At 44.0% G+C, this 53,120-nt stretch overlaps 1 protein-coding gene and 1 long non-coding RNA gene across 2 annotated transcripts; both read right to left on the bottom strand.

Annotated features, from left to right (window-relative positions):
- Positions 1–11,840: 11,840 nt before the first annotated feature.
- Positions 11,841–14,390, bottom strand: LOC120980941 (zinc finger MYM-type protein 1-like). Its single transcript, XM_040410335.1, has one exon. It carries the CDS (start codon positions 14,388–14,390, stop codon positions 11,841–11,843), a length of 2,550 nt encoding a protein of 849 aa, XP_040266269.1.
- A 4,036-nt stretch (positions 14,391–18,426) lies between these two features.
- On the bottom strand, positions 18,427–34,547 carry LOC120980797. Its single transcript, XR_005774579.1, has 3 exons — positions 34,533–34,547; positions 29,526–29,528; positions 18,427–18,644 (listed from the first exon to the last, which is right to left on the bottom strand). It is a non-coding gene; the product is annotated as an uncharacterized LOC120980797 (long non-coding RNA).
- Between the last annotated feature and the right edge of the window lie 18,573 nt (positions 34,548–53,120).

Genomic DNA, 53,120 nt, shown 5'->3' with positions numbered 1-53,120 from the left:
CTCTGACTTTTAGTCTAACCAGTCTGTCTAATACTCTGTAATTCCTCTAGCGCCGTTCTATGGAAACAGTAGGTTTAAAGAGCACACCAAATGCTTGAAATAACTATTTTTTTAACTTTTTTTCCCCAACTTTTCTTCATATATAACACTGCTGCATCTGCAGCAGATAGTCCATGTACATAACAAGTGTTGAAAAGATATCACAAAATTGAGGTATGATTAAGATGGTGGTTCATCTGTTCAATCTTGTCATTCAACATAAAATGGTGGATATATTTCTCTCGAGTATCTGTACTCTCACTTTAAGTTATTTAAGCACTTTATGATCTCTCTGAGAGGTATATCTGAGGTCTAATAGTTCTACTTGCTGAATTTGGTCGCAATTTGCAGTATGGAGTTAGCAGTAGCTATTTGTAGATTGGTTGAGTGTGATCTGGTATGGTTGTATGCAATTTGGATTGCAATAGGGAATTTGAATTTGTATGGTATTTGCAATTGCTTGTGGTGGAACTGTAAGTAAACACACATATAACTGGTTCAGTTATACAGTTCTAATCATTACATTAACAATAGGAACATTATATAACAGTTTTAAATACCTATTTTGGCCTCTCTGTTCCATAAAACATAGCTCTTAGTGGAGTGTGTCTGTTCAGCTTCTCTCTCTTGTGAATAATGCTTCCAGCAGCTCCTGCTAGGGGAATTTCCCACACAAGCTGTGTGCGAGGCTGGCTGTAATTGGTCAAAACTCCTGGGCTATGTGAGGCTAGCTAGGATTGGTCAAGACCCCTGCTTAGCAGCAACAGTTTAACTCTATGCTTTCTGTTGTGTCTACTGTGTCATTGAGCTTACCTTACATTATATAATAAATCTTAAAGGCATACTATCTTTTCTGCTTCTGTGAACACAAAATATAACAGTTATATGACATCCAAACATGAAGTCACTGTAAATAACTCTGCTTTTGTCTTTAACACACAAACATAGGAACTGTATTAAGATTATTGGCAGATCTAGCTGTATAAACACACAAGCTGTATTAGCAACCTAGCACAGGTATTAGCTGGCCAGCTACAGAATGGGACCAGGAAGAGTCCTATTACACAGGCCGATGCCTGGCCATGCCGAGCAACGATCGACGAGGGAATCGGAACTCGTTTAAAAGACATGTTGCACTGCCTGATATAAACTAAATGGGGATGAACAAGATTGTTCATTCCCAAAACATTTTGCAAACTGTTGACAGGACATTATAGTAGTTATATTCTTGTACATAGGAGCAGTATTATAGTAGTTATATTCTTGTACATAGGAGCAGTATTATAGTAGTTATATTCTTGTACATAGGAGCAGTATTATAGTAGTTATATTCTTGTACATAGGAGCAGTATTATAGTAGTTCTAGTCTTGTACATAGGAGGCAGTATTATAGTAGTTATATTCCTGTACATAGGAGGCAGTATTATAGTAGTTTTATTCTTGTACATAGGAGCAGTATTATAGTAGTTATATTCTTGTACATAGGAGCAGTATTATAGTAGTTATATTCTTGTACATAGGAGCAGTATTATAGTAGTTATATTCTTGTACATAGGAGCAGTATTATAGTAATTATATTCCTGTACATAGGAGCAGTATTATAGTAGTTATATTCTTGTACATAGGAGCAGTATTATAGTAGTTATATTCTTGTACATAGGAGCAGTATTATAGTAGTTATATTCTTGTACATAGGAGCAGTATTATAGTAGTTATATTCTTGTACATAGGAGCAGTATTATAGTAGTTATATTCTTGTACATAGGAGCAGTATTATAGTAGTTATATTCTTGTACATAGGGGGCAGTATTATAGTAATTATATTCTTGTACATAGGAGGCAGTATTATAGTAGTTATATTCTTGTACATAGGAGCAGTATTATAGTAGTTATATTCTTGTACATAGGAGGCAGTATTATAGTAGTTATATTCTTGTACATAGGAGCAGTATTATAGCAGTTTATATTCCTGTACATAGGAGCAGTATTATAGTAGTTATATTCCTGTACATAGGAGCAGTATTATAGGAGTTATATTCTTGTACATAGGAGCAGTATTATAGTAGTTATATTCTTGTACATAGGAGCAGTATTATAGTAGTTATATTCTTGTACACAGGAGCAGTATTATAGTAGTTATATTCTTGTACATAGGAGCAGTATTAAAGTAGTTATATTCTTGTACATAGGAGCAGTATTATAGTAGTTATATTCTTGTACACAGGAGCAGTATTATAGTAGTTATATTCTTGTACATAGGAGCAGTATTATAGTAGTTATAGTCTTGTACATAGAGCAGTATTATAGTAGTTATATTCTTGTACATAAGGGCAGTATTATAGTATTTATATTCCTGTACATACAGTAGGAAGCAGTATTATAGTAGTTATATTCCTATACATAAGGGGCATTATTATAGCAGTTATATTCTTGTACATAGGAGCAGTATTATAGCAGTTTATATTCCTGTACATAGGAGGCAGTATTATAGTAGTTATATTCTTGTACATAGGAGCAGTATTATAGTAGTTATATTCTTGTACATAGGAGCAGTATTATAGTAGTTATATTCTTGTACATAGGAGGCAGTATTATAGTAGTTATATTCTTGTACATAGGAGCAGTATTATAGTAGTTATATTCTTGTACATAGGAGCAGTATTATAGCAGTTTATATTCCTGTACATAGGAGGCAGTATTATAGTAGTTATATTCTTGTACATAGGAGCAGTATTATAGTAGTTATATTCTTGTACATAGGAGCAGTATTATAGTAGTTATATTCTTGTACACAGGAGCAGTATTATAGTAGTTATATTCTTGTACATAGGAGCAGTATTAAAGTAGTTATATTCTTGTACATAGGAGCAGTATTATAGTAGTTATATTCTTGTACATAGGAGGCAGTATTATAGTAGTTATATTCTTGTACATAGGAGCAGTATTATAGTAGTTATATTCTTGTACATAAGGGCAGTATTATAGTAGTTATATTCTTGTACATAAGGGCAGTATTATAGTATTTATATTCCTGTACATACAGTAGGAAGCAGTATTATAGTAGTTATATTCCTATACATAAGGGGCATTATTATAGCAGTTATATTCTTGTACATAGGAGCAGTATTATAGTAGTTATATTCTTAACCAATTTTCTTTTTATTGGTCATATCATGTGCAAACATAAACATGCTGATACAAGATCCATTTTACATCAACATACATAGAAGGCGAATCATAGTGAGCAGAAGTAATACACATCTCATTGAGCACCTCTGGCATTCTGCCCAATACCACGATGAACAAAGACATCATATTTGCGTAAGCACATGGACCATAAATCAAACATCAAAATAGATGCTAGATAATACAAATGATAAGGAAAAGGACAGGAGGACAGACGTATGGAAAGAGGGGGGGGGGGGGGAATTGCTCTAATTGGTAGGATATCTAAAGCCACGTTCTGAGGAATTTTGCACGAGTGTGTGATTCCCAGTGGGCTAGTTCTTCAAACCTATAAAGCTGGTCTATTTTCTCCATCCATCCCAAGACAGTGGGAGGCCCGGTTTGTCTCCATAGAAGGGGAATTAGGAGCTTAGCTGCTGTAATAAGTATAGTTAGTAAATCTGATTTGGCTGGGGTGAGTGATGTGTTGGGGCACCAAAGTAAGATCAATTTTTGATCCAGGACAATGGAGGTAGCGCAAATCTTATTCAGTTCATACTCTATCTGTCTCCCATAGGGGCATATGATGGGACAATGCCACCATATGTGCGAGAGAGAGACGATGCCCGCTCCGCACCTCCAGCAGACCTCAGGGATTTCCGGGTTAAGTCTATGAAGGAACTCAGGTGTCTTATACCAGCGGGTGAGCAACTTATACGAGTTCTCCTGAATTTTAATGCAACGGCTAAAGCCGTGTGAATGGGTCAATATAAAAGCTTTCTCTGGGTCAGACAGTTTCAGGGATAGCTCCCTTTCCCAAGAGCCTAGGAAATGAGGCTCAGAGTATGCGGAAGATAGTAATTCTTTGTACATCATAGAGAAGGGTCTGCTGGGGGGTCGAGCGGACCTCAGCCTCCGCTCCAACCAAGTGGGTGAGGCAAGGTGAGAGGTCTGTAACTGCAAAAGCTTTATATCCCTTTTAAAGCTATTAAGATGAAGAAAAGCTATTGATTTGACCCTAGGCAATCCGAGGATCCTCTCCCAATCCAATTTTCCTCCTGTTGACAGCACATCATGCAGAGTATGATTCCTGAGCAAAGCCCAAACTCCCGTAGCATCATGTACTGTGGGATTAATAGAGGATTGTAAGAGATGTAATGGAAGATCGGGGCTAGGGAAGTTAAGTGTCTTGGAGCTGTATAACATAGACCAGGTGAGCAGCACTCCTCTCCACAGCAGTGGTAATTTAGAAGCTGTGGGGGAACATGGACGAACACCCCACAATATTAATCTCTCACGATTGGTGAGCAATGCTCGTTCCAGACGAGAGCAAATATTTTCAGAATGCACTCAAAGAAGATTCATACCTCTACACATAAGATTTGCTTTATAGTACCCATGGACATCAGGCAGACCAAATCCCCCAAACCTCCTCTCCCTAGTCAGAATAGTATAGGCTACTCTAGGGGACCGACCTTTCCAAAGAAAGAGGGACACCGTCCGGCGAACTTCTATAAAATAGGACTGCGGAATCCATATTGGTAACGTCTGTATCAGATACAAGAATCTGGGAATTATATAAGTTTTTAAGTAATTTTTTCTTCCTATCCAGGAGATAAACGGCATTTTTAATGATTGAAGTTGCGTTTTGACAGATTGTAGCAGATGCAGGTAGTTGGATGGGAACAGCTCCTTAGGATCCGCTGTTACACGGATGCCAAGAAATGGTATTTCTTTTGGGGCCCATTTGAAGGGTGTGGAGTTTTTCAGGTGTTGCACCGTATTTGCAGAGCAGGAGATATTAAGGGCCATGGATTTGGAATAGTTTATCTTAAAATTGGAAACAAAGCCAAACTCTTCAAAAATAGCAAGCAATTTGGGGAAAGACACCTTAGGATTTGAAGTCATCACCAAGAGGTCATCCGCAAAGGCCGCTATCAAGTGTCTCTGAGACCCTATGGTGATTCCCTCAATCCCAGGAGATTGGCGAATTTTGCTCAATAGCGTCTCCATCACCATTACAAATAGCGTTGGAGAGAGTGGGCATCCCTGGCGCGTGCCATTTGCAATGTCAAATGATGGGGAAAGAGTTCCATTAACTTTGACCCTGGCAGAGGGGGCAAGATATAGTGAGAAAACGGCAGTCATAAATTGCTCTGGTAATCCAAATTTTGACAGCGTCCTAGACATGAAAGACCAACTCACCCTGTCAAAAGCTTTTTCTGCATCAGTACTCAGTAATGCTACTGGCACTGCATTAGTTCTTGCCAAAGACATCAAATGCATTAGACGAATGGTATTCTCAGTGCCCCGTCTGCCAGGGACAAAACCAACTTGCTCTCCATAAATTAAATCTGGGAGTACCTGTTGAAGGCGCTGGGCCAATATTTTCGCCCACCACTTGACATCTACATTCAATAACGAAATCGGCCGGTAACTGCCGCATTCAAGGGGGTTTTTATTTTCCTTGGGGAGTATAGTCACATGGGCCATTAAGGATTGTGGGGGTAAAGATCCTCCAGTTAGTAAATAGTTGCATAGAGAATTAAAATGTGGAAGCAATGTGTCTTTAAAGGTCTTATAGTATGAGATATTCAGACCATCAGGACCGGGACTTTTCCCAGAGGGGATGGAAGATAATACTTTTAGTATCTCTGCGTCTGTGATTGGAGAGGTGAGTTGTGAGGCCTGAGAGGAGTTCAGTGATGGGAGGTTAATTGAGCTAAGGAATGTATCTGACGCCTTGGTTATCATATCAGGAGTCGCCTGATTTGGGGGGGATAAATTGTACAAATCAGAGTAAAAGGCACAGAAAGCCTTCGCTATTTCAGGCGTAGTCTTACGTTTAACACCTGTCGCGTCCCTAATGGCAGGAATAAAGGAGTCTGTCTGCTGCTTCTTACTGAGCGCTGTCATCAGCTTATTTCCCTTGTCACCATGAGCATAAGCTTTAAATTTCGCTCTGAACAGCAATTTGGTAGAATTGACATTTAAAAGGTTCTTCAAATTATTTCTGGCCTCATATAACTCAGCAGCTACTCGGGAGGCCTGGGACTGCTTGTGGGAAAGCTCAAGGGCCGAGATTCGGGACATTAACAGGTTCTGGGCCTGAGAACGTTTCTTCTTGATATGAGAACCAAGTGCAATCAGTTCTCCTCTTATCACAGCTTTATGTGTCTCCCATATAATGGGAATAGAAGGAGCAGATGAACCTGATGTATTTATTTTAAAAAAAACTCTGCCAGTATGGCTGACAGTTTGGAGATGCTATCAGGGTCCTGTATAAGGGTATCATTTAGTCGCCATGTCCAGTCTTTCTTTGGGAGGCCGGTCAGTGAGAGGGTTAAGGAAACAGGTGCATGATCAGACAGCACAATATTCCCAATCTTAGCACTGGAGACAAGTGGGGTATTAGCCGATGAAAGAAAGAGATAGTCAATCCTATGATATGACGCTTTTGCATGAGAATAGAATGAATAATCCCTTCCAGAGGGGTTCAATGTGCGCCACACATCCAGTACACCCAGTCTCTTCAAAGAGATCTTGAGACGTCTCAAGAGTCTGTGTGTAATGGACGACCTGCCTGAAGAGAAGTCCAGAGATGGCTCCAGGGCCACATTGAAATCTCCGCCTAAAATAAGTATTCCTTCCTTAAAGGTGCCCAATTGTCTGAGGGTCTGAACGAGCCATGGGACCTGACCCCTATTAAGGGCGTATATATTCGCCAGTGTAACAGAGGTGTCAGCAATGAGGCCTTTGAGAAATAAAAAGCGTCCCTCAGGATCTATGGAGGATGCAGTAAGCTTAAACGGAAGACTCTTGTGCACTGTGATACTGACCCCTCTGCTAGCTGATGAATGAGTACTATGGTACCACTGGGTGAATCTTACAGTAGATAACTTCGGAATCTTCCCAGTTTTAAAATGCGTTTCCTGAAAGTAAGCTATAGAAGTTTTATCTTTTTGCAAAAGGGATATCACCTGAGACCTCTTAGGCCCCCTGCACACGATCAGGATTGCGTGCGGATTTTCCGCGCGGATTTGCGTGCGGAAAATCCGCACCGTAGGTCATGTCCATTGTATTCTATGAGAATTTGAAATTCTCAATGCACACGATGCGGATTTTTTCCGCGCGGATTTTGACCTGCGGTGCGGATTTTAAAATCCGCGACATGTCAATTAATTTTTTTTTTCCTGACCGGATTTTCTTCATTCACTAAGTGAAATCCGCATGCGGAAAATCCGCACGCAAATCCGTATGCAAATCCGCACCAATTAATGCGGATTGACCGCACAGATTTGCCTGCGAACACCTGCGGATTTCAGTGCGGATTCTCCGCACATGAATCCTGAACGTGTGCATGTACCCTTACATGGCTCGTTCAGACCCCGGACATTTAGTGAGGATACAACAAAGGTAGCCATGACGGTCTATCATAAAATGGAGAATAAGGGCATATACTCCTGTAAACATACATACTGCGTACACATGAAAAATCCTAGCAGAGCAGGGAAGGAGAATACGAGGAAAGAGACAGACAGACAAACAGGGGAAGACAACAAGTGAATGATGAAGTAAAATAAAATTATATGGATGTTAAATTGAATCAGACATTTTAACATATACTGTAGAAGTCCCATGAAACATCTGACGCCTGCGGGATCCTTTTTCATTACGACGCCAAGCCGGGATCCAGCATCAGAGGGGGGCTTCCATGGGACAACTGAGAGCCGCTGAGAGGCTTTCAGAGGGGGGGTGTACCTCATATGATGAGGGACTGGTGAAACCCCATATCTAAACTAATGGGGGTGGAAAACATTACAGCTAATGCGAAAGTCCAAGCCAAGACAATGCTACAAGGACTTATAATAGCAATAGCCCATACATAGAGCTATGAACTTTCTCCGGTCATCCAGAACACTGCAAACAGCAGAATAGTGTAACGTTCATAACCGGAACGAGAACTTTCCCCTTCGGGTGCAACCACAGGATCTGGAGAGAAGGGCGCACAGCCCAACAACTGGATGTACAGCTGCAACTGCTGCACGAAGTGGGTATAAAACCCTATGATGGTAGCAGAAGCCTAGGACTTGTGGCTTCAGGTGATAAGGCGGCTTTTCTTGTTTCTTTCAGCCTTCCCTGGGGAGACATCAGACCAGGTCTCGACTCTTGGAAGAGCAGGTAAGGGATCCCCTTGATCTGCGGGCATCCAGGATGGGACTTCAATAGGCGCCAGGCCAAGCGGGCCCCAGATGGACTTTAAATCCGCTGGTGTGCGAACCGTTAGCTGCCTGCCATTTTTCAATATGGCTAGGCCAAATGGGTATAGCCACCGGAACGGCGTAGCAGATGCCTTTAATGCTTCCAGTAATGGCCGGAGTATGCGCTGCTTTGCAAGTGTAGTGGGCGCCAAATCTTGAAAAAATAGTATAGTAGAATCTTCATACCTCAGATCTTCAGCTTCTCTGCCGAATCGCAGGAGGTCTGCTGTATCTACATAACTCAGCAGGACGCAGATCACATCACGCGGCGGGTCTGAGGGCTTTGGTTTCGGTCGCAATGCGCGGTGAATGTGCTCCACTACCCCCATGGCTGCCCGGTCTGGGCCTAGTAGCTGAGAGAAAATTTCGGATGCCACTTTGCGGAGGGCCTCATTCGCAATAGATTCAGGTAGGCCTCTGATCCTCAGGTTCCTGCGCCTGCTCCGGTTTTCCTGATCCTTTATTCGGAGTAGAGCATCGTTAATCAGATCCCGGTGCGTTTGCAGAGCCTGGCAGGTCTTCCCCTCATGTTGGAGGATCGCATCCTGTGAATTCTCAAGCGCCATTACTCTGTGGCCTAGGCCCCGGAGGTCTTCCTTAATATCTTCTAAATCCCTTTTTAGGGGGGCCAAAGCGGCATCAAGCAGCTCTTTGAGTACCTCCTTAGATAAATTCGGGCGCCTCCGCGGAATTTTGCATACTGAAGCTTCCGATGCGCTTCCCGCTTCAGACGGATCTACAGCATCTGATAGCTGTGGTGCATACGGCGCCATCTTGGAGCTCTCGGTGGGGCGCAATTTTGCCTGTTTTTTAAGGTACTGCTCCATGTCAGGCTGCCTAGAACAAGCAGGTGTCAGCTCCAGATGTTCCCTGGGTCGGTCTTTGCCAGTTTTCCCCATTAGTGTGCAGCAGATTAAGGAGTTAAATCACCAGTGCAAGTGGGGAGCTCAGGAAGCTGCTGCCATTCAGCTTCAAGGTCAAGCTCCGCCCCCCATAGTAGTTATATTTTTGTACATAGGAGCAGTATTATAGTAGTTATATTCCTGTACATAAGGGGCAGTATTATAGTAGTTATATTCCTGTACATAGGAGGCAGTATTATAGTAGTTATATTCCTGTACATAGGAGGCAGTATTATAGTAGTTATATTCTTGTACATAGGAGCAGTATTATAGTAGTTATATTCTTGTACATAGGAGCAGTATTATAGTAGTTATATTATTGTACATAGGAGGCAGTATTATAGTAGTTATATTCTTGTACATAGGAGCAGTATTATAGTAGTTATATTCTTGTACATAGGAGGCAGGATTATAGTAGTTATATTCTTGTACATAGGAGGCAGGATTATAGTAGTTATATTCCTGTACATAGGAGCAGTATTATAGCAGTTATATTCCTGTACATAGGAGCAGTATTATAGTAGTTATATTCTTGTACATAGGAGCAGTATTATAGTAGTTATATTCTTGTACATAGGAGCAGTATTATAGTAGTTATATTCTTGTACATAGGAGCAGTATTATAGTAGTTATATTCTTGTACATAGGAGCAGTATTATAGTAGTTATATTCCTGTACATAGGAGGCAGTATTATAGTAGTTATATTCTTGTACATAGGAGCAGTATTATAGTAGTTATATTCTTGTACATAGGAGCAGTATTATAGTAGTTCTATTCTTGTACATAGGAGGCAGTATTATAGTAGTTATATTCTTAATCAAATTTCTTTTTATTGAAGAAAACGCAAATAGTCATGTGACAATTCAATCACTTAAATACCAGGCGCAGCTGGACAAATGCTTATTCACTAAGCGCATCAATTCAAGTGCAGTGGCGACATGACTCAATAACACATTAACATGTGCATAAAAGTAATTAATACGGAAAAGTAAAGACAAGACATGGGAAGAGGGGAGGGGGAAAAGGAGGTAAGGGGGGGGCTAATAGATGTCTATCATATGCTTCGTGTGAATCTAGAAGTTACGATAAAGCTTCCAAGGGGACCATGTTTTGATAAACTTTGCTCTAGAGTGAGTCTCCCAGTGTGCAAGCTCTTCAAACCGGTAAAGCTGATCCACCTTCTCGGTCCACATCAAGAGGGATGGAGGAGAATCATTTCTCCATAACAATGGGATCAATAGGCGAGCTGCTGTTATAAGCATAGTCGGTAGATTTAACCTTGAGGGGGTCAGCGTGTCATTAGGACACCATAACATTAGGAGCTTTGCGTCTAATCTAACCTGGTTTTTACAGATCTTATTTATAGTAGTTTCGATCTCTAGCCAGAAAGGCCGGATCTTTTCACAATTCCACCATATATGAGAAAGAGAACCAACATCTCCTCCGCACCTCCAGCAACGGTCGGGGATATCAGAATTGATCTTATGTAGATATCCTGGTGTTTTATACCATCTCATGAGCAATTTGTATGAGTTAGCTTGTATCTTAATGCAACGGTTGAATCCGTGTGAGTGTGTGAGGATAAAAGCTTTCTCAGGTTCTGACAAGGTTATGGATAACTCCTTCTCCCAGGCTGAGAGAAACCACAGATCTGGAGGGGCGGAGGAGAGCAGCTCCTTGTATAGTGTGGAGAGAGGCTTCCGCAGGCGTTGGCCTACTGAAATCTTCCCCTCCATCCATGAGGGATCATTTGTGGGTCGTGGGACCTTTTCAATAAGCGTTAGGTCCTTTTTAAAGGCCATAACTGCCAAAAAGGAAGCCTTTTGGACCTTTGGAAGAGCGAAAACATCACTCCAATTTAAAGCACCAGACTCAGATATAATATCTTGTAACCTTAAGCTAGATAGTAGGGCCCAAATTCCTGATGGTGCAGTGGTGGCGGGATGAATATGGGCCTGAAGCAGGTGCAGGGGGATATTCATACTAGGGAACTTAAGGACTGACGCCTGATATAATTTCGACCACTCTAGCAGTAAGCCCAGGGCCGGCTCCAGGTTCATGTGGGCCCTTGGGCGATAAAGCCTCAGTGGGCCCCCCTGTGGCATTTTGCATAACACGCGTGCAATAAAACTGCATGTTTTATATATGGTGCCAAATACAATAGACAGAACATGCTACAGCGTGAATATATGTGAATGAATCCTTATGTCCCTACTTAATTTTTATCTACCCAGTGTTTTAATCCCTCAGGTCTACTCACAGTATTCAGTTTTTCCTGTACACCCCCTAAAGAGAAACAGATAGGCATTGAATATGAAAATATTTTATTTGAACATACTGTAAAGACATAAAACATTTGAAAAAGTACGAAAGGAAGTTAATGCAGAACACTATGAAATTTCTTGTTGGAGTCCAGCATTGATGGTCCAACTTTTTGGGCAGAACACAAAAGTGGTATCTTGTGTAAATCAGTTAAAACACTTTTCTACGTGTTTTTTCAGCTGCAAAAACATGGATTACCTGATTAAAATCTACACATTCTGCTTCTTGAGATTCAATTGAAAGAACCGCCAGTGCATTTAATCTGTCTTGCGACATTTGGGACCTTAGGTAGTTTTTAATTAGCTTCAATTTACTGAAGCTCCTTTCAGCAGATGCAACTGAAACAGGCACAGTTAACAACAACTGTAATGCCAACACAAGGTTTGGGAATGCCAGATTAAGTGAGTGGGAGAATATATACTTTAAAGTCTCCTGTGGGCACAGATGTTCAGGTAACATCCTAGCCAGTGTCTTGATCTCCTCAAGCATAACTTCTCCATCAACTGCTGGGTCAGAGAATTTTAAACACTGGAGCTGTAAGTTAGACAAGTCAGCAGCTTCTTTCTTGATGTCATATAGAAATCCAAACTTGTCTGTAAATGTTTGCAAAAAATTGAACCTTATTTCAATTTCACCAAGGACAGTTTCAAGCAGAGGCTTGAAGAATATTTCTTCAAATTCTTGCCTTGCATCTAAAAACGATGTTCCACTTGCCTGCTGGCATGCTGGCTCTTGACAGTTTTGGTCACTGCATTGCCGAGTTTTCTTCCTAACCCTGTGTGTCGGGTATTCAGTGGGTATATCCAGCTTTTCGCAAATACCTGATGCCTTACATTCAGCTTGTTTGAAACCTGACACCTTATATTCTTTAAAAGCTGTGGTAATAGATTTTACAAGTGGAATAACGCTTGAAACATTAATGGTTTTTGTTTGTACAGCCAGGCTAATTTGGTTGACCTGGAGGAGAATGTCATACCATACACATAAAGAGACAACAAAGGGGTATGTGCATATGGAATCCAATAAAATCTTTGCCTCACTGTATGTGTCACTGGAATATTGGGTACCATGTAAAAAAACTTCTAAAGCATCAACAAGTTGTGGAAACTGTAACAAAATAGCTTTCACTGATTCAAGGCGAGCACACCATCGTGTCTGAGACAGAGCTTTAAGTGTCAGATGTGACAAATGCTGTGAAGCCACTTCCCACCTCTTAGTTGCTCCGGAGAAGAACACATAAATGCGATTCAAAAGATCATAAAAATGTTTTGCTCGGCTTGAGCTCTCTGCAGCGTGCACTATTACCAGATTCCAGTTATGTGGAGAACATGGTACAAAGAAGGCATGAGGATTTTTTTCTAAAACAATTGCCTGAACTCCTTTGTATTGTCCCCTCATATTAGCACCATTGTCATAGCACTGACCTCGAATGTTTGACACGCACAGTCCATGTTGTTCCGTCAGTCTTTCCAAAACAACACTTGCAAGACCTTTTCCAGTTGTATCTGTGACAGCCAGAAATTCCAGAAAGCTTTCCTTGACTTCCACTGTTTTGCTAACATCATCGATGTCCACATATCGCAGCACAAGTGACAACTGCTCTTGTTTGGAGATGTCTGGTGTGCAGTCTACAATGATGCTAAAATATTTAGCTTGTCTCACCTTTTTTATGATTATTTCAATTACTGCATCAGCAATTAAACGCAGAAATTTGTTTTGCATATCCTTGCTTAGATAATGCGCATTGGTTCCTTCTTTGGCACGTTGCAAGTGTTCCTTCAGAACAAGATCAAATTCAGAAATCAGCTCCAGTAATTGGAGAAAAATACCGTTATGTTCTGTGAACACAGTATCTGATGATCCTCTGAATGGCAGATTGTTTTTTGCCATCCAGCGAATTATTTGCAGTAAACGCAACAATACTTTGCGCCATCTTTGTTCTTCCATATGGAGTTGTCGACGCAAATCTTTGTCAATGGTAGTTTCTTTTTTTATGCTAGATTCCAGATCTTTCCATTTGGCATAATTAGACAGGTGGCTGCTAGATATTTCGTGGGAATGCAAGGATCCCTTACCACTGACATGCTTCCAGTCTTTAAATCCATATGGGTTTGAGAAATTGGATTTAGCTTCGTTGTCAAATAGCCTGCAACAGAAGCAATATACAGAATCTCCAAGCACTGAGTAAATGAGCCAATCTCGTGGATCCTTTTTCCCACTACCCAGCAATCTGTAATAATGACCAGATGAGAATCTTCTTTTTGTACCATCTGGGAAATCTGTAAGTGGAAAATCTTCCAGCTTCACTTGCTTAGGGCCCCTTTTGATAGCTTGGCATCTCAGTAGATTGGTGATTACATCTGGCCATTCTGCTGGATCATCACTAAGCTCTGGAAGAGGTCCAGAATTACAGGACACGGTTGGCTGGTCTGGAGGGTCTACAACCAGCTCACTGACTTCTCCAATGCTGGAACATGCTTCTTGAGAGGTAGTGACACTTGGTTGAATATCTGATTCTGATGTACTGCAAATGGAGGACTCTTTAGGTGTGCTTTTCTTGAAGAAGCGGTCAATGGAAGCTAGCTTTTTGATTTTGTCTTCCAGTATCTGCTTCTCTTTTCTTTTTTGGCTTCCAGACTTGTGCTTCTTGGTGGGAGGTGCCTGTTGACCTGCCAATTCTTGGTCTTGATCCCTATTCATTTTGGCCTAAAAAATGAATAAAATGAAGGCCATTCTCTTCTGTAGCTGTGTCCATGCAACATTTATTGCAGGCAGTCATTCTGTTTCTCCCAAACTTGTGTCTTCTGCTTGGTTCTTCAAGCTTCTTAATGATGTATTCATGCTTTTGTCAATTTGTTTTGGTAGCAGATATAACTTCTAGTAAAGTCCCTGCTTCATGTGTGAGACAATTCATAATGCAATTTGGCAACACATAGCATAATTAACCCTCCAATATGTGTTCTTTTTAATTTGGAAGTATTTTACAATTAAAAATGTAATGTACTTCTTTGAAATCAGCACAAATGGATTAAAGAAGGTGCTCAAACACCATAAATATCAACCAAACACTTGTTCAGCCAAACGCCTCCTGACTCCAGCATACTCATGCATGCCCTACTGAGCATACGTGTGTTTTAACAGTGGAGAGGAGTGTAAGATGCTGTCAGACAAAGGCGAAGATAGTAACAAGCATAACCAAATTCAAAATAATTACTCTTACTTCTCACCAACATCATGAAGGGAAGGTTGGGAGGCCCATACTTCACATAGGATAGTATTATGTATAAGATTGGAATGACAGAATGACAACCCTACTGTTCACTTATTAAGGGCTCACGCTAACGTGAAATACAGCCGTTGTTCAGGCCATATTTTACGGACGGCATACAGCCCCATTGAATTCAAGTCCATGTGAAAAAACTCCCCGCCTGTCCTATTGTGATCTGTATTTTACAGATCAGAATAGGTGTGTCAATGCGCAGTCTAAGGAAACCTTGGACAGCACATGGACACATACAGGTGGCAGCTGTGTTTTTTTTTTCTCCTCCGTGGTACGCGCAAAATGAGTAAACAACAATGTCATAATTTAGCAAATAATGCCAGACATAACCATAGGTCACTCACCAATCCACGTATAGATCGTAGGTCCCAGATAAGAAATATAGGCTTCTGTGACTGCGGTGACACGTTATCGCGCAAAAATGGTGAGCTTCAGATGGTGAGCTTCAGATGGTGAGCTTCAGATGACTTAGTATCTGTAAGCTTGTGTGCATCAGTACCTGGAGGTATTTGAAGTAAACACAATGTAGATAAACTGCCCCTACCAATATCACCTATTCAGTCCCTTCCACGGTAATCACCTCAAAAGGTCAACCCTGGGAAGCTGTTCCCTACCAGCATGACATTGATCTGTGTCACCATATATAAGAAAATTGGTACATTTTTCACTTCACATATGTATATATCAGCTATACATATGTGATGTGATATGACCCAATAAATATCAAAATGAATGCTGATAGCAGTATGTTGCTGCCTGCCCCTGTGCCCCCAAAGCCCAATAAATATCAATATGATGATATTTTAATTTGGGGCACAGCAGGGCAGGCTGCAGCAGACTACTATGACAAAGGCTGAAGTGGACGTGCTGAGCCTTAGGCCTCTTTCACACGCGTGAAGGATTGGCTCCAGATGCGTTCAGGGTGCTTTCAGTAAAATTCACACCATTTTGCAAGCAGGTTCAGTTAATATTGTTTGCGATTGCGTTCAGTTTTTTCCGCGCAGGTGCAATGTGTTTTCAGACGTTTTTCATGCACATGATAAAAAACTGAAGGTTTACAAACAACATCTCTTAGCAACCATCAGTGAAAAACGCATTCCATCTGCAGTTGCTTCCGGATGCGATGCATTTTTTACTGAAGCCCCATTCACTTTTATGGGGCCAGGGCTGCGTAAAACAAAACTGAATATAGAACATGCTGTGATTTTCACGCAATGCAGAAGTGATGTGTGAAAAACACCGCTCATGTGCACAGCCCCATTGAAATGAATGGGTCAGGATTCAGTGCAGGTGCTATGCGTTCACGTCATGCATTGCACCCGCGCGGAAAACTCGCTCGTGTGAAAGCGGACTTATAGCTCTTTGCCCGTCTTACACTCCTTCCCTGTACTGTCCTCTGGTAATCAGCAATAACAGACTGGACATGCTGAGCCTTGTAGACAGGTCTCTGAGAGAACCACAAATCTCAGCCAGCATTGAGTCTGTCATTACTGATATCTGGCCGAAGCAATGTCTCTCTCTTCCCTCTCACAGCATGCAGTTTCACAGACATAGAGAGACTGCAGCTGCATCCACCACTTCTACACTTCTCCCTGAATTCTATTTTTTGGGACAGAAGAGACTTCTGACTATTTACAGATTATGTAGGTGATTTTCAAAGTGCGCCATGCCAGTTTTAGGCATTAAAAAAATAGCAAGACCCTGTTTTTGTGCTATCCTCCCTACTTGGCAGTGGCGAGGGCCAAGACATTGTCATAAATTAGGTCCTTACTTGCCACTGCCAGTGTAGGGGAGAAACAAAGACCAACGTGACCTCCCAGCACTGCCGGGGTCACATAGCATTATATTGATTTATGATGCTATGTAACCCTTTACAGTCCTGGAATGTATTAGATGACACTAACAGCATTATGCCAGTGTTATCCAATACATTCCAGAACTTTAAGGGTTAGATCATAAATCAATAAAATGCTATGTGACCTCCAGCAGCGCTGGGTGCTGCGATGTGGACTCGCTTCGGGAGGAACGCTAATCTGCAAGGGGCCTAAAGGCTCTTTCATCCGAGCGAATGCCATGCGGGTAATCCGCTGCGTGAAAGAGTGCCAAGCCCCGTCCCGGACAGCAGAGACGCAGAGCAGTATCATGATTGATAAGGCTCTGTGCCTCTCTGTGATCATTTTACTACAAAATCACGGTGACAACTGTATCTCACTGTGATTTTGTAGTAAAAATGTCAGAGGCACAGAGCATTATCAGTCATGTTACTGCTCTGTGTCTCTGCTGTCCGGAGCGGGGCTTGGCACTCTTTCACGCAGCGGATTACCCGCACGGCACCCGCTCGTATAAAAGAGCCCTTAGGCCTCATGCACACGGCTGTTATGCATCTGTTGCGGTCCCCAATGCACGGGCAACGTCCGTGCAGCGGCCGGGACGGATCCGGACCCATTCAACTTGAATGGGTCCGTTAACCGTCCGACCCCCGCAATTTTTTTTAATAAGTTCTATTTTATTGTGGTGCGGAGGCACGGCCAGAAACACCACGGAAGCACTCCATAGTGCTTCCGTGGGGTTCCGATCCATGCGTTTGTTCTGCATCTCCGTGATTGCGGACCCATTCAAGTGAATGCGTCCGCATCTGTGATGTGAAGTGCACATGGGCCGGTGCCCGTGTATTGCGTTGCGGACTTGCCGTATGCGGGCAGCAATACAGCCATGGGCCCACAACGGCCGTGTGCATGAGGCCTAAAACATAAACTCCTATAAGAAAATAATAATCAATAATACACTTTATTGGCAAAAATTCATAAGAGGAAAATTTCCTCTTATGAATGTTTGCCAATAAACTGTATAATTGATTTTATGGGTTCTGGTATTTTCTTATAGGAGTTTATATTGTGTTTTAGGCCGAATGCACACGGCTGTGAGCGGTCCGTGGTATCCTGCTGAGAGCTGGAGTGTATGGCGTCATTGGTTGCTGCTATGACGCTGTTCATGCTGCCGTTCATTGTATTACTGTAGTCAGCAGCGGCGGCATGAAGCGCACGGCGTAATAGCAACCAATGACGCTATACGCTCCATCTCTCAGCAGGATACCACGGACCGCTCACAGCCGTGTGCATTTGGCCTTACAGGCATGATGTGTGCTGCTGATGCTGAGCAAGAGCAAAGCAACACATGCTAATTGTTCTTTATTCAATTATTGGCTCCTTTGAGCCTTTATTTAGGTGTTTTGGTGTAGACAGTGACTAGTGAGTCGTGACACACACTGTAGATAGCCCCAGGCGGCAGGCCCCCCATTCATGTAACATAATAATAAATACTACAAGAACTGGTCTTTCTGTGACTGTTACTAATAGTAACTTACTAGACTTACTAGTTAATCTGAATTCTAAACTTAAAACGAAATCCAGCTACAGCACTGCAGCAGCATTCAGCTGTGTCTGCTTTCCTCTGGGCGCCAGGTTTACAGCTCTGGGCTCGGCTATCAGTCCTGCTGCTGGCTGGGGGCGGGCTTACAGTCAGTCAGACTCAAATGATGATCATCGTTGATCTGTGCGGCGTGCGCTGCTATGGAAACTGCAGTGCCTGGACTCGGAGTCAGAAGAGGATCACGTGAGAGAGGGGGCGGGCGCTGCGCTGCGCAGCATGAATAATTATGGCTCGGGCGGCGGGCGCTGCTTAGCATAAATATTTCTGGCTGTATGCAAACATTTTAAAGGGGCCGCCGCCGAGACGAGTGGGCCCCCTAACTTACAGTGGGCCCCGGCACTTGCCCGGGTTTGCCGGGTTCTGACGCCGGCCCTGAGTAAGCCCTTCCACAAAGGCGAGGCATAAATGTTATTAGCAGTAGTTTTCCGCAAACCCCATAAGACCAGTTTATCTTTATAGGTGAGCATATCACACTCCAATTGGGAGACAAGGTTAAGAGGGCGCCAGGAGAGGAGGCTTAGAGCTCTGCTTATCATTGCCGCTTTATAGTAAAGGTATATGTCTGGCAGGCCAAAACCTCCCAATCTTCTCTCCCGAGTGAGGGTGGTGTATGCTATTCTGGGGGACTTACCCGACCATACAAATGCTGAGAAGATTCTGCGGACCTCCACAAAGAAGGAATGGGGTAGCCAAATTGGTAGTGTTTGAATGAAGTAAAGTAGTCTAGGGACAATGAAGGCTTTAATATAATTCTTCCTTCCAATCCACGAAATGAACGGAAGTTTTAGGGATTGCAGGTGTGCTCTAATGGATCTAAGTAAAGGGGCTTGATTAAGCTCGTAAAGGTCCTCAGGATTCGCTGATATATGGGTGCCCAAAAATGGGATTGACTTGGGGGCCCACGAGAATGCCGTGGAGCGTTTGATCATTTCTATGGAAGCGGCTGAGCAGGAAATATTTAGGGCCTGTGACTTACCGTAATTGATCTTGAAATTAGAGACCAAACCATATTCCTCAAAAAGAGCTTGGAGCCTAGGAAATTAGGTTGTGGGATTGGACGTGATGACCAAGAGGTCGTCTGCGAAGGCAGCTGTCATATGGGTATGAGATCCCAAGGTGATCCCTTGTATATCCGGATCTTGCCTAATTTTAGCCAGCAGTGTCTCCATAACAATAACAAAAAGGGCCGGTGATAGTGGGCAGCCTTGTCTCGTCCCATTGGTAATGGGGAAAGTTGGAGAGAGTGCGCCATTGATCCGAATCCTGGCAGAGGGGAGCGAATAGAGTGAGAAGATGGACTGGATGAACTGGTCCGGAAGGCCAAATTTTGATAGAGCCCGAGACATAAAATGCCAGTTGATCCTGTCAAAGGCCTTCTCTGCATCTGTACTGAGAAGGGCTAGCGGTATAGAATTCCGCCGAGCATGCGTGATTAAGTGTATGACGCGGACCGTGTTTTCACTCCCCTGTCTGCCAGTGACGAATCCCACCTGCTCCTTATTGATAATGTCAGGGAGAACCGACTGGATCCGATGGGCCAGAATCTTAGCCCACCATTTCACATCAGTGTTCAAAAGCGAAATAGGGCGGTAGCTCCCGCAGTTTAGGGGGTCCTTATTTTCTTTGTGAATTACTGTGATATGGGCCAATAGCGATTGTGGGGGGAGGGAACCTCCTTGGAGCAAGTAATTACAAAGGATGTTAAAATGTGGGATCAGGATGTGCTTAAAGGTTTTGTAGTAGGAGATAGTAAAGCCGTCAGGGCCTGGGCTTTTCCCGGAAGGTATGGAGGAGAGGACCTTGCTGATTTCAGAATCCGTGATGGGGGACAAGAGTTGGGCCGACTGTGATGGGGTGATGGTAGGCAGCTGGAGGGAGGAGAGGAATTTCTCAGTTGCTTCCCCTATTTGGGCTGGCGAAAGTTGGTTTGGTGGCTCTAAGTTATATAGGTCCCTATAGAAGGCACAAAAGGAATCTGCTATGTCTGGGGTGCTTTTATGTACCGTACCTTTGGCATCCTTGACAGCTGCGATAAAGGAATCGGCTTTCTGTTTTTTAACTAAGGCTGACATTAGCCTATTCCCCTTATCTCCGTGGGCATATGACCGAAATTTGGCACGTAAAAGTAGTTTGGCTGACGTGACATTCAGCAAATTCTTAAGCTTTGTGCGAGCCTCCGAGAGGTCCGAGGCACATCTAAGGGCCTGCGAGTTTTTGTGCGTTATTTCTAGCGCCTGTATCTGGGAGAGGAGGGCCGCCACTGCTTGGTTCCGCTGCATTTTAATATGAGCACCTAAAGCTATCAGCTCACCTCTCAGTACTGCCTTGTGGGTCTCCCAAGTGATGGAGGGGGAGGGCGCGTCCGGGCCTAGGAGGTTAAGTGTGAAAAATTCTGTTATGATAGAGGACAATTTAGCGACATGGGAGGGGTCAGAGATAATGGTGTCATTAATACGCCAATTCCATTCCCTCTTTGGGAGGTCCTGCAGAGAAACACTCAGGAATACCGGGGCATGGTCAGACAGGGTGATGTTCCCTATGTGGGATCGGATAGCCCTATTAGCATGGGTTTTAGACAGGAATAGATAGTCAAGTCTATGGTAGGAGGATTTAGCAGCTGAGTAGAAGGTGTAATCCTTACTAGAGGGGTTTGTGGTGCGCCAAATATCTATTACACCAAGCCTATGTAAGGCGAGTTTGAGGCGTCGTAAACGTACATGTGTGATGGCGGACTTCCCATTTGAGGAATCTATGGAAGGCTCCAGGGTGACATTGAAGTCGCCGCCTAGAATCACCATACCTTCCTTAAAGGAGGATAATAAGCCAAGGGTCTGAACGAGCCAAGCAACCTGCCCTCTATTGGGAGCATATACAGTTGCCAGGGTAACAGGTGTGTCAGCGATAGAGCCCTTAACAAACAGGTAACGACCCTCAGGGTCCGAGGAGACGGCAGAATGCTTGAAGGGGAGCTGTTAGTGGATCGCTATGCTGACACCCCTGCTAGCCGAACCATACGTGCTATGGAACCATTGGGAAAACCTTTTGGGGGGCAATTTGGGGGTCTTACCCTCTCTGAAGTGGGTTTCCTGGAAGAATGCTATAGACACTTTATCCCTTTGTAAAAGGGCCAGGATTTGGGACCGCTTGCAAGGCTCGTTCATTCCCCGGGCGTTCAGGGAAGATATCACAATAGACGACATTCTGTAAGTGAGAGACAATAATCAGCATCTACATAGCCTCTAAATGACATCTGACTACAATGGGGAGGGTGAGACACAAGAGGGAAGGAGGGGAGACAAACGGTTAATGAACATAACAATAGTGCAAACAAAGCTTGTAACAGAAGCTCCACTGAGCACCTGACTGTGAGGCGACCCTTTCTCATCACCAGCCGGGGTCTGTCAGGTGGGGGGTCCCGCAGAGCTAAAGAGGGCCAATGACTGACCATCAAGAGGGGAAGGTAGACCCGTAGGTAAAGCCGGGTTAACCCCTGCAAACTGAGGTGAGAGCAGGGAGTGGGAAATGACCAGACCATGGTAATAACCATAAAAGCCTGGAAGAAGAGGGATCCATTACTAAACAATAAACAGACAATAAGACACAGAGTCCTGTATACTTAGAGTGGAACTGGAACAGAAAACGCAGAGAACCTCTTCACGGTCCTATATTCAGGTCGGAGCTTGAGCGGAATTTTCAGCCCTGGTTTTGGGCCCTTTTCTTGTGCGGACGGAGCGCCATTCACCCGCATGGGGTGGCGGTAAGGGTGGGTCTTCTAGATCCGCCGGCATCCACGAGGGTATCTTGATAGGGGTTAACCCCAGCTGGGACCAGCTAGCCTGTAGATCCGATGGTGAGCGGATAGTGATTTGGCGTCCGTTTTTAAGGACCGCAATGCCAAAAGGGTACAGCCATCTGAATGGGGTGGCAGCAGCTTTAAGGGCGTCCAGGAGTGGGCGAAGAATACGCCTTTTAGCCAGTGTGGATGGGGCCAAATCTTGGAAAAACAGGACTGGCGTACCTTCATGCTGTAGCTGCTCCGCTTCTCTGCCGGCTCTCATCAGTGCGGCTGTATCGACATAGCTGAGGAGGCCGCAAATTACATCGCGAGGAGGATCTGTAGCTTTCGGTTTGGGCCTAAGCGCTCGATGTATGCACTCGATTATTATCCGATCCGATTTCCCGGCACCCAGGATATTTGCGAAAATTTTGCGAGAAACTTTATCGAGCGCCTCACTGGCAATCGATTCCGGGAGGCCGCGAATCCTCAGGTTCCTCCTGCGGCTGCGATTCTCCTGATCCTCAATTCTTAGGAGAGCTTCATTTAGCAGGTCGGTGTGGGATCGGATCACATTGTATGACTTCTCCTCTCTCTGCAGAGCAGCTTCCTGTGCGCTCTCCAGGTCAGACACCCGACACCCCATATTCCTCAGGTCTTCCTTGATTTCAGACAGATCCTTTTTGATAGGGGCTAGTGCTGAATTAAGCACTTCAAGAAGTGCAGCTTTAGTGAAGGATCTCCCCTGTCTGCGCGATTTGCAGGTTGAAGCATCAGAGACACTTCCGGCTTCTGAATCCTCCTCCATGTCAGATAGCTGAGCCGGGGCCATCTTAGGTGTCTCAGCCGACCGGAGCTTCGGCTGTTTTCTTAGAAATTGGTCCATATCTGGTTGTCTGGACCGAACTGGAGTGGGATCTGCTGGATCCTTAGATCTAGCTTTACCCACTTTGCCCATTAGAGCAGTGCTGTAAGCTGATTATAGGGGTTAAAACACCAGCAAGGTTGAGGAGCTCAGAAACTAGCAGCCATTCAGCTACACAGCCAGGCTCCGCCCCCATAGTAGTTATATCCTTGTACATAGGAGCAGTATTATAGTAGTTATATCCTTGTACATAGGAGCAGTATTATAGTAGTTATATCCTTGTACATAGGAGCAGTATTATAGTAGTTATATTCTTGTACATAGGAGCAGTATTATAGTAGTTATATTCCTGTACATAGGAGCAGTATTATAGTAGTTATATTCTTGTACATAGGAGCAGTATTATAGTAGTTATATTCTTGTACATAGGAGGCAGTATTATAGTAGTTATATTCCTGTACATAGGAGCAGTATTATAATAGTTATATTCTTGTACATAGGAGGCAGTATTATAGTAGTTATATTCTTCTACATAAGGGGCAGTATTATAGTAGTTATATTCTTCTACATAAGGGGCAGTATTATAGTAGCTATATTCTTGCACATAGGAGCAGTATTATAGTAGTTATATTCCTGTACATAGGAGCAGTATTATAGTAGCTATATTCTTGTACAGATGAGGCAGTATTATAGTAGTTATATTCTTGTACATAGGAGCAGTATTATAGTAGTTATATTCTTGTACATAGGAGGCAGTATTATAGTAGTTATATTCTTGTACATAGGAGCAGTATTATAGTAGTTATATTCTTGTACATAGGAGCAGTATTATAGTAGTTATATTCCTGTACATAGGAGCAGTATTATAGTAGCTATATTCTTGTACAGATGAGGCAGTATTATAGTACAGTCGTGGCCAAAAGTTTTGAGCATGACAAAAATATTAGTTTTCACAAAGTTTGCTGCTAAACTGCTTTTAGATCTTTGTTTCAGTTGTTTCTGTGATGTAGTGAAATATAATTACACGCACTTCATACGTTTCAAAGGCTTTTATCGACAATTACATGACATTTATGCAAAGAGTCAGTATTTGCAGTGTTGGCCCCTCTTTTTCAGGACCTCTGCAATCCGACTGGGCATGCTCTCAATCAACTTCTGGGCCAATTCCTGACTGATCGCAACCCATTCTTTCATAATCACTTCTTGGAGTTTGTCAGAATTAGTGGGTTTTTGTTTGTCCACCCGCCTCTTGAGGATTGACCACAAGTTCTCAATGGGATTAAGATCTGGGGATTTTCCAGGCCATGGACCCAAAATGTCAACGTTTTGGTCCCCGAGCCATTCAGTTATCACTTTTGCCTTATGGCACGGTGCTCCATCGTGCTGGAAAATGCATTGTTCTTCACCAAACTGTTGTTGGATTGTTGGAAGAAGTTGCTGTTGGAGGGTGTTTTGGTGCCATTCTTTATTCATGGCTGTGTTTTTGGGCAAAATTGTGAGTGAGCCCACTCCCTTGGATGAGAAGCAACCCCACACATGAATGGTCTCAGGATGCTTTACTGTTGGCATGACACAGGACTGATGGTAGCGCTCACCTTTTCTTCTCCGGACAAGCCTTTTTCCAGATGCCCCAAACAATCGGAAAGAGGCTTCATCGGAGAATATGACTTTGCCCCAGTCCTCAGCAGTCCATTCACCATACTTTCTGCAGAAGATCAATCTGTCCCTGATGTTTTTTTTGGAGAGAAGTGGCTTCTTTGCTGCCCTTCTTGACACCAGGCCATCTTCCAAAAGTCTTGGCCTCACTGTGCGTGCAGATGCGCTCACACCTGCCTGCTGCCATTCCTGAGCAAGCTCTGCACTGGTGGCACTCCGATCCCGCAGCTGAATCCTCTTTAGGAGACGATCCTGGTGCTTGCTGGACTTTCTTGGACGCCCTGAGGCCTTCTTAACAAGAATTGAACCTCTTTCCTTGAAGTTCTTGATGATCCTATAAATTGTTGATTGAGGTGCAATCTTAGTAGCCACAATATTCTTGCCTGTGAAGCCATTTTTATGCAACGCAATGATGGCTGCACGTGTTTCTTTGCAGGACACCATGGTTAACAATGGAAGAACAATGATTTCAAGCATCACCCTCCTTTTAACATGTCAAGTCTGCCATTTTAACCCAATCAGCCTGACATAATGATCTCCAGCCTTGTGCTCGTCAACATTCTCACCTGAGTTAACAAGACGATTACTGAAATGATCTCAGCAGGTCCTTTAATGACAGCAATGAAATGCAGTGGAAAGTTTTTTTGGGGATTAAGTTAATTTTCATGGCAAAGAAGGACTATGCAATTCATCTGATCACTCTTCATAACATTCTGGAGTATATGCAAATTGCTATTATAAAAACGTAAGCAGCAACTTTTCCAATTTCCAATATTTATGTAATTCTCAAAACTTTTGGCCACGACTGTAGTTATATTCTTGTAAATAGGAGCAGTATTATAGTAGTTATATTCTTGTACATAGGAGTAGTATTATAGTAGTTATATTCTTGTACATAGGAGGCAGTATTATAGTAGCTATATTCTTGTACATAGGAGAGGATAGACGTGTGGTGCTGAGCTCCCTGCAGGGAGGGGGCATGGCTTCTGACCCAGGTGGAGGGGAGGGGGAGCTGGGCTGATGATCCTGGGAAAGCCCAGAGCTTGGAGTGTGGCCTGCAGCATGGAGATGGTGGAAGCGATAATCTGGAAATGGTGGCTGGGGAGTCAACTAAAACTTGTAGTGCTTCTGGATTGAGTACAACTGTGACAAAGAAAAGTTTATTTAAACTGGAAAGGCGCATTTCTAAGTTAAGAGATGAGATAAAGGCAGAGGCTGATCCCAAGAAAAAGCTTATGAAGTATGAATGCCTGGATGACTGCACACGTGAACTTGATATATTAAAAGATAAACTAGATAAAGGTAAAAACACCTAAAGTGGAAAGCTGGGCAATGGAGAAAAAGAGGGAGGCCAGAGCCCAGAATGTGAAGATAAAAGAAATCATAGAAATAAAAAAGAAAAATTACGGCGATGTGCATAATATGGTGAAGCAAGGAAACCCTCAGAGATGTGTGGGTGCAGCGCCTGGAGGGTCGAGACCCCGCTCGGTGCACGAGACCCCGCTCGGTGCAGTGAACGAGACCCAGCACTGATCCTACTGCTGACCGTCCACAATTCAGGAGACTGTTCTCCAATGTTACAAGGCCGGCTAACCCTCCACCTCAGAGGAGGAACACTGTCAGGATTAAGTATACGGGTCCAGAAGATAGCCTCCCCTCCAGACTGTACATAGGGAAAGCTCTTCTGAAGGACTTCATGAAATTTAAGGCATCTGAGGTGTACGCCCTGATCCATATCCCCTCCAGCAGGATCTATGACATCAGCTTTAAGCTTCAGTATGATCTGGACTTATTCTGGAATATATACAATGATACGAAAGAACAGTCAATCTGGGAGCATCTACAGGTGATCCAGCTGTCCAAGCCTCAGGTAGTGAAGGCCACCATCTTGTTCCAGTCTGAGGTGGTGGCGCTGGCAGATCTGGAGCATTGGCTGAGCAGACTGTGTCTGTTGAAGAGTCATCCCGGAAAAATCTATGATGAGGAAGACATCTGGAATGGCGGATACACCGTGATGATACAACTAGAGCAGAACAATGGTGTGACCAGACATCTGCCGCACTCCTTCTACCTGGGCTCAGAGAGAGGGATATGCTACTACCCCGGTCAGCCGCGGCTGTGTCACAGATGTGGGGGGCAGGCACCTCGCCATCAACTGCTCCCGTATTGAGTGCTCATTTTGTGGACAGTTTGGACATTCAAAGGACAACTGTACAGGTCCGGTCATCTGTAACCTGTGTTTAGGATCTGGTCATACGTTCCGGGAATGTCCGCATGCAGATCATAATAAAGGCAGTGATGAGATCTTCTCAGAGGCCATGGAGGAAGGTCAGGAGGATGTCACTGCAAGAGCACATACAGCCCTAGAAACTGGTAATCCTCATTCTGAAGCAATGCAAAGTAATAGTGACCCTGCTGTAGAGAGTGATGACCCTCCTGATGCACTACAAGTACCAGCAGAGTTAGAGACTGATAGCCCAACTACTCCATTACAAGTACCAACATCTGCTGAACCACAAGTACAAGCCATTGAAAAGGCTCCGAAATCCAGAAATCCTGCTGTGGAAACTAAAGTACCACCTGTCGCACTACAACTACCAGCCACTGAAGAGAATTCTCATCTGCAGAGTAAAGTGACCAGTAAACTAGCTGTCAAACCACCTAAAGAACTGCCCTCTATGTCTACAAAGCCTGATGGTCCAGCTGCAGAGCTCAGGAAGCTCAGGAGGTCCTCTGTGGATGAAGAGGGGTTCCAGACTGTAAAAAGAAAGAACAGCACTACAGCAAAGAAAACCCAGGATCCGTCAGTGCTGGCCATAACCTCCGGGCAGTACGGGGCGCTAGGGGAAGAAGAGTCAGAAGAAAAGGCAGAAATGGAGTATGTTTCTTCACATAACCCTGATGGTGACCCTCTGGAAGATGAACCTGACCCTTCAGTGTCCACCAAAAGATGGGGCACTACAGGTCACAGTGGTGGAAGGAGAAAAAAAGAGTAAGAAAACTAAGTGACCTGGATGAGGCTGAGAATCAGCTCTATAAACGTGAACAGTGTGAAGACTAAGAACAGGCGGCAGGCGATCTACCAGCATCTGTCTCAGGAGAGATCGGACATCTTCTTCTTACAGGAGACTTATTTGAAGAGCAATGCTCAGGTGTTTGCAGCCAAGAGAGACTGGAGACATGGAGCATCTTTCTGGTCCTTCGGGCTGGAGAGAAATGACGGTGTGGCGATTCTCCTCAATAAGATAGAAGTTGAGGTGGAGAGAGTCCTGGAGATCTGTCCAGGCCGCTGCCTGATGCTGGACTTTATACTGGACACTGTGTATTATAGAGTCATTAATATCTATGCTCCTCAGACTAGAAAGGAGAGGAGGGAATTATTCCAGCAGATGAAGCCATATTGTTTTACATCCAGGGTGTTTATAATGTGCGGGGATTTTAATAGTGTCTCCTGTAATGTGGACCGTTCCAGTAGTCATAAGCAACTGAGATATGATGAGAACTTCTTTAACAATATAGTCCAGCAGGCTCATTTAGTGGATCCTTATGGTTTGCGTGGCTCCAATAGAGCCTACACTTACCATAAGGCCGGTAACGCCAGTAGAATAGACCGGGTGTATATAAAACGTGAAGTGAGGAGCTCTGACTACAGGACGAGTCCCATAGAGTTCTCTGACCATTGTATGGTGAGTGTCACGCTGGATCTGGCTGGGGCCGTCGTCTGTGGTAGGGGCTACTGGAAGGTGAATGGCTCGGTGCTGCAAGATCCAGGGTTCAGAGAGTCCTTTACAACCTTCTATGATGACCGGAGGACCACCCAGTGTATGTGTGATGACGCAGCGGAGTGGTGGGAGTGTATGAAGGGTGATATCAAGCAGTTTCTGATCCGTGCTGCGAGGAGGCATAGTAATGTGGAGTATATGAGGTATTCTGCACTGAGGCTGCAGCTGAGCAGGTTATATGGTCAGATCAATAGTGGTGAGAAGATAGATGGTAAGTACGTCAGCCAGATAAAGCAGGAGATGCGAGAGCTGCAGTATGACCGCCTCAAGTCTCTCAAAGCAAAGGGGTAGTTCGATAATTGGGGGGGTTCACAACCCAGACCCCTATATTGCCTGTAAGAACAGGGTTAATAAGAAGCTTATGACCAGCCTGTTAGATGAGCATGGGGTGGAGCAGTCAGATCAGAGTAAACTTCACAAGATTATTGAAGATTATTACAAAAATCAGTTTAAAGGCCGTCAGATAAGTGGTGACAGCATCAGAACTTACCTGAAAGGCGTCAAACTCCCTAAACTAGATCAGGCACAAACAGATGGCTTGGCCGAGCCCATAACTGAGGAGGAGGTGAAGAGGAGCATTGACTCCTTAAAAACCAAGAAGAGCCCGGGCCTGGATGGCCTGACCAGTGACTTCTATAAGGAGTTCAGAGATATATTAGCTCCAGACCTGGCGCAGGTCTATAATGATTGCCTCTCTGCCAGGAAACTTCTACAGTCACAGTATAAATCTGTCCTGGTTCTCCTGGCAAAGAAAGGAAATCTAAAAGACTTAAAAAACTGGCGTCCATTGTCTTTACTGAACACCGATTATAAAGTCCTGGCCAAGATCTTGTATCACAGGCTGAGTGCGGTGGCAGATGACCTGATCATCTCCAACCAGACGTGTGGTGTGAAAGGCCGGACTATAGAGGACTCATTGCTGCTGGTGAGGGAAGCGGTGACCTACATCAGACAGCACAGTGGAGGAGCATATGTGGTGGGGTTAGACCAGAGCAAGGCCTTTGATAGAGTCCATCATGACTACCTGTACCAGGTGTTGTTGGAGTACGGCCTTCCTGCACGCTTCGTACAATGGCTGCAGGTTCTCTATAAGGAGGCGGTAAGCCAGCCTCTGATTAATGGTCACTTGGCAGAACCCTTTAGGATCATGTCTGGTGTAAGGCAGGGCTGCCCTCTAAGCCCATTATTATACGTCTTCAGTTTGGACCCTTTTTTAATTAAGTTGTAGGATAATAGAAATCTCTTGGGGTTGGAATGTCACCTACAGAGTAAAAGAGTGGACATAAAGTTCTGTGCTTATGCGGACGATGTGACGGTTCTGGTCTTGTCTAGTGAGGACTGTGTGGCCCTACAACAGGAGATAGCAGCTTTCTCTCCAGTGTCGAATTCTGCTGTGAATATGGATAAGAGCGAGGTGTTGTGGCTGGGGGGTGACCGTGGGGTCTTCTCAGTGCCCTTCAGAACAGTGCAGGACAAGATAAAGATTTTGGGGGTTCAGTTTGGAACTGTAGATGATGGGGAAGAGAAGCTGGCGGTGTGTGAGCAGAAGGTGCAGTGCTGGAGGCACTGGGAGCTGACTTATCAGGAGAAGATCCGCCTGCTGAAAAGTTTCCTTCTCCCGCTATTCCTCTATGTCAGTGTAGTGTTCCCAGTGCCCGATAAGTTACTTACCAGACTGACCAATATCTCCTTCCACTTCTTGTGGGGTAATAGGGTGAATATAGTCAGGAGGAACATTGTCTATCTCCCCCAGAAGGAGGGCGGCCTGTCCATGCCCTGCCCAGAGCTCTTCTTCAACCTAATGTTTCTGATGAAGAATTTCTCATTTTGTAAGAGTTCAGAGGTGAAGCCGTGGAGTCGTCTGTTTAAGTACCAGATCCAGCAGTTTGTCTCTGTGTGGTCGGTAGGCGACCCCATTAAGAGGATCCCTGGGCGCATTAAGAATAAAGTTTCCTGGTACGCGGTACATGTAATTAGCAAGATCATTAAATGGAAAATCTTATATGGTGAGGTAAAGCAGTTCAGTAGGAAAGAGATGTATAAGAACCTGCTGGCGTTTCAGTTTAGTGCCCATATCCAGGTGAGGAACGCCCCGAACCTGAATGTAAAACAGGCTGTTAAAATCCTGGAGGACCCCCGAGTCCCCGCACATGGATGTGTCATGGCTGGCATTTCATGGTAAAATGTATGTCAGGGAAAATCTAAAGTGTAGAAATGTACTAGACAGATCCTGCCCTAGAGAGCAATGCCGTCAGGTACTGGAGACCAGGGAGCATCTTCTGCTGGACTGTCCGTTCAGTGTCCAGGTATGGGAGGCCGTGTCACTGTCCCTTCAGTTACCACATCTAGTGGGGCAGCCGTATAATCAGCTCTTGTATGGAGACTTCCCTCCAGATCTCAGACAATACAGAAGAAGTTCCTTGTATGTAGTGAATGTGGTGACCATGTACCATCTGTGGTGTGCGCGGTGCTGCCTGGTCATCAACAGAGAGCTCCTGACCTGTGATAAAATCTTATATAATATCCTGGAAAGTCTGAAGACGATATATAAGAAAGACATGAAAAAAAAACGCAATAACGTGTACTGGAGGAACATCCATGTGTCAGCATTTGTATAATGTGTTGTGATGTTTATTATCAAAGTGATGTAATTATTTATTCTTTTCTATGATTTTATTGTAAATGTACTGTAATATTTTGTTGCCTGTTTTTAAATAAAAAGATCATTATAGTAGCTATATTCTTGTACATAGGAGTCAGTATTATAGTAGTTATATTTTTATACATACAGTAGGAGCAGTATTATATTCTTGTACATAGGAGGCAGTATTATAGTAGTGATATTCTTCTACATAGGGAGCAGTATTATAGTAGTTATATTCTTGTACATAGGAGCAGTATTATAGTAGTTATATTCTTGTACATTGGAGCAGTATTATAGTAGTTATATTCTTGTACATAGGAGGCAGTATTATAGTAGTTATATTCCTGTACATAGGAGGCAGTATTATAGTAGTTATATTCTTGTACATAGGAGGCAGTATTATAGTAGTTATATTCCTGTACATAGGAGGCAGTATTATAGTAGTTATATTCTTGTACATAGGAGGCAATATTATAGTAGTTATTTTCTTGTACATAGGAGCAGTTTTATAGTAGTTATATTTTTGTATATAGGTGTAGTATTATAGTAGTTATATTCTTGTACATAGGAGCAGTATTATAGCAGTTATATTCCTGTACATAGGAGGCAGTATTATAGTAGTTATATTCTTGTACATAGGAGGCAATATTATAGTAGTTATTTTCTTCTACATAGGAGCAGTATTATAGTAGTTATTTTCTTGTACATAGGAGCAGTTTTATAGTAGTTATATTTTTGTATATAGGTGTAGTATTATAGTAGTTATATTCTTGTACAGCGGGTCAGTATTAAAGTAGTTCTTGTACATGGTGGCAGTATAATAGTAGTTATATTCTTGTACATAGGAGGCAATATTATAGTGGTTATAGTCTTGTACATAGCAGCAGTATTATAGTAGTTATATTCTTGTACATAGGAGCAGTATTATAGTAGTTATATTCTTGTACATAGGAGCAGTATTATAGTAGTTATATTCTTATAAATAGGAGCAGTATTTAAGTAGTTATATTCTTATAAATAGGAGCAGTATTATAGTAGTTATATTCTTAACCAAATTTATTTTTATTCAAAGAATAAAGTACATCTTACAATCACATACCATCGTAGTATTGATGAAAAGGTACTATTACAAACCTTCTATGGAAGTGACAATTATTGCATATCAGTGCATCATATGGTGTCTAAGATGAAGCCAAAAATGTAACAGACAATAAAAGTATAAAACAAAGGGGAGGAAAGGAGGGGTAGGGAGGGGACAGGGGGGGGGGGGATGTTAAGAGTTTTTCCAACTCCGTCAAGTAAACCTTCTATAATTCTTCCAAGGTGACCAGATTTTAAGAAAGCAGGAACGTGTGTAGGATTCCCAATGGGCCAGTTCTTCAAATCTATAGATCTGATCCACCTTGTCTCTCCACATCGAAACAGTAGGAGGTTCAGTATCTTTCCAAAGCAGTGGAATCAGCAGTCTCGCTGCCGTAATAAGCATAGTGGGAAGATCAGATCTACAGGGAGACAGCGAGTCATTGGGGCACCAAAGTAAGATCAGTTTGGGATCTAGCTTAACCTGCATAACACATACTTCATTGATCAATGCTTCTATGTTTGACCAGAAAGCCTTGATCCTCTCACAATGCCACCAAATGTGTGACAGGGAACCTGTATCCTTTTTACACCTCCAACACCAACTTGGAATGTCTGCATTAAGCCTATGCAGAAACTCCGGGGATTTGTACCATCTTGTAAGCAGCTTATATAAGTTCTCTTGTATCCTAATACAGCGGCTAAAGCCGTGGGAGTGTGAGAGGACAAAAGCCCTTTCTGATTCTGAAAGGCGAATGGACAGTTCCCTTTCCCACGAATTGAGGAAGTGTAGCTCAGGAGGGGAGGATGAGAGTAACTCTTTATATATGGTAGACAGTGCTTTGGGGATCCTACGGGTGTCTGATAGCCTTTTATCCAACCAAGAGGGAGGGCTAGAGGTAGTTGGGGGTGGTAGTTTGATCAACTTAATATCCTTCTGCAGGGCAAATCCCTGGAGGAAAAGGGCGTTTTTGATTTTGGGGTCATTCAAGACTAGGGTCCAATCCAGGTTCCCATCTGGGGTCCGGATCTCACTTAAAGGAATCTCAGCTAAGAGAGGCCAAATGCCTGAAGGCTTCTTAGCTTCCGGGTGAATGTAAAACTGCAAGGAGGAGAGTGGAGTGCCTGGTATTGGGAATGTAAGCACCTTGGCTTTAAATTGCTTGGCCCATACAACCAATAGGCTCTTCCAAAGGGGTGATAAGGAGGAACTACCTGGAGAACAGGGGGAAAGCCCCCAAAGGATCCGCTTCATTTTGGTGGAAAGCAGAGAGCGCTCTAGACGCACATATGGAGCACTATAGGCGTTATTGAGGCGGGATAGACCTCGGAATAATTGAAAGGCCGCATAGTAGGAGCGCATGTCAGGCAGACCAAAACCGCCAAACCTCTTCTCTCTGGTCAACACCGAATATGCAATTCTTGAGGGTTTATTACCCCACAAAAAGAGAGAAAAAACTCGGCGAATGTCGACAAAAAATGAGTGCGGCAGCCAAATAGGCAAAACCTGAAGTAGGTACAGAAATTTAGGGGCTATAAAAGTCTTGAGGTAGCTCCTCCTTCCACACCAAGAGATGAACGGAAGTTTAATAGAATGCAACTGTTTCCTAACTGATAATAGTAAGGGGGCATAATTAAGAGCAAACAAGTCCTTTGTTTTAGCCGGGACGTGTACTCCTAAAAATACTATGTCTTTTGTAGCCCATTGAAAGGGGGTAGTTCTCTGAAGGGTCTCTTTCACTGAATCCGGACAGGTGATATTAAGGGCCATGGACTTACTATAATTGATTTTAAAGTTTGAAATATAGCCAAACTCCTCAAAAAGAGACAAAAGCCTAGGGAAGGATGTTTCGGGATTAGATGTCATTATAAGTAGGTCATCAGCAAATGCGACTGTCAAGTGGGTCTGAGAATTGGTAAGGCCCCTAACAGCAGGGTCCTGCCGGATCTTACACAGCAAAGTCTCCATCACTATGACGAATAAGGACTGTGAAAGAGGACATCCCTGTCTCGTCCCATTAGAGATGGAAAAAGAGGGGGAAAGCGTACCATTTATTTTGAGTTTGGCAGACGGGGTCGAGTACAAAGTGAAGATCGCAGATATGAACGAGTCTGGGAAACCAAACCTCGACAGGGCCCGCGACATATAATGCCATCCGACCCTATCGAAGGCCTTCTCTGCGTCCGTGCTCAACAAGGCCAAAGGCGTGGATGAGCTTCTAGCCCAGTCCATAAGATGGAGCAGGCGTATCGTGTTCTCACAGCCCTGTCTGCCACGCACAAATCCTACTTGCTCTCTATCAATAAGATCCGGCAGGATCAGCTGAATACGCTGCGCTAATATTTTGGCCCACCACTTGACATCCGCATTTAGCAGAGAGATAGGGCGGTAGCTGCCACAGTGGAGGGGATCTTTGTTTTCTTTGTGGATTATAGTTATGTGAGCTTCTAATGTTTGGGGGGGGCAGAGACCCTCCAGACAGAAGGAAGTTACATAGTGTCTGAAAATGAGGGGTCAAAATGTCCCTGAAGGTCTTATAATACGATATGGGAAGTCCATCTGGACCAGGACTTTTACCTGATGGTATGGAGGATAGGACCTTGTCAATCTCTTCTCTTGACACAGGGGCGACTAGCTGGGAGGCTTGGAGGGGGCTAATGGAGGGGAGCTGTAGAGTTGATAGGAACTCATCTGTGGCCTGCTCAACCGAAGTGGAACCAGGACGGTCTGGGGTGGGAAGGTTATAAAGATCAGTATAAAAAGCGCTAAAAGCTTTTGCTATGTCATGGGTCGATTTATGCTTATTACCTTTTGCGTCAAGAATTGCAGGGATAAATGAATCCGCGTGGCGTTGCTTAGCCATGGCAGACATCAGTTTATTCCCCTTGTTCCCATGGGCATAAGCTTTAAACTTGGAGCGGAATATAAGCTTCGCAGATTTAGCATTAAACAGGTTTTTCAGTTCCGTCCTGGCCTCCACCAATTCAGCAGCCACAGCCTGAGCCTGGGTTTGCTTATGAGTCAGTTCTAGCCTTGCTATGCGGGACAACAGGTCGTCCACAGCCTTGGAGCGCAGTCTTTTAACATGCGAGCCCAGGGCTATTAGTTCTCCTCTAACCACTGCTTTATGGGTTTCCCACAGAATGGAGGGAGAGGGAGGGGGGTCGCCCGCCGTATTAAGAGAGAAGAATTCAGACATAATCTGGGAGATTTTAGTTGCATTAGCGGGGTCAGAGATCAAGGTGTCATTAAGACGCCATATTCTTTCCCTTTTAGGAAGAGCGGTCATAGACACCCGGAGAAATACTGGAGCGTGGTCAGACAGCGTGATATTCCCAATCCTCGTATCTACCACCTGAGGAATATGGGGGGAGGATAGAAATATATAATCCAACCTATGGAAGGACTTTTTTGCATTGGAATAGAACGTGTAATCCCGACTAGAGGGATGCATAGTGCGCCAAACATCTATAACCCGCAGTTTCTTCAGCGCAGTCTTCAGACGGCGTAGAAGTTTGTGGGATAACTCAGATCTCTGGGAGGACGAGTCAAGGTCAGGCTCCAGGGTCACATTAAAGTCACCTCCTAGTATAAGCATACCCTCACTAAAAGCTGATAATTGAGCAAGAGTCCGAACGAGCCAGGGGATCTGACCACAATTAGGGGCGTATATGTTAGCCAGGGTGACAGGTGTGTCAGCGATGTGCCCTTTCACGAACAAGAAGCGACCGTCTGTATCCGCAAGTACTGCGGAGTGTTTAAAGGGCAGACGCTTGTGGATGGCCACGCTGACACCCCTGCAAGCCGAGACATACGAGCTGTGAAACCATTGTGAGAATACTTTTAGGGATAGTTTCGAGAGTTTTCCCGTCTTAAAATGAGTTTCTTGAAGAAATGCAATCGAAACATCATCTTTCTGTAACAATGAGAGCACCTGAGACCGCTTACATGGCTCGTTCAGACCCTTGGCATTCAATGAGGCAACTACAATAGAGGCCATAGTAAAGACAGAGGAGGCCAGTCGGCCCACAGCAGAAGGACATCCAGTCTGGAAAGCAACGGACGGAGTAAGGAGGAGGAGGAGGGGAAGGAGATTAAAGGGAAAGTCAAAGGAAAAATAAAAGGCATAACAGATAAGACATAGACACTATACATGTAACAAGGTATGTCTCCCCTTGGACAGGGAGCTCGTGGTCCCACCCAGCATCTGACATGATGGAGATCCTTTTTCATAGCAGCGGACAGCCGGGATCTATCAGAGGGGGGCTCCTGTGGGGCCACTAGGGGGTTTAAGGAGGGGTGTGGGGGAGAGGAATTAATCAGTAACATTACTGACATAAAGGCAAACATATAACCCCAGCAAAGTTATCAGTGCTAACATTGCATCAAATCACAACCTGTATCTTGTGCAGGAAGGGTAGCGATAAAAAGGAGCAAATCCCAAAGCCCATGGAAACGGGGCAATGGGCTAAGACCCTGATCAAGGCCACAAATAGGTAACAAACAGGCAATAAACAGCTCGGACAGAGCAAACAAAGTCCCTTCAGCCTGAAACTCAGAAATGTCCCAGGACAATGGACTCAGTAGTGAGTAAACATAAGAGACTTCAGCTTCTCACAGAGCAGAGTCACGTGACAGCGACTTGAGAACGGCCTTTTCCTTGCTTCTCTGGTCTGGATGGCGAGACTTGCTGCCACGAATCCACACCCGGGGGGAGAGGCAGGGGGTCCCCTTGATCAGCCGGCATCCAAGAGGGAACTGCGATGGGTGCAATCCCAAGAGGGCCACATATAGCTTTAAGGTCTCCCGGGGTCCGCACCGTGTACTGCCTGCCATTTTTCAAGATGGCCAAGCCGAAGGGATAGAGCCACCGGAATGGCGTGGCTGTGGCTTTAAGGGCCTCCAGGAGTGGCCTTATGATGCGCCTCTTGGCTAAGGTGGAGGGGGCCAGATCTTGAAAGAATAGGATGGGGGTCTCGCCATACATGATGCGATCCGCCTCTCTTCCCGCCCTAGGCAGTGCCGCAGTATCCACGTAGCTGAGGATGCCACATACTACATCCCTCGGCGGCTCACCAGGTTTCGGCTTGGGCCTCAAAGCCCTGTGGATGCGCTCAATCACAATCTGAGCTGTTCTTTCAGCACCTAGCAGGGAGGAGAAAATTTCGCATGCTGCCGAATTAAGCGCATCGATTGCGATATTTTCGGGAAGACCGCGGATGCGAATATATCGCCGCCGGCTCCGATTTTCTTGGTCTTCAATGCGTAATAGCGCATCATTTAGCAAGTCTCTGTGTGTTTGCAGGGCCGCGCTCGTCTTACCCTCATGCACCAGGATGGCTTCCTGTGCGAGCTCCAGGGACTCCACTCGGTTACCAATGTGTCGCAGGTCTCCTTTTATTTCCTCCAAATCCTTCTTCAGAGGTGCAAGTGCAGACTCCAGGATATCCCTGAGGACTGCTTTGGAGAGTGAGGAGCTTTTTCGCATAGATCTGCAAACTGATACATCGGAGGCACTTCCTGCCTCTGAACCACCTTCTGCATCAGAGAGCTGCCGCGCCATCTTGGACACTTCAGCAGCAGGGGTCCTGGATTGTTTTTTGAGATATTTATCCATCTCAGGCTGTCTGGAACGAGCCCCTGTCAGCTCTGGTGTCTCAGGGTGACGATCTTTACCTGGTTTCCCCATTTACACAATGTAAGTAGCCAGTAAAAGGGGTTATAATAGCTGCCAGGGAGAGGAGCTCAGGAACAAGCAGCCATTAAGCTCCAAGGTCAGGCTCCGCCCCTATAGTAGTTATATCCTTGTACATAGGAGCAGTATTATAGTAGTTATATTCTTGTACATAGGAGCAGTATTATAGTAGTTATATTCTTGTACATAGGAGGCAGTATTATAGTAGTTATATTCTTGTACATAGGAGCAGTATTATAGTAGTTATATTCTTGTACATAGGAGCAGTATTATAGTAGTTATATTCTTGTACATAGGAGGCAGTATTATAGTAGTTATATTCTTGTACATAGGAGCAGTATTATAGTAGTTATATTCTTGTACATAGGAGCAGTATTATAGTAGTTATATTCTTGTACATAGGAGCAGTATTATAGTAGTTATATTCTTGTACATAGGAGCAGTATTATAGTAGTTATATTCTTGTACATAGGAGGCAGTATTATAGTAGTTATATTCTTGTACATAGGAGGCAGTATTATAGTAGTTATATTCTTGTACATAGGAGCAGTATTATAGTAGTTATATTATTGTACATAGGAGGCAGTATTATAGTAGTTATATTCTTGTACATAGGAGCAGTATTATAGTAGTTATATTCATGTACATAGGAGCAGTATTATAGTAGTTATAGTCTTGTACATAGGAGCAGTATTATAGTAGTTATAGTCTTGTACATAGGAGGCAGTATTATAGTAGTTATATTCTTGTACATAGGAGCAGTATTATAGTAGTTATAGTCTTGTACATAGGAGCAGTATTATAGTAGTTACAGTGGAGGAAATAATTATTTGACCCCTCACTGATTTTGTAAGTTTGTCCAATGACAAAGAAATGAAAAGTCTCAGAACAGTATCATTTCAATGGTAGGTTTATTGTAACAGTGGCAGATAGCACATCAAAAGGAAAATCGAAAAAATAACTTTAAATAAAAGATAGCAACTGATTTGCATTTCATTGAGTGAAATAAGTATTTGAACCCTCTAACAAAAAAAGACTTAATACTTGGTGGAAAAACCCTTGTTTGCAAGCACAGAGGTCAAACGTTTCTTGTAATTGATGACCAAGTTTGCGCACATTTTAGGAGGAATGTTGGTCCACTCCTCTTTGCAGATCATCTCTAAATCCCTAAGGTTTCGAGGCTGTCTCTGTGCAACTCTGAGCTTGAGCTCCCTCCATAGGTTTTCGATTGGATTAAGGTCCGGAGACTGACTAGGCCACTCCATGACCTTAATGTGCTTCTTCTTGAGCCACTCCTTTGTTGCCTTTGCTGTATGTTTTGGGTCATTGTCGTGCTGGAACACCCATCCACGACCCATTTTCAGTTTCCTGGCAGAGGGAAGGAGGTTGTCGCTCTGGATTTCACGATACATGGCTCCGTCCATTTTCCCGTTTATGCGAATAAGTTGTCCTGTGCCCTTAGCAGAAAAACACCCCCAAAGCAAAATGTTTCCACCCCCATGCTTGACGGTGGGGACGGTGTTTTGGGCGTCATAGGCAGCATTTTTCTTCCTCCAAACACAGCGAGTTGAGTTAATGCCAAAGAGCTCTATTTTGGTCTCATCAGACCACAGCACCTTCTCCCAGTCACTCTCTGAATCATTCAGGTGTTCATTGGCAAACTTCAGACGGGCCTGCACATGTGCCTTCCTGAGCAGGGGGACCTTGCGAGCCCTGCAGGATTTTAATCCATTGCGGTGTAATGTGTTTCCAATGGTTTTCTTGGTGACTGTGGTCCCTGCTAATTTGAGGTCATTAACTAACTCCTCCCGTGTAGTTCTAGGATGCTTTTTCACCTTTCTCAGAACCATTGACACCCCACGAGGTGAGATCTTGCGTGGAGCCCCAGAGCGAGGTCGATTGATGGTCATTTTGTGCTCCTTCCATTTTCGAACAATCGCACCAACAGTTGTCACCTTCTCTCCCAGCTTCTTGCTAATGGTTTTGTAGCCCATTCCAGCCTTGTGCAGGTCTACAATTTTGTCTCTGACATCCTTGGACAGCTCTTTGGTCTTTCCCATGTTGGAGAGTTTGGAGTCTGCTTGATTGATTGATTCTGTGGACAGGTGTCTTTTATACAGGTGACTAGTTAAGACAGGTGTCCTTAATGAGGGTGACTAATTGAGTAGAAGTGTCTAACCACTCTGTGGGAGCCAGAACTCTTAATGGTTGGTAGGGGTTCAAATACTTATTTCACTCAATGAAATGCAAATCAGTTGCTATCTTTTATTTAAAGTTATTTTTTCGATTTTCCTTTTGATGTGCTATCTGCCACTGTTACAATAAACCTACCATTGAAATGATACTGTTCTGAGACTTTTCATTTCTTTGTCATTGGACAAACTTACAAAATCAGTGAGGGGTCAAATAATTATTTCCTCCACTGTATATTCTTGTACATAGGAGCAGTATTATAGTAGTAATATTCTTGTACATAGGAGGCAGTATTATAGTAGTTATATTCTTGTACATAGGAGCAGTATTATAGTAGTTATATTCCTGTACATAGGAGCAGTATTATAGTAGTTATATTCTTGTACATAGGGGCAGTATTATAGTAGTTACATTCTTGTACATAGGAGGCAGTATTATAGTAGTTATATTCCTGTACATAGGAGGCAGTATTATAGTAGTTATATTCTTGTACATAGGAGGCAGTATTATAGTAGTTATATTCTTGTACATAGGAGCAGTATTATAGTAGTTATATTCTTGTACATAGGAGCAGTATTATAGTAGTTATATTCTTGTACATAGGAGCAGTATTATAGTAGTTATATTCCTGTACATAGGAGCAGTATTATAGTAGTTATATTCTTGTACATAGGAGCAGTATTATAGCAGTTATATTCTTGTACATAGGAGCAGTATTATAGTAGTTATATTCCTGTACATAGGAGCAGTATTATAGTAGTTATATACTTGTACATAGGGGGCAGTATTATAGTAGTTATATTCTTGTACATAGGAGCAGTATTATAGTAGTTATATTCTTGTACATAGGAGCAGTATTATAGTAGTTATATTCCTGTACATAGGAGCAGTATTATAGTAGTTATATTCTTAACCAAATCTCTTTTTATTGAGATAGCAAATAGTTTGAAAGTGCAACAGTACAGCATACGCCATACGCAGATGGCATCAAATTAGTGCAATCAAATATAATCGTAGCCAAATAAATGAGGGGGGGAACAAACAAAAATAGACAGACAAGACCACGGACAGGGATAAAGAAAACACAGACAAGAAGGAGAGAGGAAGGGAGAGAGATGGGGGGAAGGGGGTAGGTACAATAATGGCAGTATCATTCAGACCGCTATAAGGCTGTTCAAGGTGCCGGATGGCGATAGGTTTTCCAGGGACTCCATATGTCTAGAAAACGAGGGCGAGTGTGAGATTCCCAGTGAGCCAATTCTTCAAAGCGACATATCTGATCCACTTTCTCTTGCCACATCAGCAGTGTAGGCGCAGAATCGTTCTTCCACAGCAAAGGGATTAGCAGACGGGCAGCAGTTAGAAGTAATGTTGGTAGGTTGTTCTTAGAAGGGGTAAAGGACATATTGGGGCACCAAAGCAGGACTAGTTGTGCATTTAGACTTATATGGGAGTCGCAAATGTGCCCGATTAGGCTTTCAATCTGTGTCCAAAAGGGACGGATTAGATTGCAGGACCACCATATGTGAGAAAGCGACCCCTTCTCTGTTCCACACCTCCAGCACCGATCGGGTATTTCCTGATTAAGATTATGAAGGAATTCAGGCGTTTTGTACCAACGTGTGAGTAGCTTAAAGGAGTTTTCCTGTATTTTGATACAACGACTGAATCCGTGAGAATGGAGAGGGTAAATGCTTTTTCAGGTTCTGAGAGGCGGTACGAGAGCTCCTTCTCCCAGGCATTTAGAAAGGATAGTGCTGGGGGTGTGGAAGAGAGAAGCTCCTTGTAGAGAGTTGACAAGGGCCTCCTCGGGGGGATCGGCATAACTAGTTTCTTTTCCAGCCAGGTGGGTTCTTCCGAGCAGAAGGGAGGGAGTTTCAAGATCGCAGTATCTTTGCGAAAGGCAGCAAGAGCCAGGAAGGATTGCCTTCGAACCTCCGGTAAGGCCCGAATTGTGTCCCATGCCAAGTCCCCAGCCGCAGATACAACGTCCTGTAGTTTGTGATTAGACAACTGACGCCAGACCCCGGAGGGAGCAGTGGTCTCAGGGTGAACTAAGTTTTGTAGTAGATGCAGAGGGAGGTGGGGATTGGGGAATCTTAGATCTTTAAATCTATATAGTTTAGCCCACTCAACGAGCATGCCCTTCCAAATGGGGGATACAAAGGAATGTGAGGGCGTGCAACTACGGATCCCCCACAGGACGAGAGTGTCCTTATATGTAACCAGGCCACGCTCTAGAGCTGTGCATAGGTTTGGGGAGCTTCGGGAAAGAAGAGAGAAGCACCTATTCAGGTGCGTTGCAGTGTAATACAGGTGGACATCGGGAAGGCCGAAGCCACCAAACCTCTTCTCCCTCGTCAACGTGGAGTAAGCTATCCTAGATGGTTTATTCGTCCAGAGGAAAAGGGAGAATCTCCGACGCAGCTCTCTAAAGTACGAAAGCGGGAGCCATATGGGTAATGTCTGCAGTAGGTATAGGAGTTTGGGAACAATGAAGGTCTTGAGATAGTTCTTCCTGCCTATCCATGATATGAAGGGAAGTTTAACCGACAATAGATGGGATTTAATTGAGTTAAGCATAGGGGTATAGTTAAGGCTGTAAAGGTCGTTCAGGTTAGCAGAGATGTGAATCCCCAAACATGTTATTTCTCGTGCTGCCCAGGTGAAGGGGGTGGAGCGTTTAAGCGACGCAACAAGCGCGGGTCTACAGGTGACATTCAGGGCAAGGGATTTGCTATAATTGATTTTGAAATTGGAGACCCAACCGAATTCTTCAAAAATAGAGTGCAACCGGGGGAAAGATTTCTCCGGGTTGGTGGTCATAATAAGGAGATCGTCTGCAAACGCAGCCGTAAGGTGGGTGTGGGAAGCTTTCTGGAGACCTTCAATATCGGGATCTTGCCTGATTTTGCACAGGAGAGTTTCCATGACTATCACGAATAACGAGGGGGAGAGAGGGCAACCCTGCCGAGTGCCATTAGTAATGGTAAAGGCGGGTGAAAGAGTGCCGTTGACTTTGACCCTGGCAGAGGGGGCCGAGTACAGAGAGAGAATAGCTGAAATAAGTTGATCAGGAAAGCCAAATTTCGACAAAGCCAGTGACATATACTGCCAGCTCACTCTGTCAAAAGCCTTCTCTGCATCAGTGCTCAGTAGAGCTAGTGGAGTTGAAGTAGTCTGTGCCCAGTTCATAAGATGAAGGAGGCGAACGGTATTCTCATTGCCCTGTCTGCCAGAGACAAAGCCAACTTGTTCCTTGTGAATAACATCCGGGAGAACTTTTTGAATCCGTTGGGCCAGAATCTTAGCCCACCATTTAATGTCCGTATTTAGTAGGGAGATAGGGCGGTAGCTACCGCATTGCAACGGGTCTTTATTCTCCTTATGAATAATGGTGATATGGGCTGTGAGTGATTGGGGAGGAAGGTGGCCACCCTCCAGGAGGTAATTACATAAAGAGCTAAAGTGAGGAACTAGAACAGATTTAAAAGTTTTATAATAGGAGATGGTGAAACCATCAGGGCCAGGACTACGTCCGGAGGGGATAGTGGCTAGAACTTTAAGGACTTCTGTGCCGGAGATGGGAGCTACTAGTTGGGAGGACTGGTCTGGGGATATGGAGGGAAGCTGAAGGGAGGAGAGGAATTTATTCGAAGCCTCCGCGATGGAACAGGGAGATGATCCAGGAGGGGCCGGGAGGTTGTAGAGGTCTTCGTAAAAAGCACAAAATGCTTTGGCTATGTCAGGAGTGGATTTAAGATGATTGCCCGCAGCATCTTTAATTGCTGGGATGAAGGAGTCAGAAAATTGTTGTTTAGTTAGCGCCGCCATAAGCTTGTTCCCTCTGTCACCGTGTGCATATGACTTAAAGCGCGCACGTAAGAGCAATTTAGCCGAGGTAATGTTTAACATATCTTTTAGTTGAGATCGCGCGACCGAAAGCTCCTCCGCGAGGTTTATCGCTTGGGATTGCTTATGGCTGAGCTCGAGAGTGGCGATACGGGATAGGAGGGTAGACATGGCCTGGGCTCTTTGTTTTTTAATATGGGAGCCGAGAGCGATAAGCTCTCCACGGATCACCGCCTTGTGGGTTTCCCAGATTACGGCAGGGGAGGGAGGGGAGGGACCTGCGGTGTTAGTACTGAAAAACTCCTGGAGGGAGGTGGCTATTTTTCCAGATGACACCTGGTCCTGGATGAGGGTTTCATTGAGACGCCAGTTCCATTCCCGTGTAGGGAGGGTGGACAGCGATACCGTCAGAAAAACGGGGGCATGGTCCGACAACGTGATGCTGCCTATTCGGGTGTTTACAATTTGTTTGACATGTTCAGAGGAGAGAAAGACATAGTCCAATCTGTGGTGTGAGGACTTGGCATGGGAGTAGAATGAATAATCACGACCTGTAGGGTTCAGGGTGCGCCAGGTGTCAATAACACCTAATTTACGCAGAGCCACCCTCAGGCGTCTAAGACGGACATGAGTGATTGCCGATCTCCCCGAGGAGGAGTCCAAGAGTGGGTCTAGAGTCACATTAAAATCTCCCCCCAGAATTACCATACCATGTTTGAATGCAGCAAGCGCAGAGAGGGTCTGAACCAGCCATGCAATTTGTCCCCTATTAGGCGCGTAAATATTGGCCAGTGTAACCGGTGTGCCTGCTATAGAGCCCTTCACAAATAAGTACCGGCCATCAGGATCCGAGGAGGAGGCTGTAACCGCAAAGGGCACCTGCTTGTGAATGGCAATACTGACACCCCGGCTAGCAGAGGTCTGCGCACTGTGGAACCACTGAGTGAACTTTTTGGAAGGAAGATTGGGAATCTTACCTGCCCGAAAATGCGTCTCTTGAAAAAAGGCAATCGAGACTTTGTCTTTTTGCAGCAAGGAAATCACCTGGGATCTTTTGCGCGGCTCGTTCAGGCCCCGGACATTAAGGGTTGAAACTACAAGAGAAGCCATTTTAAGTCAGTGGAAAAGCACATAGCAATCAAGGTCTGAGCGAACCAAGCAAGAACATTAGGGTGGGAAAGGAGGACACAAGAGGGGAAACACATGAGGGCAAAAGAAGATAGACAAAACGGCAAACAATTATTCAAAATCACGTAGTGCAATTCTAAGAGCTCCACGGAGCGCCTGTGAACCAGGGGATCCTTTCTCATCACGGACTGGTGCCGGGATCCATCAGGCGGGGGGTCTCGTAGAGCCGGAATAGGCCAAGAAACGGCCATAAGGTAACAAGGAAGTCAATGAGGGAAACATTGGCAAACAAATCCCCTATGCAGAAGGGGTGGGAGGGGAGAGGTAAATAAAACTCAGGAAGGTAAGGTCCACAGGGAGGTGAACAAAGGCCTGATCACATCCAGAAAGGCCTTATCAAAAAACTGGGTGGCCCTGATGCATGTCCTGAACAGCAAAACAGAAGAAATCTTCAGGAGAACACCGGAACTATGGCCGGCAAAAGATGGCAACCTTCATAGCAGGAAGGCTTCAGCGATGAGGAGAGCGTCCCGCAGCAGTGGAAGCTTGAGAACCCAGGCTGGATCGGGCTTTCTTCCCGGCCGGTACAAGGGACCAGGTTTCTGCAGTCGGAGGCGAGGGTATAGGGTCTCCCTGGTCCGCTGGCATCCAGGACGGGATTTCAATCGGGGCTATACCCAGAGAGACCCAGGCTCCGGACAAGTCCTGTGGTGTGCGTATGGTAATTTGCCTTCCGTTTTTGATGACGGCCAAGCCAAAGGGGAACAACCAGCGAAACTGGGTCCCAGAGGATCTAAGAGCTTCTAGAAGTGGACGCAGAGTACGTCTCTTTGTCAGCGTGGAAGGTGCCAGGTCTTGAAAGAACTGCAGCTGCGAGCCTTCATATTCTAGACGGTCCGTCTCTCTACTGGCCTTCAAAAGAGCCGCAGTGTCCACAAAGCTGAGGATACCGCAGATAACATCTCTCGGAGGATCTGAAGCCTTTGGCTTGGGACGAAGAGCGCGGTGTATGCGTTCAATAACAATATTTGCTGCTCTTTCTGGATTCAAAAGATTCGCGAATATTTCTTTCGCGATTTTTTCGAGCGCTTCTGGTGCGAATATTTCAGGTATACCTCGGATGCGAATATTACGTCTGCGGCTGCGATTTTCCTGGTCTTCGATTCGCAGGAGGGCATCGTTAATGAGATCTTTATGCGCACCCAAGGTAGAGCATGTTTCCTCACTAAAGCGAATAATCGCATCTTGCGAATTTTCCAGCGTCGCGACTCTCTGGTCGATGGAACGGAGATCTGTCTTTATTTCCGCCAAGTCCTGCTTCAGGGGAGCCAGAGCAGAATCCATAACTTCGCGCAGGATCGCTTTTGAAAGATTTGATCCCCGCCGTCTGTTTTTATATTCGGAAGCATCCGAAATACTTCCCGCTTCTGAGCAGTCTTCAGCATCGGAGTGGAGTGAGGGAGCCGGCGCCATCTTAGGCGTCCCTGCAGCGGTGCCCTTGGCAGCTTTCCTCAGAAATTGCTCCATGTCAGGCTGTTTGGAGCGGTTCACAGGTGGGTCGACAGGTTCCCTGGGGCGATCTCTCCCCGTTTTGCCCATTTTTAGCGTCTGAAAAGTGCTATTTAAGGGGATTTGTGCCGATTAGGAAGAGGAGCTCAGTCACCAGCAGCCATGCAGCTCAGCGGCCAAACTCCGCCCCCATAGTAGTTATATTCTTGTACATAGGAGGCAGTATTATAGTAGTTATATTCTTGTACATAGGAGCAGTATTATAGTAGTTATATTCTTGTACATAGGAGCAGTATTATAGTAGTTATATTCTTGTACATAGGAGACAGTATTATAGTAGTTATATTCTTGTACATAGGAGCAGTATTATAGTAGTTATATTCTTGTACATAGGAGGCAGTATTATAGTAGTTATATTCTTGTACATAGGAGCAGTATTATAGTAGTTATATTCTTGTACATAGGAGGCAGTATTATAGTAGTTATATCCTTGTACATAGGAGCAGTATTATAGTAGTTATATTCTTGTACATAGGAGGCAGTATTATAGTAGTTATACTCTTCTATATAGGGGCAGTATTATAGTAGTTATATTCTTGTACATAGGAGCAGTATTATAGTAGTTATATTCTTGTACATAGGAGGCAGTATTATAGTAGTTATATTCTTGTACATAGGAGCAGTATTATAGTAGTTATATTCTTGTACATAGGAGGCAGTATTATAGTAGTTATATTCTTGTACATAGGAGGCATTATTATAGTAGTTATAGTCTTGTACATAGGAGGCAGTATTATAGTAGTTATATTCTTGTACATAGGAGGCAGTATTATAGTAGTTATATTCTTGTACATAGGAGCAGTATTATAGTAGTTATATTCTTGTACATAGGAGCAGTATTATAGTAGTTATATTCTTGTACATAGGGGGCAGTATTATAGTAGCTATATTCTTGTACATAGGAGCAGTATTATGGTAGTTATATTCTTGTACATAGCAGGCATTATTATAGTAGTTATATTCTTGTACATAGGAGGCAGTATTATAGTAGTTATATTCCTGTACATAGGAGCAGTATTATAGTATTATAGTAGTTATATTCTTGTACATAGGAGCAGTATTATAGTAGTTATATTCTTGTACATAGGAGCAGTATTACAGTAGTTATATTCCTGTACATAGGAGTAGTATTATAGTAGTTATATTCCTGTACATAAAAGCAGTATTAGGGTCCATTCACACGTCCGTTGTTTCTTTCCTGATCTGTTCCGTTTTTTGCGGAACAGATCTGGACCAGTTCTGTACCCATTCATTTTCAATGGGTCCTGAAAAAAAATCAGACATTGAGCTGTCCGATTTTTTTCAGGACCCATTGAAAATGAATGGGTACAGAACTGGTCCAGATCTGTTCTGCAAAAAACGGAACAGATCAGGAAAGAAACAACGGACATGTGAATGGACCCTTATAGTAGTTATATTTTTGTACATAGGAGCAGTATTATAGTAGTTATATTCTTGTAAATAGGGGCAGTTTTATGGCTGCTAGTGCTAGCGTAGTAAAGATCCTAATGTTAACTGTTTCATTGCTCTACATATTTAACCACCTCAGCCCCCAGTGCTTAAACACCCTGAAAGACCAGGCCACTTTTTACACTTCTGACCTACACTACTTTCACCGTTTATTGATCGGTCATGCAACTTACCACCCAAATGAATTTTACCTCCTTTTCTTCTCACTAATAGAGCTTTCATTTGGTGGTATTTCATTGCTGCTGACATTTTTACTTTTTTTGTTATTAATCGAAATTTAACGATTTTTTTGCAAAAAAATGACATTTTTCACTTTCAGTTGTAACATTTTGCTAAAAAAAACGAGATCCATATATAAATTTTGCTCTAAATTTATTGTTCTACATGTCTTTGATAAAAAAAAAATGTTTGGGTAAAAAAAAAAAATGGTTTGGGTAAAAGTTATAGCGTTTACAAACTATGGTACAAAAATGTGAATTTCCGCTTTTTGAAGCAGCTCTGACTTTGAGCACCTGTCATGTTTCCTGAGGTTCTACAATGCCCAGACAGTACAAACACCCCACAAATGACCCCATTTCGGAAAGTACACACCCTAAGGTATTCGCTGATGGGCATAGTAAGTTCATAGAACTTTTTATTTTTTGTCACAAGTTAGCGGAAAATGATGATTTTTTTTTTTTTTTCTTACAAAGTCTCATATTCCACTAACTTGTGACAAAAAATAAAAAGTTCTATGAACTCACTATGCCCATCACGAAATACCTTGGGGTCTCTTCTTTCCAAAATGGGGTCACTTGTGGGGTAGTTATACTGCCCTGGCATTCTAGGGGCCCAAATGTGTGGTAAGGAGTTTGAAATCAAATTCTGTAAAAAATGACCAGTGAAATCCGAAAGGTGCTCTTTGGAATATGGGCCCCTTTGCCTACCTAGGCTGCAAAAAAGTGTCACACATCTGGTATCTCTGTATTCAGGAGAAGTTGAGGAATGTGTTTTGGGGTGTCATTTTGTATAAAAAAATGGGAAAAGTTGTCTTTTGCCAAGATATTTATCTCACCCAGCATGGGTATATGTAAAATGACACCCCAAAACACATTCCCCAACTTCTCCTGAGTACGGAGATACCAGATGTGTGACACTTTTTTGCAGCCTAGGTGGGCAAAGGGGCCCATATTCCAAAGAGCACCTTTCGGATTTCACTGGTCATTTTTTACAGAATTTGATTTCAAACTCCTTACCACACATTTGGGCCCCTAGAATGCCAGGGCAGTATAACTACCCCACAAGTGACCCCATTTTGGAAAGAAGACACCCCAAGGTATTCGCTGATGGGCATAGTGAGTTCATGGAAGTTTTTATTTTTTGTCACAAGTTAGTGGAATATGATACTTTGTAAGAAAAAAATAAATAAAAAAAAAATCATTATTTTCCACTAACTTGTGACAAAAAATAAAAAATTCTAGGAACTCGCCATGCCCCTCACGGAATACCTTGGGGTGTCTTCTTTCCAAAATGGGGTCACTTGTGGGGTAGTTATACTGCCCTGGCATTTTCCAGGGGCCCTAATGTGTGGTAAGTAGGTAAATGACCTGTGAAATCCGAAAGGTGCTCTTTGGAATGTGGGCCCCTTTGCCCACCTAGGCTGCAAAAAAGTGCCACACATGTGGTATCTCCGTACTCGGGAGAAGTTGGGGAATGTGTTTTGGGGTGTCATTTTACATATACCCATGCTGGGTGAGAGAAATATCTTGGCAAAAGTCAACTTTTCCCATTTTTTTATACAAAGTTGGCATTTGACCAAGATATTTATCTCACCCAGCATGGGTATATGTAAAAAGACACCCCAAAACACATTCCTCAACTTCTCCTGAATACAGAGATACCAGATGTGTGACACTTTTTTGCAGCCTAGGTGGGCAAAGGGGCCCATATTCCAAAGAGCACCTTTCGGATTTCACTGGTCATTTTTTACAGAATTTGATTTCAAACTCCTTACCACACATTTGGGCCCCTAGAATGCCAGGACAGTATAACTACCCCACAAGTGACCCCATTTTGGAAAGAAGACACCCCAAGGTATTCGCTGATGGGCATAGTGAGTTCATGGAAGTTTTTATTTTTTGTCACAAGTTAGTGGAATATGAGACTTTGTAAGAAAAAAAAAAATTTAAAAAAAATCATCATTTTCCACTAACTTGTGACAAAAAATAAAAAATTCTAGGAACTCGCCATGCCCCTCACGGAATATCTTGGGGTGTCTTCTTTCCAAAATGGGGTCACTTGTGGGGTAGTTATACTGCCCTGGCATTTTCCAGGGGCCCTAATGTGTGGTAAGTAGGTAAATGACCTGTGAAATCCTAAAGGTGCTCTTTGGAATGTGGGCCCCTTTGCCCACCTAGGCTGCAAAAAAGTGCCACACATGTGGTATCGCCGTACTCGGGAGAAGTTGGGGAATGTGTTTTGGGGTGTCATTTTACATATACCCATGCTGGGTGAGATAAATATCTTGGTCAAATGCCAACTTTGTATAAAAAAAATGGGAAAAGTTGTCTTTTGCCAAGATAATTCTCTCACCCAGCATGGGTATATGTAAAATGACACCCCAAAACACATTCCCCAACTTCTCCTGAGTACGGCGATACCAGATGTGTGACACTTTTTTGCAGCCTAAATGCGCAAAGGGGCCCACATTTCTTTTATGAGGGCATTTTTAGACATTTGGATCCCAGACTTCTTCTCACGCTTTAGGGCCCCTAGAATGCCAGGGCAGTATAAATACCCCACATGTGACCCCATTTTGGACAGAAGACACCCCAAGGTATTCAATGAGGGGCATGGCGAGTTCATAGAATTTATTTTTCTTTGGCACAAGTTAGCGGAAATTGATTTTATTTATTTTTTTCAAACAAAGTCTCCCTTTCCGCTAACTTGGGACAAAAATTTCAATCTTTCATGGACTCAATATGCCCCTCACGGAATACCTGGGGGTGTCTTCTTTCCGAAATGGGGTCACATGTGGGGTATTTATACTGCCCTGGCATTCTAGGGGCCCTAAAGCGTGAGAAGAAGTCTGGAATATAAATGTCTAAAAATTTTTACGCATTTGGATTCCGTGAGGGGTATGGTGAGTTCATGTGAGATTTAATTTTTTGACACAAGTTAGTGGAATATGAGACTTTGTAAGAAAAAAAAAAAATTTCCGCTAACTTGGGCCAAAAAAATGTCTGAATGGAGCCTTACAGAGGGGTGATCAATGACAGGGGGGTGATCAATGACAGGGGGGGTGATCAATGACAGGGGGGTGATCAGGGAGTCTATATGGGGTGATCACCACAGTCATTGATCACCCCCCTGTAAGGCTCCATTCAGACGTCCGTGTGCGTTTTGCGGATCCGATCCATCTATCAGTGGGTCCTTAAAAATCATGCGGACATCTGAATGGAGCTTTACAGGGGGGTGATCAATGACAGGGGGGTAATCAATGACAGGGGGGTGATCAGGGAGTCTATATGGGGTGATCACCACAGTCATTGATCATGCCCCTGTAAGGCTCCATTCAGACGTCCGTGTGCGTTTTGCGGATCCGATCCATCTATCAGTGGATCCGTAAAAATCATGCGGACGTCTGAATGGAGCTTTACAGGGGGGTGATTAATGACAGGGGGGTGATCAATGACAGGGGGGTGATCAGGGAGTCTATATGGGGTGATCACCACAGTCATTGATCATGCCCCTGTAAGGTTCCATTCAGACGTCCGTGTGCGTTTTGCGGATCCGATCCATCTATCAGTGGATCCGTAAAAATCATGCGGACGTCTGAATGGAGCTTTACAGGGGTGTGATCAATGACAGGGGGGTAATCAATGACAGGGGGGTGATCAGGGAGTCTATATGGGGTGATCAGGGGTGATCAAGGGTGAATAAGGGGTTAATAAGTGACAGGAGGGGGGGGTGTAGTGTAGTGTGGTGCTTGGTGCAACATATTACTGAGCTACCTGTGTCCTCTGGTGGTCGATCCAAACAAAGGGGACCACCAGAGGACCAGGTAGCAGGTATATTAGACGCTGTTATCAAAACAGCGTCTAATATACCTGTTAGGGGTTAAAAAAATCACATCTCCAGCCTGCCAGCGAACGATCGCCGCTGGCAGGCTGGAGATCAACTCTCTTACCTTCCGTTCCTGTGAGCGCGCGTTCACAGGAAATCTCGGCCATCGCGAGAGGACGCGCCGGCGCGTCCACTCAGAATCAATCAACCACCTCCAGGACGCGTCTGTGCATACAGCGGTCCGGAGGTGGTTAAAGGGAACCTGTCACCTGGATTTTGGGTATAGAGCAGAGGACATGGGCTGCTAGATCGCCTCTAGCACATCCGCAATATCCATTCCCCATAGCTCTCTGTGCTTTTATTGTGTCAAAAAAACGATTTTATACATATGTAAATGAGGCAAGTAAGAAGCCCAAGTAACTGTTACGAACATTTCAGGAGTCCAGCCACGCCCACTGTGAAGGAGCCCAGCACCGCCCTGCATCCTCCGAATCTCCTCCTTGCTCCCCGATGTTACAAAGCTAGCGCGTGCGCAGTGTTGGCATAGTGTTCCTTCCCTGTGCTGGCATCAGCTTTAGGGAACGAACTGCGCATGCGCTAGGTCGCGCATTGCGAGATTACAGCGCTCTAGCTTTGTGACGTCGGGGAGCAAGGAGGAGGAGATTCAGAGGATGTGGGGCGGTGCTAGGCTCCTTCACAGTGGGTGTGGCTGCACTCCGAGTCAGAGAATGCCGGACTCATCTCTGAAGCATGGAGGAGACAGGACTCATCTAAGGTTCATTTACATATATGGCAGGAACATTTATTTTAGGTTTTTCTCTGAACTGATAGTTCTTTCAGAATTAATTTTAATATCATTATTAATGTATTAAAAAGTATTTTTTAGAAAAGTGATTGGATAAATAGGCTTAGAAAGTGATGACCGGTTTCCTTTAAGACTGTATTTGATTATTTTGTATGTGATTTG

Source organism: Bufo bufo, chromosome 10, assembly GCF_905171765.1.
Source record: "Bufo bufo chromosome 10, aBufBuf1.1, whole genome shotgun sequence".
NCBI classification, from domain to species: domain Eukaryota; kingdom Metazoa; phylum Chordata; class Amphibia; order Anura; family Bufonidae; genus Bufo; species Bufo bufo.
The sequence above is the reverse complement of the archived record's forward strand: the minus strand, read 5'-3'. Positions and strand labels throughout refer to the sequence as shown.

What these genes read in the sequence shown, in the direction of transcription:
- LOC120980941 (XM_040410335.1), bottom strand. Translation starts at nt 14,390, where the DNA reads ATGAATAGGGATCAAGACCAAGAATTGGCAGGTCAACAGGCACCTCCC.